We start from the raw sequence: 67858 nt of genomic DNA, 5'->3' as shown, positions 1-67858 counted from the left end.
AGTACATGGATAATATGAAAAGCCTTCAAAAAGTCTAAAATTTCATAAAAACCATTTAATGGAAGTGACATAAAGTAAATTCAACCATGGAAAACAAAGTAGCTTCAACTGTCACCATCTCTGTACTTTTTATGATCTTAAACATGTAAAACCTGTAAAGCTTAAAGTTCCACCCTGTTAGGAAAGATTGTGGAAAATGTTTATTCAGCAGAATTTAAAAAACCTAATATTAGATTTAGTCCTTAAAGGTCAGTTATCCTGTTGAAGGTTAACTAGCTAAATGTTGACCACATGAAGAGCTTCAGGCAGATTAGTTAGAAAAGTTCCACCTGTTATGAACCAAATAAGGTGGAAATTAGGGTGAAAAGTAATAATTATAAGTCAAATAAAAACATTTCAGATGATGGAATCGAGCTGCAGTCTGAGGTTTTATCAGATGCTATTTGTCTGTTTTCACTAGTTTCCTCATTGACTCCTGAGGGGAACAACGAGTTCCTGTCCTGGAAAATCCACTACAGGAATTTCACCTGTTTTCCCAAACAGAACCAGGACAAACACTCCGCCTGTACTTTGACTGGGCCAATCCTGCGTCAGAGTTTAGAACCAAACACTTTGATTCTAAACGGCTACCTCTGGTGGGTTCAAAAATAAAACATTATATAGTAAAAGAGACTCTAAGAAAAAGTCATTATTTTTCTAAATGAACATGTTTAATATTTGTGGTCTATAAATGTTCATAACAGGTGAAACACATTCAGAGACAATGGTGAGAAAAACACCTGAAATATTAATTTATCCTGAACTTACCCATTATTAATGTCTTATTGTTAAACATGTCAGTGATGTAACACAATATTTAAAACATTAATACTTTTTTTCAAATGTCCTGAAGCTGAAATGTTGCTGCAAAACCAGAATCACCCAGTTTTAGTTCAAACATACTTTACTGAGCGCAAAGGGGCATCAAATGTTGCAGCTCATTAACTCAGATTCTTCTAAAGTCGATGCTGTTGGCATGGAAACATCTCCTGCAGCAGTCTGTGTTACAGTGAATCTGAAGAAGCCCCTGACTGAAGACACTGTTTTCCCAATACAGTCTCATGAACAGGATAGTCAAAGTTTCTGAAGAATCCCCCTTTGTGTCGTCCCTCAAACAGAACCAGAACCAGAACCAGAACAGAACCAGAACCAGAACCAGAACAGAACCAGAACCAGAACAGAACCAGAACAGAACCAGAACCAGAACAGAACCAGAACAGAACCAGAACAGAACCAGAACCAGAACAGAACCAGAACAGAACCAGAACAGAACCAGAACCAGAACAGAACCAGAACAGAACCAGAACCAGAACAGAACCAGAACAGAACCAGAACAGAACCAGAACCAGAACAGAACCAGAACCAGAACAGAACCAGAACAGAACCAGAACAGAACAGAACCAGAACAGAACCAGAACCAGAACAGAACCAGAACAGAACCAGAACCAGAACAGAACCAGAACAGAACCAGAACAGAACCAGAACCAGAACAGAACCAGAACCAGAACAGAACCAGAACCAGAACCAGAACCAGAACAGAACCAGAACCAGAACAGAACCAGAACAGAACCAGAACCAGAACAGAACCAGAACAGAACCAGAACCAGAACAGAACCAGAACAGAACCAGAACAGAACAGAACAGAACAGAACAGAACCAGAACAGAACAGAACCAGAACAGAACAGAACCAGAACAGAACCAGAACCAGAACCAGAACAGAACCAGAACAGAACCAGAACCAGAACAGAACAGAACAGAACCAGAACCAGAACCAGAACAGAACCAGAACAGAACCAGAACAGAACCAGAACAGAACCAGAACCAGAACTGAACCAGAACAGAACCAGAACCAGAACAGAACCAGAACAGAACCAGAACCAGAACAGAACCAGAACCAGAACAGAACCAGAACAGAACCAGAACAGAACCAGAACATAAACAGAACAGAACCAGAACCAGAACTGAACTAGGACCAGAACCAGAACAGAACCAGAACCAGAACCAGAACAGAACCAGAACAGAACCAGAACCAGAACTGAACCAGAACAGAACCAGAACAGAACCAGAACCAGAACAGAACCAGAACCAGAACAGAACCAGAACCAGAACAGAACAGAACCAGAACCAGAACCAGAACCAGAACAGAACCAGAACCAGAACAGAACCAGAACCAGAACCAGCCTTCTTTATCAGACTGTTGAGCCTTTTTAGATCCCTGGTTCTGGTTCTGGTTCTGGTGACTGAACAGATGACAGTGGGTCGATATGCTGCACCTGTGAGATTACAGAAAAAGTCTGATCCACTGAACCAAATGCATTTTCTCTACATAACTGTAAGACCTTCAAATAGACCTTTTTGTAAATCTGTCCTGTTTTCGGCTGTATTTCAGAGAACTGCACGGTAAACGCATGTTTTAAATCTCTGTCATCCTGTTGCCATGGCAGCACATTCTGGTTTGTTTCAACAGAAACAGTTAAACTTGCGTTTCCATCAAATCCAGTTTTTATATTTTCTTCTGCTGGGAGAAGCGGATCAGTGAACCACAATGGTGAGACCATGTTCACACTTTACTGACTGCATCATGACGTTCAGTGGTATTATGAGCACAATTTACTAATTGTTACTCTGAATTATGTCCTGTTAGCATGTTAGCTTAGCATCAGCCGCTCAAATTGTGTTTGCTTCTTCAGCCTCCAAAGAAAGGCAAGAAGGGCAAAAAGGGGAAAGCCGGGAAGGTGAACCCCTTCATGCTGCTGGACTCTGCGCCCATTCAAGACATGACCAAGGACCAGGTAGCACCTCCTGCTGATGCTAACAACATGTAGACGCTTTATTCTGGTAGAACTACAGGACCTGCTGAAGCTTCCTGTGAGGAAGTTTGGCTGAATAAATGAGCTCCAGGATGAGCCGCCCTGCCGAGGCCCATCGTTATCCACCACAGCAGCAGCTCGTTTTCACAGCAGTGCATTTCTACACGCTTCGCCGTTTCAGACACGTTTAAAACGCGTCACCGTCAAAGTCAGATAAAAGTTGACCTTCTCCTGAAACGACAGTGAACTCTCGCCTGTTCACTGTGGAGCGCGACTCCAGACTATTGGATGAAAATGTGATCATTTCCTGCTTCTAACCCTGATGACATCTGACACGCCATTGGCTGCATTTGCATTCACTTTCCTTGGTGCTGATTGGCTGAAGGCCCAAACTTAAAGTAACTGACTTACTTTTCCATCTATAACCGGCTCGGTTTTCCTGACCCGGGTTGGTTTGACTGGTTTTAATCTGGTGTCGTTAAACACCAGATTAAAACCAGATTAATTCCTCTGCATTAATCCCTGGTTAATCCCATCCTGATTTTCTGCAATGTGTTGCAGTTGTGGGATTTCGCCCTCCGCATCCAGGAGGAGCTGGAAACGGTGCGGAAGGAGAAGGGCCTCTTCAAGCCGGAGCGGGACAAGACCCAGACCGTCTGGAACACGACCAAGAAGGACCTGGAGGAGTACGAGGTCCAGCTGAGGAATACGACCGTAGAGAGGTCAGAGGTCGATGAGAGACACCGAGAGGAGATGACCGTGAGTCCTCCACCGACCCTGTGGGGTGGTCCTGCTGTTCTCTCGGTCCGATCCGGTCCGATCCTGACTCTGTCGGGTTTTCAGGTCTACCAACAGAAGATGAAGCACGTCCTGTCCGAGCAACACAACGCCGTCTCTGAGGTGAAGACGGACGCCGTCACGTTTCGCTCGCTCCAGCAGAAGCAGAACACGGAGTTGGAGCTGGATCTGCGGCGGCAGCTCCGTAACCTGCAGATGGACAACAAGGAGAAGAGGCTCCAGGAGCACAGCTCCATCAAGATGCTGAAGCTGGTGAGGAGACGATCCTCTGCTCCACTTTGGCTTCCGTCTCATGCCTGCTCTTCCTCCCCAGAACCACCAGAGGGAGCTGATGAGGCTCGGCGGCGAGTTTGAGCGCAGGATGCAAGGTGAGTGCAGCTGGATGCTTCCTCCCGGGTTTCCTTCCTGGTCTTCCTCATCGTTCCTGTTCAGTGCTGGAGGTGCAGAAGCTGGTCACCACGCGGTCCCTGGCAGAGATGTTCCAGAGGAAGCTGATGAACGCGCTGACGGAGATCGACACCTTCAACAAATGTCACCTGGTGTCTCTGAACAAGGAACACGACAACAAGAGGGAGCGGACAGAATTGACGTTTGAGGAATTCCTGGACACAAAGCACTACGAGCATCACACCTGGAAGGTAGATGAATCATCGCAACGCCGTCCTTTGGTGCTGGGAGCACCTCTGGAGTAGATCCCACTGGATCCTCTGGAGTAGATCCCTCTGGAGTAGATCCCTCTGGAGTAGATCCCTCTGGAGTAGACCCCCCTGGATCCCCTCAGCCCTCCCTCTCTGTTCCAGGGCGAGCTGAAGAAGCTGCAGAACCAGAAGCTGCGGTGGGAGAAGAAGATCTCAGCAGCTCAGCAGGAGAACCAGCGTCTGAAGACGACGCTGCAGGAGGTCCAGCAGAAACTGCCGGAGCTGCACAGACGGCTACAGGAGCACCAGCACTCCAAGCAGAGGATGGAGGTAAGGGGGCGGAGCCAACACCTGGAAGCCGCTCAGCGCTGATGGTGATGATGATGATGATGGTGTGTGAGCAGGAGTACCGAGCTCAGCAGAAGCTGGTTGATCAGGAGCTCAGAGACCTGACGGTGGAACACGAGCTGCTGCTGCAGGCCTTCCAGAAGGTAAACCTCTTCGTCCTCCTCCTCCTCCTCCTCCTCCTGACCCCTCCAGGTGTTCCCGGCAGACGCAGCAGGAGCGTGACGAGCTGCTGAGGAGGCAGACGCAGAGCATCCTGGACGTCCAGCAGAGGAGCGGCCTGAAGAAGATCCTGCTGCAGAGGAAGCTGGAGGCGCTGAGCCAGACTCTGGAGAAGAAGGAGGCGCAGCTGAGCGCCGCGTTGTCCGTCTGCAGCGTGGAGCCCACGGCGCGCAGCAACGCCGCCAACAAGCTGCAGGTAAGAGGCCGGAGGGCCGCTCCGCTGGGCGGCACCAGGACTTCTGCACAGGTTCTGATCAGGAGCAGAAACACCAGGAGGAGTTTAACTCAGGAACAGTTATTCATCCTGAAGGGAAACCAGACGGTTGTTCAGTCAGCTGTCTGAGATTTTACCTTCACTGGAGCAGAAACACGCTCAAGTATTTCTGCTCTCAGTACTTCCTGTCTGCAGCCTCCAAACACGGCAGCAGCTCTTCTTCAGCTTCTCTGAACACAAAGTTAGAATCCGCCCTGCAGGAGAGGAGAAGGTCTGGCAGAGGAGAAATCTTCATCCTCCACACTAAACTCATCATTCTGGTTTCTCTGGAATGTTGGAGGCACAGCAGCAAGGAGTTGGTTAGCTTAGCAACAGCTGAGCCGGCGACATTACAGAGTGTTAGCTTAACAACTGAGCTGATGACATCACAGAGTGTTAGCTTAGCAACTGAGTTAGTTTAGCAACTGAGCTGATGACATCACAGGGTGTTAGCTTAGCAACAGCTGAGCCGGCGACATTACAGAGTGTTAGCTTAGCAGCTGAGCTGATGACATCACAGGGTGTTAGCTTAGCAACAGCTGAGCCGGCGACATTACAGAGTGTTAGCTTAGCAACTGAGCTGATGACATCACAGAGTGTTAGCTTAGCAACTGAGTTAGTTTAGCAACTGAGCTGATGACATCACAGAGTGTTAGCTTAGCAACTGAGCTGATGACATCACAGGGTGTTAGCTTAGCAACTGAGCTGATGACATCACAGGGTGTTAGCTTAGCAACTGAGCTGATGACATCACAGGGTGTTAGCTTAGCAACTGAGCTGATGACATCACAGTGTGTTAGCTTAGCAACTGAGCTGATGACATCACAGACTGCTAGCTTAGCAACTGAACTAATGACATCAGTGTTAGCTTAGCAACTGAGCTGATGACATCATTCGCCATCAGGTTCATAATAGTTGAAACTCCTCAGTTTAAAACATGGACTAAAACTTTAAGCTAACGTAGCTAGAAGCTAGTTAGCATGTTGCTACATAAGCTAGCAGAATGGCCTATTTCCAGGTTCTGATGCTAACTAGCAGCTTTCAGGAAGTGAAGGAGTGACCCCGGTTCTCCTGGGACTTTCTGAGTCTGAAACCTGTTTCCAGGAGATCCTGGAGTCCAAACGGACCGCCATGGAGGCTCTGCAGCTGGACCTGGACCAGGGCACCCAGGTCAGTCTGCCTGCAGCTTCCCGCTCGTCTCTGACGTCCCGCTTGTCTCTGATGTCCCGCTCGTCTGTCCTGCAGGAGTACGAGCAGCTGCTGCAGAGGCTGAAGGGCGACCTGGAGGCCGCCGGCATCTTGCTGTTCCAGTTTCCCTTTAATGCCGCCCAGAAGGTTCTGGAGGAAGTCCGATCAGATCTGAAAGCCCAACCGGACCGGCACCAGAAGGACATTCCCAAATAAAGCGACGTTTCAGTTTTTATTCAGTTTGACATGAAAAGCAGTTACATTATTATTAAATTAAATTAAAATGAGTTTGGCTGGAAACTCTTCTGCTTCCTGATCCGACTGTAAAAACGTCCGGAACCAGAATTTCTGACATTCAACATCTCCTTTATTGTTAGTGATACATGAGAAAAAGAAAGCAACACATGAGCAGCAGCACGGCCACAGCGGGTCACCAAACCGAAGAAGAAGAAGAAGAAGAAAGAAGGAAAATTTACAGCCAGAACCAGAACCAGAACCAGAACCAGAACCGGGTCTAAAGTTTGGTTCGTGGCCTGAGAATCTGGGTCAGCTTATTTGGTTCCTGAAGGTCCGACTGATCTCCTGGCTCTTAAACCCATAATGGACCGGACCGGACCTGACCGGACCGGACCGGACCAGGAATCACGTTCCAGAGCAACAGATCACAACTGGGACACGGGAAGAAATCCCAGTTTTTCCTGAAAATATTCCGTCACATCCTCATCCCGCTCACCATCCAGGCCAAATTTATCCAAACCAAAAGTTTTAGGATTCCTGCAGGATTCCCACTCCGTCCTGGGAATCTGGAGATTCTTCCTCCTTCTCCCACAAAGTGTGTCAAAGAGCGTTGATCTAAGAACAGTCCTGTGTCCTGTCACATCTTGATTTGGACCTTTCAGAATATCTCAGTTCTGTGTTGATCATCAGTGGATCAGTCAGAAGAAACAGGAAGTGCTTCTCTGATGACATCACTTCCTGTGAAGCAGCAGTCTGTCCAGAACCATCTGATGGATCAGGAGCCTGAAACCTTCGTCAGCTGCTGGTTTTAGGGCTACAGATCGATAAAGATCAGCAGGGATCGGCAGGAATCAGCAGGAATCCGCAGGGATCAGCAGGAATCAGCAGGGATCAGCAGGAATCGGCAGGAATCGGCAGGGATCGGCAGGAATCAGCAGGAATCAGCAGGGATCAGCAGGAATCCGCAGGAATCAGCAGGGATCGGCAGGAATCGGCAGGGATCGGCAGGGATCAGCAGGAATCAGCAGGGATCAGCAGGAATCGGCAGGAATCGGCAGGGATCGGCAGGGATCGGCAGGAATCGGCAGGAATCGGCAGGGATCGGCAGGGATCGGCAGGAATCGGCAGGGATCAGCAGGAATCGGCAGGGATCGGCAGGAATCAGCAGGAATCGGCAGGGATCAGCAGGAATCCGCAGGGATCGGCAGGGATCAGCAGGAATCGGCAGGAATCAGCAGGGATCAGCAGGAATCGGCAGGAATCAGGCCCGGTTTCCCCAGGAATCCTGAGCCCTTTACTGACGTCATTTTTGGAAAATTCTTCCAATTTTTGAAATTTAAATAAATAAAAGTTACTCATGAAGCACATTTGGCCTTAGGAGAGCTCCAGTGACAGAATGCTCGGAATAGTGAGGAGGACCTTTGACCTGCAGTGAGCAGCCGGATGCGACCCACATCAGCCTCAACAGGTTCTGATCTGTCCCACCTCCAGATGTGGAGCTGAATCGTATCCGATAGTTTTCAGAGCGTCTGCAGTCTGAACGATCTTATCCGACTTTTACATCAACGACGTGAGATATGCTTCATAATTCTGCAACAGAAGGAGCCAGACGTGGCAAACGTCTAAAAATGTGTGAAAATGATGACATATGGGGACATTTTCCTGCCATAATTCAAGAGCACACGTTCATTTTGAAAGCAGGACTTCATGTCTTTCTTTTCAAAACTTGTTACGCTTGTACTCTAAACTTCTCACGCTCAGTCTCTGCTCGCTTACGGAAACGCTATTTGGCACAGTCGTCTGGCAACCTCTCAGCCAATAGAATTAAATTGTTGTACTGGGTGCGTTTGTTTCCTTATAGCAGGTGAGCCTGTGTGGCTACTATCGATTGTAGCAACATGCGCCACCCAGTGGATGTAGGGAGAAACAACAACGTCAGCTTTCTGCTCCGTAGTACAATAAACATTCACCAGCGCCGATCGCATAGGGAGGTAGGTGGGTAGGTAGGGTGGGTAGATGGGTAGGTAGGGTGGATGGGTAGGTAGGGTGGGTGGGTGGATGGGTAGATGGGTAGGTAGGGTGGGTGGGTGGATGGGTAGGTAGGGTGGGTAAGTAGGGTGGGTGGGTGGGTAGGTAGGGTGGGTGGGTGGATGGGTAGGTAGGGTGGGTAGGTAGGGTGGGTGGGTGGATGGGTAGGTAGGGTGGTGGGTGGATGGGTTGGGGGGGTGGGTAGGTAGGGTGGGTGGGTAGATGGGTAGGTAGGGTGGGTAGGTAGGGTGGGTGGGTGGATGGGTAGGTAGGGTGGGTAGGTAGGGTGGGTGGGTGGGTAGGTAGGGTGGGTGGATGGGTAGGTAGGGTGGGTGGGTGGATGGGTAGGTAGGGTGGGTAGGTAGGGTGGGTGGGTGGATGGGTAGGTAGGGTGGGTGGGTGGATGGGTAGGTAGGGTGGGTAGGTAGGGTGGGTGGGTAGATGGGTAGGTAGGGTGGGTAGGTAGGGTGGGTGGGTGGGTAGGTAGGGTGGGTGGATGGGTAGGTAGGGTGGGTGGGTGGATGGGTAGGTAGGGTGGGTAGGTAGGGTGGGTGGGTGGATGGGTAGGTAGGGTGGGTGGGTGGATGGGTAGGTAGGGTGGGTGGGTAGATGGGTAGGTAGGGTGGGTGGATGGGTGTTTGGTCACCGTTACCTTGGAAACGCCCACGTGTTTAGCAAAGTTTAATCCATGAGATTAAATCAGATCTGGGTTCAGAGTGGAGGTTAGCAGGTCGATTTGATTACCGGAAGATGATTTTAATAACTTAATAAATAATAATTTCATCCTAATTAAAAATTTCCCAGCTGGTCAGGACGGCCGCAAAACACAGTCCAGCGGGTCACAAATGGCCCCCGGGCCACACTTTTTACACCTCTAGTTCCTGTTCCCACAGTAATAAAAAGTTAAATGTTGCCTTTTTTATGTTTCTGTTTTTTCCAGACTTGTCTGCAGGATTCCTGGTTTTTATCTCCTAACTGGACCGACTGGTTCAGAGATGAACTGGACCGGATTTCCAGAAATTCCCCCCGACATCGGATTCTGGTGGGAATGTGATCCGATAATCGGCTCAGATTTTTCTCTCATGTCACCTCAGGAACAATCAGCTGATCCAGCTTGGAAAAATGTTCTGGAAGCTCAAGCAGATAAAAGTGAGGAACGTCTCCTCCGGAGAGCTGAACTTTTCTTTCAGCTCATTCAGAACCAGGAGGAGGAAAACATCCGTTCAGATTCCGTTCAGATTCCGTTCGGTCCGTTTCCTCCGGATGCTCAGATTTCCTGGAACAAACTGTACACTTCCTGTTTCCGATGTTCACACCGGCGTTCCTCGCTGCTGCTTCCCAGAGGAACGACTCCAGAAACATCCCAGCAGGAACAGATGGAGAAAACAAACTGGACCTACCAGAACCAGAACATCCAACACAGAACCGGCCGCTCAGCCGGAAATCCACAGATCGGGCAGGAGTCAACAGAAACACTAAGAATCTGAGCGTCGCCACAGATCTTCCTCTGCAGTGCAACAAGTCGGACAGGCCGCCTGGAACCGGGCCAGAACCGGGTCCAGAACTCCAGGAGAACTGACACGGCTCGCGGAGAGAAAAGTCCTGAAACAAACTGGAATGAACCTCGACAGGAAAACTCTGCAGCGTCGATGATGCGGTCGTCCTGCAGGGGGCAGAACCAGGCCGACCCTGGACCGTTGGGTTCTGCTCATGGTTCTGGCCGGGTTCTGCCGGTGAACGGCTAACGGAACGTCGGCTCTGAGGAGAAAGGCACGTCATAAACACAGAGAAATCCCGGCAGCGGAACGCCGCACCGGGGTTGGAGCAAAAGCTGCTTCCGGTTCCTCCTGGTTCCCTCGGAGCGGGACGCGGCCGGCCCGGTCCAGCGGGGTCCGGCCCGGTCCGCCCGGGTCGGCACGGCGGCGGGCCCTCCGGATCCGGGTCATACGAAGACCTTGGCGAGCGCGTCGGCGCCGGCGGTGCCGATGTAGCACTTGGTGGGGTGGAACGCCACGTCGTGGATGGACTCGTCGAACTTCTTCCGGTGGGCGGTGAACTCCTGGATGCAGGTCTTACTCTCCATGTTCCACAGGCGGATGGAGCAGTCGTGACCTGGCAGGGAGACAGACAATCAGGACGCACAACATTCCTGGGAATATTTTAGTTCTCAGGAAGCAGGAAGCCGTCCTGGGAAAACAATCCCACTGAAACCATTAATCCTGAATTCAGAGCAGAAATGAAGCCAAACCTGAACAATGAATATAAATATTTTACATTTAGGATGAAAACATCTTTACATGTAAAATTCAGAGGTTTGGTTAAAGGAATCTGCATTTAGGCAATAAAATGTTTTTTCCATATTCCATCTTTTCCCTGAGCTGCTGAACGCACCAAAACCTACCAATCAGAGCCAGGGGGAGGGGCTTAGCACTGTCAATCAATCTCATGTACTCGCTGCTAATGAGAGGGGGAAGGACATAGGCAACGTCACAAGATCCTGATTGACAGCGCTAAGACCCGCCTCCAGGCTCTGATTGGTTGTTTCCGGTTAGCGCTCGCAGAAGGAGATCGACTTTTTCACAGTTTTTTTTTTTTTTTAAGGTTTTATTGGCTCTATTGGCCTTTTATTTGATAGTGAATTGACAGGAAAGTTGGTAATGAGAGAAGGGAAGACATGCAGCGAAGGTCACCAGGCCGGGAATCGAACCTGCGACCGCCGTGTCGAGGACTGGGGCCTCCATACGTGGGCTGTGCTGAACCCCTGCGCCACCACAGCACAGCCAACTGGTGACAGTTTCAACAAATATATATAAAAAAACTTCTGAAAGTTTGTGCAGCTTTAACTGAACAACATGCAGAATGAGCCAATTTTCCTGATTGATCGCCAGAATGATTGATTATTTCAGTCAGGTAAAGTTCCTGGAATTCCACGTTTCATGGCGTTCCAGGAACTTCCTGGTTTCCTGGGATTTTATGTGGCGGAGGAACACGAAGCGGAGCGCAGGAATTGCAGCGGGTCGGGAAAATGTTCCGGTGAGATTCCGGGCCGAGTTGCTGCAGGAAGCTCAGGAGACTCACTTCCTGACATCAGGTAGAGCCCGTTCGGGTCCACAGACAGGCAGGTGACCGCGTCCAGGTGCGCCACCATGGAGTGGATCGGTTTACCTTCGGGAACACAGAACCCGGTTAGGAGACGGAACCGCAGGCGATCCGGCCGGAACCCGCAGGCGGCGCTCCCACCTGTGTTGTTGTCGAAGAACTGGATGTGGCGGTCCTCCTGGGCGGTGACGGTGATGGGCAGCGTGGGGTGGCTCAGGACCCGGTTGATCTGACAGGGACACTCTGGGGAGACAGACACCCAGCGGGTCAGAACCAGAACCGTATGGGCTGGAAATGGACCCGGTGAAGAACCCGGACCCATTCAGAACCAATCCCGCCCAGACAGAACCACCATGGGTCCGCTAACCCCTGGTGGGCGGGACCGGATCGGACCCGGATCCAACCGGTACCAGAGTGCAGCGAGCCGTTTGGGAACACTCCCAGCCATGTTTGGACTATTTAGCCTGACGGAAACATTTTCACCATGTCATCTCACTCATTCATCAATGGAACCAAATCAGATAATTATTAAACATTTAGTCTGAAACTGTGACATTTATGAATGAATGAATGGATGACATGCTGAGAATATGACCCATTTCCTTCTTTTGTGATAAAGAACCCAGTGTAACTCTGGAAGCAGCGCCCCCTAGCAGCGGGCGCAGGAAGCTGCTCCTGCTGGGATTTGTAGATTTATTATGAATAAAATCAAGAACTTTACAGTTAATAGTTGGAAGCTTCATGCAGAATAATGCCATACAGTGCAGCGCAGCAGGGTGGCGCTGTCCGCTCGTCTAGCCGCTCCAGCTCCACCCTGAAACCGTCCCGATCCGTGCCGGGTTTTCCCTCCGGCCCGTCCTACCTGCAGGCCCGGCGGAGTCGAACTTCAGAACCAGCTGCTGCGTCTCCATGTTGAAGAGTCCGATGTGACCCGAGTCGAACGACGTCACCATGTAGGCCGGGTCGCTGCTCACCAGGTCCACAGAGGTCGCGACCCCCAGGTCTGCAACAGGACCACAACACAGGGTCCGGTCCCGACCGGGTCATCAGCAGAACCTCTAACGGAACCGGCCCTCCACATGCATGGATGTGGGTCCTCACCTCCGTCTCCGTTGAACACGGCCAGCGCCGGACAGACGTCGGCGGCGTTCCAGAGCCGGACCGTCCCGTCGGCCGAGGCGGACAGCAGGCGGTGGTGAGGCGAGCTGTAGACCAGGCGCCACACGGCGTCCGAGTGGCCGCGCAGCGCCCCCCGCAGGACGGAGGCCTCTGCAGCGGGACACAGACAGACACCGTTAGAGCAGGGCTCCTCCGGGCCGGACCGGACCGGGCCGGGGCGCCGTACCGTAGGAGTCGTACGGGTCGACGTTGGGGCTCGGCGTGTTCCAGCTCTGGATGGTTCCGTCCGACCCGCCGCTGAAGCACTGGGCGCCGCTGGAGCTCAGGGTGACGCTGAGGACGGCGCCGCTGCACACAGAGACGGTACCGTCAGGACCGGTTCTGACCCGGTCCTGACCAGGTTCTAATAGGTTCTGGTCCGATCCAAATATTCCAATAGAGTCTGATTTGAACCAATCAGGTGTGGAAATGCAGATCTGATATATTTTATGGTAATAAAAACAGGAAGGTTTGTAGGAAAACGTGGAGCGGATTTCAGTCTGCAGAGCGTAATTCAGTCGTCTTTAGGAAGCAGACAGGAAAGCCAGGACTGGATCAACTGGAACCAAACATGTCGTGTCCATGAGGTCAGGGATCGTCAGGTCAGGGGTCATGGGTCAGGGCGGCTCACCTGTGAGCTCTGAAGGTGTAGATGGGCTCCACGTCTAACGCTGCACACCTGGAGGAACAGAACAGGAAGTTGAGATGAAAACCAGTCCAACTGAAGCGCTTCCCGTAGCTCCCAGCGTCTCAAACTGGGTCTGAACCTCCTTCGCCTCTCATCATCTTCCTCACATTAAAGCAGCTCCATCAAGAAACATTGCCTCCCTGAGGCCAGACTGAGAATTACATCAGTTACAAATTCAGAAATAAAATGGAAAATTCTGTATTGTCCAAATGCATCAGAACCAAAAACTCCCACTTTGTTGGAGCAGCGAACACATCATGAGGCAGCTGGCTGGCTCTGGGGTCAGGTAAAGTTCAGCGTGGCGCCTCACTTCTTGGCGGGCGCCGTCTTCTGCAGGTTCCAGAGCTTCAGGGTGTGGTCGTCGGACGCCGTGACCAGAACCGGCTCCACCGGGTGGAAGGCCAGGCCGCGCACTGAGTCGAAGTGGCTCCGCAGGGCGAACTTCGGGTTCCACGTTTTCCTCAGAGCCTCCGAGTTCGAGGCCATCTGGGAGAGACGAGACGGTCTGTTCATCCAACCGGTCATCCAACCGTCCAACAGGAACATGTCTCTGGACTCACGTCGTATCCCAGACTCTCCGCCTCGTTGGCGACCGTCAGCTGGGCCAGTTCTCCCAGTTCTCCCAGCGCCAGCTCGTTGGAGACGGCCTCATCCACTCTGCCCAAGATGAAGGACTTCCCTCCGGACGGCAGGAACGTCATCGGCTCTGCAGGGACCAACAGCAGGAATGTAGCCGTGCTGCAACGCACCGGCGCGGCGGAGGGGGCGGAGCTTACCGTCATCCGGCCGGCCCACTTCCTGTTCGCTCAGTCTGGGAACGCTGGGGCGGGATGGAGGCGACACAGCCGGCGGCAGGGGCGGCTCCTCGGTGTCCCGCAGGTTAGCCAGCATGTCCTGCAGCTTGGAGCGGTTCGGCCCTGAGGAAGAGGAGAGGAGGAAGCAACAGAACCAGACATCATCAGGCATGTTGTGTCTCCAGGGGGCGTGGCCTAAAGAGGTCAACACCTCTGAGGTGTGAATAATTTATTATGAGGCAGCAGCTTTTGTGGAGGTAAAAACAGATTCAGCAGCTCTGAGGTGAAAAATGACCAACAGTTTGTCAGAGATGCTCCAGAAAACGCTGCAAACAGCTAGCGGTGGGAGCACGTCTGCTAGCAGCAGAGCTAACACTTAGCGGAGTGCTTTAGCACATTTAGCTTCCACTACTTTTTCCAGAGGAATTCTGAATGCTAATTTACTCAGCTGGTTCGTTAACGATCAGTTGAATAAAGTTTGACGTGTTTTAGGTTTGAGCTAACGACTGCTCTTATTTTGAAGTCTGTTTACGCAGCATTTCCATTTCCTCTCCCCACGTTTTCTATTTTTCCTCAGTGACTTTATGTGAAACAAAGAAACATACAGGATCAAAATAAAACAGACAACATAAACACCACATCTAAAGGTGTTATGCAACAGGGTTGTGTTTAAAAAAAAAACTTGGTTGCGTAATAATTCTGCACAATAATAGTTTCCCAATAATTCTATTCTCCTAAAGAAAGTATTTTTTCTTTTACACTTATTTTCCAATTGTTTTTGATATAAACTGGTAAGAACCAGGTTGAATTTTCAGTTTTAATCTGAGATTAAACTGTGAAATAAACTGTATTTATCTTTACATGTGGTAGGGGGCGCTGTTTGACAGAATAAAGGAGGAAAAAGCTGAAAAGAAGAAAACAAATTCCTCCAGGAAAGTCAACCCAGCAGGTTGGAAAACCCGGAACGGAACCTGAGCAGCCGGATCAGGACTCACTCTTCACTCCTTTTTTCCCCTTCCTCTCCTTCCTGTACTGCTCCTTCAGCTGGGCGATCAGGCTCTGGTCCACGTCCCAGCCCAGTTCTCCCAGAGCCGCCGGCTCTTCCTTCTCTGTGGGTCAGAACCATCAGAACATCACAGCAGGTTAACAGAACGGGAACGAGATGCTTGCAGTCTGGAGCTGATCGTATTTCTGTAAATATAATATAAATATAAAATATAATAATACTTCAGACAGAGAAGAAGAATCAGAAGAAAAGGAAGTGAAATCAAAATGATTAAGAAAATAAAAGCATGAATAAAGTGTAAAGTGCTGCAGTTCCTGCATCTGAGCTGCAGGGGGAGCCGCTGAGCAGCATTTCTACTGATCCTCCTTTTTAGCTGATCTGGGAGTAAACCGGGCCGGTTCTGATCGACAGCTCAAGTTCAACAGTGAGCTGAGACCCGAACCCGGATCTGGTCTGGGTTCTGGCCCATCTGGGCCCGGTTCTGAGCGGTTCTGGCTGCGTGTGAAAGCAGCTCTGAGTCACGCTGAGGTGTTGAATCATTGGCTGCGTGGGAGAGCCCTCCATCACGGGTTGCTAAGCAACCAGAGAGAAGGAGAGATGTTCTGCTCAAGTACCAGAACATGGGTCAGAGTCGGATCAGGAGGTTCTGGAGGAAACCGGCTGAGCTGCAGCTTCTGGAAAACAAACTGCTTTAGATCCAGAACCGACCCGGTTTACTGCTGTATGTCAGACCAGAATCTGATGAGGTTCTGCTGGACCCGACCCGGCTCACCCCAGTCTTCCCCTCTCCTCGGATCCGACCCGTCCAGCTCGTCCGGACTGGCCAGGAAGTCGAAGCCCTTCAGCGCCTCCTCAGTGTCGGGGTCGTCGCTGAGGTCAGAGGCGCTGGACGACGGCGGCTTCTTCCTCACCATCTGGAACCATCAGAACCCAGGTCTGGGTCACAGGAACCCGGCTCTGCTCCCAGACCCAACAAGGACAGATTGGACTTACGGCAGCCAGGTCCAGAACGGTTCTGTCTTTGGACTCGCTGTCCTCTTCCTCGTCTTCGTCGCTGAACTCGGCCGCGGCGCTCTCAATGAACCGGAACGCCTCCAGAACAGTAGCCGGGTCCGACAGGTCCGGTTTACTGGAGGGACAGGCGACCCGGTTAATCGGGGCTCTGAAGGTTCTGGGTATTTCGGGTTCTGGCTCGGCTCTTACCTGACCATGCCGCTGTCCTTCAGTGAGGACGGCTCGGTTCCGTTCACCATGGGCCCGGTTCTCCGGTCCGGCGGGCCGTCTCCGGGTTCTCCGGACAGGCCCAGCAGAACCCGAACCCTCTGGGACTTCACGTCCAGGATGGCGTCGGTGTATCCGACCTCCTGGAGGTACCTGGGGAAACGGGCTGGCAGTTAGTCCGGACCAGGAAAAAGGTTCTGCAGGAGCTTCCCAGTGTGACCAGTGTAAGCTCCCCGACTGGTCTGCGGCCTCTCACTGGTCATAATGTTCTGCCTGATCAGTCCAAACCTGAACTAAGGTTCTGTTCAGAACTCCGGACCCGTCCTCTTCCTCAAGTCTTGCTTTTGTTCCAAAAATTCCCTGGCAGCGAGTCGGAACGATCCGATCCGTTTTCTGTCTCAGAGATCAGACAGTGAAGGCTTCAGAACATCAGAACCATCTGGACCCAGATGTTCTGATCTGTCCCTGGTTCTGATCCGGAGGGAATGCTGAACCTGCAGCAGCACTCTCTCATGAGGAAATCAGTATCAAATATTCCCAACATTCAGAACCCAATCAGATCCAGCAGGTAGTTTACCTAAAGTCCCAGAATTCCTGCTCAGCTGGATCGGATCGGTCCGGGTGGGTTCTGTCAGCCAGCGGAGCTGCCCGGTCCGATGTGGAGCGACGTTCCTGAACAGCCTGCAGTTCCCCCTCCCCCGTACCAGCCGCTCCCGTCGCACCAGCACACAATCCTCCATTCAGCGTTCCCAGACACTGCTGGGACAAAACAGCAGAGCGGGGCGGCGTCTCCAGAGCGGGGCGGCGTCTCCAGAGCGGGGCGGCGTTCCCAGAGCGGGGCGGCGTCTCCAGAGCGGGGCGGCGTCTCCAGAGCGGGGCGGCGTCCCCAGAGCGGGGCGGCGTCTCCAGAGCGGGGCGGCGTCTCCAGAGCGGGGCGGCGTCCCCAGAGCGGGGCGGCGTCCCCAGAGCGGGGCGGCGTCTCCAGAGCGGGGCGGCGTCTCCAGAGCGGGGCGGCGTCCCCAGAGCGGGGCGGCGTCTCCAGAGCGGGGCGGCGTCCCCAGAGCGGCGTTCCCAGAGCGGGGCGGCGTTCCCAGAGCGGGGCGGCGTCCCCAGAGCGGGGCAGCGTTCCCAGAGCGGGGCAGCTGTTCCGACTGCAGCCAGCCAGGTGGTTCAGATGGGAACGCTTGTCATCACCACAAGGGAGACGACGCTGAGATATCCCAGCCTTTTTAAGCACAGTGAACTGAGCACACACAGATCTATCCTCTAGATTTCCTGCCTTAAGGTCAGAACTGGATCTGCGGTGTGTGTGTGTGTGTGTGTGTGTACACTTGTTTATAGTGCATATTGAGGACCACTGTCACCACTTCAACCCATGGTTTGAGGTCATCTCTGGAAGCGAGGACATTTTCCTGGTTCTCAGTTTTTGTTCAGTTTTGCTGGTAGGAATAGAGGTGAGATGTGAATCATTAAGTTCTGGTTCAGGTTTGGAGTAACTAGTACTGGTCTGGGAAAATGTCTGGGATTGGCTTGAGTGCAGCCACTGAAATGAATGGAAGATTCAAAGTCCTCAGTTTGTATGGAAGTACGTGTGCGTGTGTGTGTGTGTGTGTGTGTGTACTCACTGTCGGAGCAGCTGCCGACCCTGTTTCCAGCTCAGCTGATGGCTGCTGTTGGGAGGACTGGAAGCTTCGCTTTCGTTGCCTTCATCTGAGGAAGAAACATCCAGACCAACATCCATCATCCATCCAATCATCCATCATGCATGTACCCCTCTTTCATCCCTCCTTACCTGAGTCGTAACTCGGAGCTCTGATCTCTCCCTGGTTCAGTTCCGTTCCATATTTCAGTTTATGATATTTGGCTCTGAGGAACAGCAAACACGTCATAAAAATATAATCTAAAACCAGATCAGGTAACTGACTGAGCAGGTTCTTTTTCAGAAGTTCTGGTCCAAAAACAACAACTTCTGTCAGTGAATATTGTCTGATTGGAAGAATTAAAATACTAAAGAGAATCGGACCAATCACACAGCCCTGTGACACTCCACCAGTAACCATTCATTTATAAACAAACTGGGATGTGTGGACCAATCAGAGCTGAACCAGTCTGGTTCTGCCAACAATGTCTTCAAGAAACTGACTGACTCGGCTCTTATCTGAACATTAGTGATGGAGATACATTCAACTTAAAATTTATCTTAAATCTGCAGTTGGCTTTAGGACCAGCTCTCCACCAATTAGAGGACCAGTTTTCCACCAATCAGAGAGCAGCCTCACCTCTCCTGCTTCAGGGCGTACTCCAGCATCTTGATGCGCCTCACCAGGTCCTTCTTCAGGTTCTCCTGCCCTCGCCGCTCCCCCTGTAGGAAGGCGATCTGCGCCTGCAGAGAGCATGGAGACACAAACACGTTCCGGTTTCACAAGGCAGAACCGTCTGGAATTCCTCTAAACACATTCTAGGAAAATTTGAAGACCAGAACCAGGTGAAACGAGTTGAAACCAGTAAAGTCTAAATAGGAGTCTGTCTCCACGGGACGAGCCTCATTCCTGTGGGAGTCGTGACCTTAAAGCCTCCTGGGAAACCAGACCAGCTGACCGACCTTTGACCCCTTCACATGTCGGGTCTCTTTCTACATGACCAATCCGATGAGGTGTTAAAAGCTGCAATGTTGAACATTTAGAGAAAATTCCTCCATTTGTGATGTTTGATGCAGGAACTCCAGCAGCACTCGGACCCGACTCAGAACCTGTCTGCTAACAGTGCGGTCGACCCGGTTCTATTGGAACCTAAACATCTGCTCCGCCTCCAGCTGTGGTTCTTTCTCTCTGCTGAGTCAAACCAACCTGTTCCCCTCCTGGCCTGTGGGGGCGCTGCACCAAGAACCACTGAAGGAAACGACACAAAAACCTCTGAAGACACTGAGAGCAACTTCCTTCTTCACCAGATGGAAACAAGATGGAGGATTTTAGCGGTTGGAGGATTTCTCTTTAGTCTTTGGCTAAAAACTAGGAGCTATTTCTCCTGCTAGCCTAACAAGTTAGCTTTGGTTGTATTTACCCAGAATGCCATGTGCTGTAGTCCACTTCCTGCTTTTGGAGCGGTCTCTGGTCACATATGCATTCAAACTGAACCAGAGTTCACTTCAACCAAACCCAGACCGAAGTTTGGAGGACCAGAGTTTGTTTTGGTTTTTTTGGTTAGCATCAGAGTTTGATTTCGCATAGACAGGAGGTCTCACTCTGCTGCCTATTTAATCTCCCACTTCAGAGATCATCCACTTCATTCCGGGACGACTGGGAATTTCCTGCAGCCTGAATCTGGAGCAGCGAGGGGATTATGGTTCCTCATGAAGACGAGGCAGCGGGGGCTAAGCTGATGAAGATGAGGGGAGCACTCCCAGGGAGAACAAGAGGACGAATGCAGGAGAGGAGGAGGAAGTCCCAGTCAGAACTTGACCCGGTTCTTCTCTGGTTCTGACCCACTTTCAGCCTCTGACTCGTTCAGGAATTCCCATCTTTATGTCATTAAACTCCAACATTCCCAGGAATCTGCTGAGGATTCAGATGGATCGACATCCCAGAAATAAACTTCGGTCCAGTTGATCCGGTCCAGTTGATCCGGTCCGGTCCGACCCTCTGCAGAGCAAAGCACTGGGGTCACAAAACCTTCTGTCATGTTGGCTAAAATCGTCGGGTCAAAAGTTCTCACAGGCTGAGGAAAAATCTAATCAAATCAAATCAAGCAAACAAAGTCGTCTGATTTTTTGTTTTTGTGTGAAATGCATTTCATTCATCGCATCCAAAACAAGAAACGTTTGTCGTTTGTAGAAAAGCCTGTAGCTTCACATTTCTTTTGGGCTCAACTGAACAAATTTATTCTCAGAAAGAAAGTAGGATTTATGTCACTTTCTTTCAAAATGCTGCTCAAATTTAATAAATGAAATAAAAGCTGATTTTAATTCAGTAAAGTCGGTTTTTCAGTGAAAGACTCTGGATAAACAAAGTTCTTCTGGTTATAAAAACAAAGATTTTCCCTCGTCAGAAAATCGTATCAGAAATAATTTTATCCTGACTGAAATTAAAATTCTCAACCAGCTGAACTGGACGGGTCAGACGGGTCAAACGGGTCGGTGTCCAACTGCAAGACATCCGTCCAAGACCACAAATGGCCCCCGCGCCGCACTTTGGACACCTCTGGTTTAAAACTGTTTTTTTTACAAATACAATCTGCAGTTCTGACCGGTTCTGATGGTTCTCTTTGGGCTCCTGTGTCTCCAGGATGCTGGATGTTCTGTGAGGACAGAACCAGAACATCTGGACTCTGTTCAGGGTTAAACCCAAACACTCCACACTTTTCAGAGTTCAGTCAGTTGAAATGTTGAAAACCAGAAACATTTTTCTTCCACTGGTCCAACACCAGACGCTGAACCAGCAGAACCGGAGCCGAGTGGAGAGGACCCGGTCCGGTTCAGCACCAGGTCCGATCTGCAGTGCTTCTCCAGTTCTTCTGGCCCAACGAGGTTTCCTCTGGAGTGATCAGCTGATCCGGGTTTCAGAGCTGCAGCTCCTGAAGCCTGACGGGACCTTCATCATCATCATCATCATCATCTTCATCTCTCCAATATTCCTGCTGTTTTACTAATAAATGATTCATTTTTAGGTCCACAATGTCAGTAAAAGCTGCGTTATCGACCCGAACTCCTCCTGAAGAGACCCGAACCGGTCAACGCAGCCTGTGCGGGGAATCCCCGCAAACAACCAACGTGCGCCCTTTATCGGACACCGCCAGGAGTTCTCCGTGTCTGATGATTGGGAGCAGCGTATGTCCGATAATGGAAGCCCCTTATTCCTGTTGTTTTTAACGCGTTTTGTCCCGCAGGTAAAAAAAAAAAAAAGTGACGTAACCACGCAGGACCACCTGTTCCCGACACACACACGCGGAACCACCAACACAACAAGCGCCGATAGGTCATTTAGCATCCGAGCCGAGCCGAACCGGGTCTCACCTGGAGCTCGGCCCGCTCCACCTCCCACTGGGCCCGTTCCACGTCGAACCGGGCCCACTCGTGCTGTAGGAAGTGGAGGATCCCCGGGATGCTGTAGTGAGCCCGGGCCGCGGCTCCGTCCGCGGGCGGCGGGGCTCTGGCGCTCCCGGTGCCGCCGGAACCCGAACCGCCGCCGCCGCTGAGGAACACTCCGGGACCGGCCTGCTCATCCATGGCCGGACCGGGCAGGAGGAGGCTGGTTCGGTCCGGTCCGGTTCGGCTCTGACACCCGCTGCTGCAGGGACTCCTCAGTCCATGAAGGAGCTGCGAGGAGAACCGAACAGCCTGACCCAGCTGTCAGATGGACGGACCGCAAAGCTTCCCGCGTTTACACCGCAACCGCACTTCCGGGCTGGACCTTCACAATAAGAGGTGCAACGCAAACAGCAGAAGATGCAAAGAAAAAAGCTGGGATGTTTTTTATAGCAATAAATAAACCATTTATTCACTACAAAAACAAAATCTAAAGTATTAACGCAAAAAATGATGAGTCTCCTCTGATTGGCTGAATTATGAATATATCACGTTTGCATCTGTCGCTGCCATGATTTTTATGGGTTATTTTAACTTAATTCCTTATTTAATGGCCACATTGTAATGGTGAAATTGTGAGGAGAATGGGATCCAGACAGGAGAGCAGCGTGTTGAGACCACCTGTGGTGATGATGATGATGATGATGATGATGATGATGATGATGATGATGATGATGATGATTTAATAAATGCATCACAGACCAAACACCTTGCAGCCAAAGATTGATTTATTATTAATGTTTCTGCAGCAGCAGCTCCTCAGGCAGCTGCAGTTATGGATTCATCTCCAATATAATAAAATCTGCTGCTGAAAGAAGGAAAGTTTAACTTTTTAACGTCAAAGTCACATATAAGAAGGAAAGTAACTTCATATTTCACCTGGAATGTGGAACCATAAACATCTGGATTTGTTAAGAAGCCAGTTTGTTTTCATGCGGTCAGATCAACAGCTGCAGTCGTCCATCTGCACTGTTTGGTTAAATGACCTTTTCTGATTTACACTTTTCTGTTTCCATATGGAGTCAAAATTCATCCTGTTGATAGATTTGATTGCTGGTATTGATCATGCAGGAGAGATAAATCTGTGTCCATTTATTTAAACGAGTTTCACATTTTTGAAGTTTCTCCCAAATATTCAGATTTATTTTTATTAATATGCACCCAGATATTTGAGGTTGGATTTTACAGGAATGTTAAAAGCAGTAGATAAAGGTCAGTCTTCTAGAGGCTACATTTCACACTTATTTACATTTAATTTAAGATCTGAGGTCTTTGGAAACGTTTCAGTGAGAAACATTCAGGTTATGTAAGGAGATGTTGTGTCATCAGCCAGCTGACCAATAGAAACTGGATCTTTAACTAACATGAGGAAAATGATCAACACATGAAAACTGACAGTGCCACCAATACTGGCTGGAAATATAAAATAATCTTTGAAGGATGAAAATAATCAACTTGAGGCAGATGGAGGCCGGAAGACGATCCAGGTGGATGAGGAGTTAGACCAGATATTTTAGTTTTATTTAACTTAATTCATCCTGTTGAGATCAAAAACCTCCTTTTCGAAGGAGTCCTGGCCAAGAGGCAGAACAAACGAAACCAGTAAAAACCAGCGCAGAGCCAGGAAACATGAGCTTCAGATGTAAATCAGAATGATGAACATGAACGTCTCCTCGTTACTTAGATCTGATTAAATGAAGGGAAACTTTTACCAGAACCAGAATCGATCCCAGAACTCCTCCCTGTCGGGATCCTGATGGTCCGCAAACACCTGGCAGCTAAGAGCCAATCAGAATCCTCGGATTGGACCGGTCCTTTCTTAGGCTTTTATTTTGAAGGCATATTCACTTATTTCCGTCTGTAGCGACTTGACTCACCTGTGTGATGACGTCAAGCTCCTCGTTCCCTTCAGGTGATTGGCTGCTGCAGGTGATCGGCGTAGTTTCTCCTCCTTCAGGAAAATATTCTGAAATAATAAAATATAAATGGTAAAACACCGGAAGTCAGTGATTTGAAGGCTGAGCATAAATAAATAAAGTATAAATAAATATGACGAAAATTAAAGATGAACCAGGAACTGAACTGGCTGATAAAATCAAATATTTATATAAAAATGGTTTAATTAACTCCGACAGACTGGTGACCCGTCCAGGTGACCCGTCCAGGTGACCCGTCCAGGTGACCCGTCCAGGTGACCCGTCCAGGTGACCCGTCCAGGTGACCCGTCCTGGTGACCCGTCCAGGTGACCCATCCTAGTGACCCGTCCAGGTGACTTGTCCAGGTGACCCGTCCAGGTGACCCGTCCAGGTGACCCGTCCAGGTGACCCGTCCTGGTGACCCGTCCAGGTGACCCGTCCAGGTGACCCGTCCAGGTGACCCGTCCAGGTGACCCATCCTAGTGACCCGTCCAGGTGACCCGTCCAGGTGACCCGTCCAGGTGACCCGTCCAGGTGACCCGTCCAGGTGACCCGTCCTGGTGACCCGTCCAGGTGACCCATCCAGGTGACCCGTCCTGGTGACCCGTCCAGGTGACCCATCCAGGTGACCCGTCCAGGTGACCCGTCCAGGTGACCCGTCCAGGTGACCCGTCCAGGTGACCCATCCAGGTGACCCGTCCTGGTGACCCGTCCAGTTGACCCGTCCTGGTGACCCGTCCAGGTGACCCGTCCAGGTGACCCGTCCAGGTGACCCATCCAGGTGACCCGTCCAGGTGACCCGTCCAGGTGACCCGTCCAGGTGACCCGTCCAGGTGACCCGTCCAGTTGACCCGTCCAGTTGACCCGTCCTGGTGACCCGTCCAGGTGACCCGTCCAGGTGACCCGTCCTGGTGACCCGTCCAGGTGACCCGTCCAGGTGACCCATCCAGGTGACCCGTCCAGGTGACCCGTCCAGGTGACCCGTCCAGTTGACCCGTCCAGGTGACCCGTCCAGGTGACCCGTCCAGTTGACCCGTCCTGGTGACCCGTCCTGGTGACCCGTCCAGGTGACCCGTCCAGTTGACCCGTCCTGGTGACCCGTCCAGGTGACCCGTCCAGGTGACCCATCCTAGTGACCCGTCCAGGTGACCCGTCCTGGTGACCCGTCCAGGTGACCCGTCCAGGTGACCCATCCAGGTGACCCGTCCTGGTGACCCGTCCAGGTGACCCGTCCTGGTGACCCGTCCTGGTGACCCGTCCTGGTGACCCGTCCAGGTGACCCGTCCAGGTGACCCGTCCTGGTGACCCGTCCAGGTGACCCGTCCTGGTGACCCGTCCAGGTGACCCGTCCAGGTGACCCGTCCTGGTGACCCATCCTAGTGACCCGTCCAGGTGACCCGTCCAGGTGACCCGTCCTGGTGACCCGTCCAGGTGACCCGTCCTGGTGACCCGTCCAGGTGACCCGTCCAGGTGACCCGTCCTGGTGACCCGTCCAGGTGACCCGTCCAGGTGACCCGTCCTGGTGACCCGTCCAGGTGACCCGTCCTGGTGACCCGTCCAGGTGACCCGTCCAGGTGACCCATCCTAGTGACCCGTCCAGGTGACCCGTCCAGGTGACCCGTCCAGGTGACCCGTCCAGGTGACCCGTCCAGGTGACCCGTCCAGGTGACCCATCCTAGTGACCCGTCCAGGTGACTTGTCCAGGTGACCCGTCCAGGTGACCCGTCCAGGTGACCCATCCTAGTGACCCGTCCAGGTGACCCGTCCTAGTGACCCGTCCAGGTGACCCGTCCAGGTGACCCGTCCAGGTGACCCGTCCAGGTGACCCGTCCAGGTGACCCGTCCTGGTGACCCGTCCAGGTGACCCGTCCAGGTGACCCGTCCAGGTGACCCGTCCAGGTGACCCGTCCAGGTGACCCGTCCAGGTGACCCGTCCAGGTGACCCGTCCAGGTGACCCCACTGGGACAAGGTGTTAGAAAATGGATGGATGTTTTTATTAAACCTTTAGATGTGAAACTGATGGCGGAAGTTCTATGTGTGACCTGAGGGAGGCGCTGCTGTCCCTCAGAATCGATGATGATCATTGATCTGCAGCTCCGATCAAAACCTTCTGATCGATAATCAGCAGAAAACTCAGCGGTTCTGTTATCGGCTTCATCTGGACTCTGGTTTGGACTTTACCAGAGGTTCTGTTATCTGCGACCCACAGACCAGAACCGATCCGAACTTCATGGCCCGCATAACGACGGTCAAACTGATGATGATGATGATGATGATGATGATGATGATGATGATGATGATGATGATGATGATGATGATGATGATGAGCTTAATGTCTGCATTTTTAACGTTTTGAGTTAAAAGGCGAGTTTATGGAAAAGTTTAGTTGTTTTTTTCCGTGTTTATAGAAAATTCAAAGAAAAAATCATGACGAGACAAATTAGTAATAAAAAAGTTTAATATGATAAACTGAGCAGGAAAAAGAAGAAATAAAAATAATGAAACAAAACCTCACAAATTTCAGATCTTAAGATATTAACATGTTTAAATATCAACATGTTTAAATATCAACATGTTTAAATATCAACATGTTTAAATATCAACATGTTTAAATATCAACATGTTTAAATATTAACATGTTTAAATATCAACATGTTGGTTTAAATATCAACATGTTTAAATATCAACATGTTTAAATATTAACATGTTTAAATATCAACATGTTGGTTTAAATATCAACATGTTTAAATATCAACATGTTTAAATATTAACATGTTTAAATATCAACATGTTGGTTTAAATATCAACATGTTTAAATATTAACATGTTTAAATATCAACATGTTTAAATATCAACATGTTGGTTTAAATATCAACATGTTTAAATATCAACATGTTTAAATATTAACATGTTTAAATATCAACATGTTGGTTTAAATATCAACATGTTTAAATATCAACATGTTGGTTTAAATATCAACATGTTGGTTTAAATGTTGGGTTTTTGTGATGCTGCAGCGTTTAAACACTTTGTAAAATAAAATGATTTCACTTTAACAATGGAGGTGATTTTTAACTAACCAGAGGTTTAAATGTATCATAATTTAACTCTTCATCCCGGTTAGAAGACCAAATTATTATATTAAAACTTAAATATAGATTTCTGCTGTAACCTAAAAACTAAGTCACAATTTAAAAAATGTTTATTGTCTGAAAATCTCATCACAAAACGCAGAAATTGATATTTATTTTTCGTTTCTTCTGCAGAAAGTGGTTACAGGGAAAACTGCATATATATTTATGAAATGAATGTTTTTGTGGTGGAATAGAAGCTGCTTGGTTCTGATTGTCATGATTTTTAAACATGTTTTCTTCTCAGACTAGAGGAAACTGATGAATTATTGAGCATTTTGGTTCATAAAGTCACAACATTCATAGTTTCTCTTAAAGGACATTTTAGTTCCATTAGTCTTTGTATTTTTCACATGTAGCATCAGACATGTTTATTCATTTTTATTTATGCCATATTGTCCTGAACCTGATCCAAACTAACTTGTAGCTGCATAAAACAGATGGTTTTATTTTTTAAAATAAATCCTGTTTCTAACAGGCTGATAAATTATTAAAACATTTTAATATCTTGGAAATATGGCAAAGTTCCCAGAGCGTCTGTCGCTAAAACACAGAATCAGTTTTCAAAAGTAAATGTTGAAATAATTAGTTTCCCTGAACATGAAGGATTTTATTGAGTTCACAACTGAACACATTTAATCTCCAGCAGAAATATTTTTACTGAACATTTAAAATAATCTGTTTTGCTGAAGTTGATCTTTTTAGCAGCAGAAAGCCAAACAGTGACCAGTCGGCCATGTTGGATGTGAAGCTAGCAAACTGAAGGCGGGTCCAGTTGGTTTTGTTGGGATTCGATGGTTCTGAAAAATAAAAACTGAAATTATAATTCAGAGCGAAAACAAGAAAACGTGGTTTGATCAATCAGTGTCAGATTTTAAATGGTTTTCTTTCCCTTTTGGGAAATAAAATCTGGATCTGAACGGAGTTTTAAATAATAATAACAATAAATTAAGATGTTTTTACTTATTTATCTTAATTAGCTTTATTGCCTCTGCAGTTGATTTTAAATACTTTAAACTTTTTTAAACCCTGGCTTAAAAATACTTTTTAAAATATGTAATTATTTGGTTCTATTAATTATTATTTAATTATATTTTTGTTTTTTAAAAACATTCTGCTGAATATAAATCTCTGCTTATCTCATTCTACTTATTTTTTTATTCCGCCGGCCTCTGACCGGCCCTGACCGGCCTCTGACCGGCCCGGGGCCCCACCGGCCTCTGACCGGCCCTGCGGCCCTCATTGATCCGCTCAGTCTGCGGACATGCGCTAATCAGCTGATGCGCTAATCAGCTGATGCGCCGCAGCCGCCTGCATTTAAACGCGGCTGCGCGGCCGTTCGGTCCAGACCCAGCATGGCTCCGTTGGACCGAACCGCGCAGCAGAACAAACCCTTCAAGCAGCGCAAGAGCTTCGGTGGGTCTCGGAACCGGAACCGGGGGTCCAGACGTCTGAAGGAAAAACTCACTGGGAGTCTGTTTTCTCTCCGCAGCTACCAGAAAGATGGAGGTGGCGGGGATCCGGTCCAAATTCCCGAACAAGATCCCGGTGAGTGTCCGGTTCGGCCGCGGTTCTGGAGCTGGTTCTGTTTGGACTCACCTGGTTTCCCTGAACTTCAGGTGATCATCGAGCGATACGAGAAGGAGAAATTCCTTCCGCCTCTGGACAAAACCAAGTTCCTGGTTCCGCACGAACTCACCATGACCCAGTTCGTCACCATCATCAGGTAGGCGGAACCGGTTCTGGAACCATTTCAGAAACCCAGCCTGGTTCTGATAGTGTGGAGGTTCAGAGCTGAAGGGATCCATCTAATTCATGAAAATCACTCATTAGTCTGACTCCATGTACACATGGTTCTGGTCCCCAGCCTGGTTCTGGTCACCGGCCTGGTTCTGGTCCTGTCGGCCCAAACCGGTCATGTTCTGACCTCTGGGTGACCTTTAACCTGGTCGATTCGGCAGTCTGCCGTCCAGGCCTCAATAAATCAATCCTCTGACTGGACTGGACCGGACCGCTCTGGTTCTGGGTCCAGTTCTGCAGATGTCATGTTTCCTTCCAGAGTTCTGTTTACCTGAGCTACAGAACCAGTCTGGGTCAGGCCCAGTTCTGTTCTGCAGTAGAACCTGGTTTTATCCTTAAAGGGCCGGTATCGAGTTAATCGCCGTTGTTTGTTTGTCCCTCTTTTAAATCAAACCTGGATTGTTTTGTTTGAGAAATCAGTTGGTCTCCATGGCAACTGTTCAGCTGTTAAAACACCTGGGTGGGCCTAGCCCCGCCTTCAAGGCACAGCTCCTCCCTGCTCGGCTCCTTCAGACTAGCCAGCAGCAATTGGCAAGCAGCTGCTGAGCTGCAGCTCTGATAAAAACACTAAAGGGTTAATAGAGCAGCCATGTTGGGATGACTTCCTGGGGGCGGAGCTTCAGGGAGCAGGAGCTTTTAAAGAGACAGAGGCCCAATTTCAAAACGTTAAAATGGAAACTCAAATTAACGTTTTGGAAAGTCCAGAGTACCGCCCCTTTAAGAACCGTCAGTCCCGGTGACGGTTTGGCTTCCAGCAGGTGTTTAACGGTGGAGGGAAACCAGCTGGTGGTTCCGGCTGGGATCCGGTTCGTTTGGTTCCTGGTAAACGGAGGATTTTATCCTGACGGAGCTTCAGCTCTGGTTTAAATATGAAGGAAACGGCGACGATGTGATGCCAAGTGCCTCAAACGCAGCACCGACCCTGTAATGTTCTGGATCAGAACCAGCAGGTCCAAAGGGTCTGTTGTTGTTCCAGTTAAAAAACTTAAATGTTGCATTCAGACCCGGTTCTGTAGAGGCAACAACCCAAATGATCTGAACCGGGTCTGGTTCTGATCCAGTTTCTGCTGGGCTGAGCCGTCTGACTCTCCAACTTATTTAGTGAACTGTCAGGTGATGAAAGTCGGTTCTGATCCGGTCTGGTACCAGAAGAGGCTCTGACTAACGGCTGCATTTCCCCTCCAGGAGCCGGATGGCGCTGTTGCCCAGCCAGGCCTTCTACCTGCTGGTGGACGGCAGCGGCCTGGCCAGCCTGTCGCTCACCATGGCTCAGGTGTACAAGGAGCACCAGGACGACGACGGCTTCCTCTACATGACCTACGCCTCCCAGGAGATGTTCGGACTTTGACTGGACCGCAGCTCCGCTGGGCTGAACCTGCTGTACATAGAAAATATTTTTATAGATGTTGATGGTGTTTTAATGATCTAATAAATGTTGACTCTGGCTGCAAAGGTCCAGTCTGCTGGTTCTGACTTGGTTCTGCATGAGGCGTTCAGGGTCTTCGGGGACGAAGAGTTTCTGCAGGTTAACCTGAAATTCAGTGGATTTCAAACAGAAGCTGCAGAACTTTGACATTTAACCTGCAAAGATATAAAATCTGACTGGATCCGTTATGAGTTGTTAATGTTTAAACTGCTGAGCGGGTTTTGGTACCGGGGGTCGACTGAGTATCTTAAAACTTAAACATGATTAGATCGCGTTGGCCTGAAAGTTTCCTATAAACTGAACTTGCTGCTCTGTAAAACTGCTGCTGCGCTCTGATTGGCTGATTCAGGTTCGGCACTAGGACACCTGTACCTAATAAAGTGGCCAGCAACGGATTAAAGTGACAGTTCTGCCCCCTGCTGGAAGAACCTGAGAACTGCAAGTTATTGAGGAAAATTAGGGTCAGAACTATTCGTACCCCTGGTTGATGGAGGTCTTTGATTCTTGTGATGCTAATAAAGTTTTTTTTTTTCCAAAAGCTTGAAAGTTTCTTAAAATGTGAACAAGTTTCACATCGAAACGTCTTGAACATGTTCGAGTCTTTTGGAAGATTCTTGTCTTTCATGTGAAGGTTGATCTGAGGTATGAAAACTTATGAGCTCAGCTGCAGGTTTTCCAGGTGATCAGATGAAACGATCCGTGTTTCTGTGGAGGTTCTGCTCACCTGAGCCGACCAGCAGTTTGGACCCGGCAGACGGAACCGCCTGACCAGTTTGGACTCGTCTCGGTTTCTGTCTGAACAGAAGTTAAACTTTTAGACCTGGTTGACTCTTGACGTCATAAACCAACATCTGATTTCATGAATGTCAGTAATGACACGTAATACAAGGGTTAAGATCTTAATGGACTTTTAATATAAGTTTTAATGAATCTTTCAATTAAAAGTGTCGGTACCGACGTTCATAGAAACTTTCATTGCTGCGTTGGTCTCATTCACTTCCTGTTAGATTTTTTTGTGTTTTTATTACATTAGGTCGTTATTCAGTCTAATGTAAATCAGTGACGTGCTGTGCTAAAACATACTGATTGCTGTGTTGAATATAACTGATTGTTCACCTTTGGGAGAACTCTGGCCTGTGTGTTGATGGAGCTGCCATGTTTTTCCCAAATGAAAGTCCGGCTCTAGCAGAGAGAACCGGACCTGAGGCTCGGAGGAGCAGCGGAAGTTCGGCCATAAAATTCATGTCTGTGGTTCTTTTATGTTCATGGAAAATATCACTGCCCTTCAAATAAATCGCTGCCACTTTGGTTTCCTGACGTTTCCTGGGTTTTGGAGGTTTGACGGCATGTTGTGGTTTTTCTGTTTAAACGATTTGATCCGAACCAGAGTCTGGATCTGCTGCTCCTTTATGGGGTTTAGCTGTAGATACCTGCATGATTCAATTCTCATGGTTTGGAGAGACGCTGTGCTCATTGACTGGTCATCAGCTTTGGACTCTTTGCCACTAATAAACCATTAATCTGAATATTAATGTTTGCTGTGATGTCCAGACCAGGTCTGACGCCATCAGTTCCTTTCATTTTAAACTTGTTGGTTGTTTTTAAAGTTTTATTTCAGAACTGATCTCATTTCCTGACCTCTTCTCTCTTCGTCCTCCTTCAGGAAACCAGCAGGTCTCTAAACTCCCACATCAGAATCAACGTAAGGAAATAAATTCAGGCTCCAGTCGAGTTTCTGCGATTTGAGTCCTAATCTGTCAGAAAACAAAAGACAAGGAGGCAGAAAGATCCCGGAGTGAGGAAAGTCTTCAGTTTTCACCAGAAAAACTCAAACTGCTTCTGTGTCCATGTAAGTAACAAAGTCCGTTTGGTTCTGATCGGATTCATGAAACCAGGACGGACTTTCTGAGGAAGCCGATGATCAATAAAGCGTCTTTTGGTTCCTTACGGAAAAAGAACCAAAGTTCATTCTGAGCTTCCTCTGAGTCTGGACCGGACCGGACCGGACCGGATCAAACCGGACCGAACCGGATCAAACCGGACCGGACCGAACCGGACCGGATCAAACCAGATCGAACCGGATCGAACCGGACCGGATCAAACCGGACCGAACCGGACCAGATCAAACCAGATCGAACCGGACCGGATCAAACCGGAACGAACCGGATCGAACCGGACCGGATCAAACCGGACCGGACCGAACCGGATCAAACCGGACCGGACCGAACCGGACCGGATCAAACCAGATCGAACCGGATCGAACCGGACCGAACCGGATCGGACTGGACCGGGTTAACATCTGAACCCGTCTGTAAACACAGAACTTCAGTGTCGTTTCTTCAACCTGTGTTTCCGTCCAGCAAACTGAATTTACCAACAGATATTCTCTCCAGCTCTGAGGAACATTAGTTCAGATAAAAAAAAACTAAAACTGACTTTAAAGCTTTTAACCGTAAATTTAAAATGATGCAATCAAATGAAAACATTTTTAACAGGAAGTGAAGCTGCACACTTCCTGTTGGATGTTTAGATGAAACTCGTCGTTTCAGTTTTAGGATTTTTTTCTGTTCTGTCAACAGGAACATTTTGTGTCTCAGGGTGGAAAAAGTTAAATCTAAAGCGGTTCTGTTTAGGTTCTGGTTCTTCTCATTTAAGAGGCCGATGCAGGTCAGAACCCAAAAATAAGAAACCAGCAGCCAAGTCCAGAGAAAAGGTTAAAATCCTGAAGACGTGTTGGAACATGCAGTCTGGAAGTTGATGACATGAGCAGCTGAACTTCAATCATCTCCAGCAGAAACGTGGCGGCGATCAGATCTCAGTGGAACATGAAGAACCTGCATCTGCAGCAAAGAGTCCAGGTGAGGAAAATAATCCCACATCTGGACGCCTTCATGCTGAAACACGGAGAGCATTACAGCTGCTTCTGTTTGATTGGTTCTGGTTCTGGATGCAGACCAGAACCAGAACCTGAGAGGTCTGCAGGTTGACCCAGCAGCAGATCTTTGTGGTTCTGATCCGTTCAGTGATTTATAAACAGCTTCCTGCAGAGCCTCAGTCAGAACAAACTGCATTTATTTCACCGAGACGTTTGCTAGAAGCTTCTGGAACAGAAACGGGTTAAACCCATAACTGTGAGAATGAAGTCCTGAGGTCCGATTGGTCCGATTGGTGACATAAGACCAGCTCAGCAGAACCCGGTACCGTAAAAAGTGTCATCTGGTGGTTTGAGACTGCAGAGAACTGAGGAGGAGCCAGAAACCATCAGAACTTCCTCTGTTCCGTCTTCACCTCTGAGCAGAAGTTCGTCCGGTTCTGACCAACCCGTCTGTAAGTACAGAACTTTCTGTGTCAGTTTTTACCAGAGTTCTGTTTGTTGTTCTGGTTCCTCCTGGTTTTATCAACACTTTTCTGTCTCATCGTAATTCACACAAAATGAACTTAGAAACTTTTATTCAACTTTTAAACAAATGAGGAAATGAATGTTGTTAAAATATAAAACAGGAAATATGCAGCAAGACGAGCCTCGTTGTTTCCTGCTGTTTGATATTTAGATGAAGTTTTTATTAATACATTTTCTCAGTTTAAATAGCTGTAAACTGTTTCTGTTTAGTTTTTCTGTCCTTTTTATTATGATTCTGCCAAAGAAGCAGCAACAGAAGCAGGAAATGAAAAACCAAACGTCAGTTTTTACCTCTCAGCTCAACATCCTGATCCTCTCCGACCTCCAGCTGTCAGCAGAAACATGGCGGCGATCGATCGGATCTCAGTGGAACATGAAGAACCTGCATCTGCAGCAAAGAGTCCAGGTGAGGAAAATAATCCCTCAGATTACCTGAAGCACGACGGCTACTGATGACATCATCAAGGTTTATGGAGAAACTTCACATCTGAAAATGTTAAAACGTCACAGACACACACACACACAGACACACACACACACACACACACACACACACACACACACACACACACACACACACACAGACACACACGCAGACACACACACACACACACACACACACACACGCACACACACACACACACACACACACACACACACACACACACACACACAGACACACACACAGACACACACACACACACACACACCCAGAATGAACCAGTAACCCTGACCCTCTCTCCGTTTCTCTCCTTCTGCAGGACGAATCGTTTTCTCTCTTCTTCTCCTGATGTTCGGTTTTCTCTGCATCCTCCAATCGGCCCTCAACGTCTCGCTGCGTCTGACTTCCTGTGAGTTCGTCGCAGCTTCCTGTCTGACAGGACGTTCCAAACTTTGACCGAAAACTAGTCTGAGGTAGACGCTGCTTCCAGGCTTTGACTAGACCAGCTTCCTGCCACTGCGCTGAATGAACTCTGGATCAGCGGTCATCAGATGATCAGGAGGTTTGATTCCAGCCAGGCTGCCTCCTGATCTGTGTGTCAGTATGAATGTGTGTGTGAGGACAGGAGGGTGAAAGTGGGAAAGACTAGAAAAACATTTGATGGGTTTGGTCCATTCCCAGTGAAACTGCAGCCCAACAGCAGATGGTTCTGTTGGGAACATTTGGACTCCAGTTGCCGGGTCCAGCTGAGGTTTGGTGATGGATCCTGGTAGAACCTGAGCCTCAGCAGGTCCGAGGCCTCCTGGCTGTTCGGGTGCAGCGGCTGCTGCTCGGCGCCTAAACCTCTACTTCCTGTCGCCAGTCAAACAGACCTCAAGTAAAAAGAGAAAAATGAAAGTACTTCCAGAAAGTACCAGATGTGCAGCAGACCACAGACCGCATATGCAGTCAGGTCTTCAGTTACAGTACCAACCAATCAAACTCATTGATTGGTTACAGAACGATTTGTGTTTGCTGATGGCTGTGAATGAGCTCCTGAATGCTCAGCCAGTTCTGCAGCCCAGTGACGGGAACCTTTGACTGCTGCTCTCTTGGTTCTGGACCCGTTGGTTCTGGACCCGTTGGTTCCCATTGGCTCTCTGAGACGAGGCGGGCTGACGGTGGGCTATAGGGACCAAGCGAGGTTCTGCTCGGCGCTCCGGGTCTCGATACGAGGTGGAGTGGTGAAGCTGTTCAGGTAATGAAGAAGGTAGCGTCTGCTGTCTGGGCGATGAAGGAGCAGAAGCCTTCTGGCTGATTCCCCCTTAGCGCCCCCTGTGGGGCAGCTGCTGCCACCGTGACCCGGCAGCTGAAGGCCACAATGAGGCCGACAGAGTTTGACTTGATCAAGTCAGTCATGCAAGAAAGGAAACCTCTTGAGTTTGGACATGTCAGCTACCAGCGACTCTATGGAACAACTGAAGTGCCAAGACAGGATCGGTAAAAAACACTTCATGCGCAGGTTGTCTGGACTCTCCATGGGGATGAGGGAGGATCAGAAGGCATTTTATAAAAACATATGGAATAATTTTAAATGACTGGACCAATCTCTCTCTCTCTCTGTGTTTCTGCATCTTTTCGCTTTGACATTTGTTCCGACATAAAGTTTTCATGTTGATCTCTGTTCCATGTGAGCATGAAGGATTCATTAGTGACAAACTGACAATCGAACGGCTGCATCCAGTCGTTTGAGACGCTGATGTTGTAACCATGACGATGGTTCAGGCTGTTGTGCAGCTTTGGAAGATACGTTTAGCTCAAGCATCAGATTCACAGATCAACGTTTGTGAGAATAAACTTACTTTGTGCACCACAGATGGTTCCCACTGCCCAGAGGACTCTGGCTCCGTCTGTCCCTCCGTCTGTCCCACCGTCTGTCCCTCCGTCTGTCCCACCGGGGAACCCAACCAGAACCCGACTTCACAAGCTGCGGGGGAGACGCCTGAAGCCCTGATTGCACAGATTCAACAGATGAAAATGCTGTTATGTGTTTATGGCAGCGAGGTCGAACACCTTGATGTGAATTTAACAGCATGTGAGTATGTGGGACAAAATCCCTCAGAGAACTGCCTACCTGCCTGCACGCACACCAGCAGGGGCCGTTGCCATGGTTGCTCCAACAGGTGGTGGCAGCTGCAAGGTGTTTGTATAAATGAAAGAACCTCATGCAGTTTTCTACACCTGAATGTTTCTGTGCTGCTCTGCGTCCGTCTGCCCAGAGCGAAAGCTGCTGTCCTTCACACATCAGGCTCTGCTGGCCGGTAATCTCTGCTGGCCGGTAATCTCTGCTGGCCGGTAATCTCTGCTGGCCGGTAATCTCTGCTGGCCGGTAATCTCTGCTGGCCGGTAATCTCTGCTGGCCGGTAATCTCTGCTGGCCGGTAATCTCTGCTGGCCGGTAATCTCTGCTGGCCGGTAATCTCTGATGGCCGGTAATCTCTGCTGGCCGGTAATCTCTGCTGGCCGGTAATCTCTGCTGGCCGGTAATCTCTGCTGGCCGGTAATCTCTGCTGGCCGGTAATCTCTGCTGGCCGGTAATGTCTGCTGGCCGGTAATGTCTGCTGGCCGGTAATCTCTGCTGGCCAGTAATGTCCAGTAATGTGGCAAAACATTGTTTGTTTTGGCGTTAATCTGTCCCACAGACATGCAGCAGATAATCTGCATCACCTTTTCTGGGCAAAGTACAAATAAAGTGATGGTGGCTGGAAGGATTCACAGCAGGATGTCCATCATGTCTGGCTCGTTCTCATCAAAGTCCACCACTATGTGGCGCTGTGAATAAGATACATTTATTATGCATGAACAGCTGATCGGCTTTTTGCCGCGGTCTGACCTGACGTATTTAACGTGGAGATGGTTGAAGGTGGGGATTTATGCACAGAAATGTGAAAAATGCTTCAAACATTTTAAAAATCACATCCATCCAAATGAGCTCAGACTTTCAGATTTTCTCTTTCTCCTGCTCTGTGTTCGTATCTCCCTCCTTTGTGATAAACACTAAAATCTGTATCTTCCTAACTGTGTGAGCTCTTACTGTCCACAGAACAGAAGAAACTCATGCAGCATAAAACACGAGCAGCTTTGGTTATTCTGCTATTTTCAGCTTTTAGCTCACAAAGCCTCCATCCGTTTGGCCACTAGATGGAGCCAAATCCACGTCAATGTGCGGGTTTAATGTTCACACCTGATTGGGCCTCAACACCTTCACAATATATATATTTAATTATCTTAAAATAATGCAGTTTTCTCCCCCAACCAGCTTTGCAATTCATTTACACAGAAATAAATTCTCATGTATGAAAGTACAGAGAGGAAGAAACCAACAGGAAGTCGTCTTTTATCCAGGCCGAATCAAAAGCCGCCCACTTCCTGTGCACACCTGAGGACAGGTTGTTTCCTGTACCTCATTTTATTCAATTCCCCTTTTGGATCAATAAAGTACTTTTGAATTTAAATGGATTGCCAACAGGTTGCTTTTCTTAGTTGTAAAAGATTATAAGACATAAAAAATGTGATTATTGTCATCAGCTGAACAACGTTTCACATCCTTTATTGTCAATATAGTTAAACATTGTCTGACTTTATGTAGAAATAATAGCAGCTGTTGAACCGTTGAAGCCACCGAGTCAGACTGTTTATTCACACACGTTATGATTCAGGTGCCTGTGGCTCTGCCTGCATTTATAATATTATAATGACTCATTATTATGGCTCTTTTATGAACATCTGCTTGCAAAGGGAAGGAGGCAGGAACTCATTATAACTGCTTTCAGTTCTAGTTTTCATTATTTTTATTTTATATATGTTCCACACGTTTGAGAAGCAAAATCTTCTCGTTGTGTCGAATATTTGCTCCTGCTTTTTAAACACAGCAACAGAAAATCTACTCTTTGATCTTTCACCATGTTTTTCCCTGCAGTTTTGCTTTGTTTCTTCCACTTTTGAGAAATTCTTTAGTCTCCATTTAATTCAGCTGCTAAACACCTGGGTGGGCCAAGCCCCGCCTTCAAGGAGCAGCTCCTCCCCCTGGCTCCTTCAGACTAGCCAGCAGCAATCAGCTGTTTATAGCGGCTGCTGCTCAGAGCAACGCAGGTAAAAACATTAAGGGGTTAATAGAGGAGCCATGTTGGACGACTTCCTGGAGAGAGAACAGGTCTCTGTCTCTTAAAGAGACAGAGACCCAATTTCAAGGTGTTAAATCAGGAAGTTTCTTTTAGTCCCGTTTGCGTCCCAATCCTGTTGCTTTGCCTGATGACCTCTGAGTGACCTCTGAGTCAGGCACCAGACTGCTGAAAGCATTTCACTCAAAATGTAACTTACTGATGGACAGATGATCAGGACTTTCATATTAAAACCTGCAACAGCCTGTTTATGTCTGCCGTCATTTCCATCATCGGACTGACCATCAGTGGTTTTGGTTCTGTCTGTTCTTCCAGGGCCCAGTTCCTTCAAGCAACAGTTGGCTACATTTTGTCCAAGCATCTACTACATTTCCTCTGCCAGGGCGACATGGGGGGACAGCAGGAACGACTGTCTGAACAGAGGAGCAGACCTGGTGATCATCAACAGCAGAGAGGAGCAGGACTTCCTGACTTGGTTCAAAAAGAGGCTTTGGATCGGACTGACCGACGCTGAGAAGGAGGGAGGATGGAAATGGGTGGACGGGACTCGACTGAACACCAGGTCAGTGGTTAGAGGACCAGCAGGTCCAGGTTGGTGACGTTTCCAAGCTGAGTCTGACAACAGTCGGGTTCATCTGTAACTCAGGGATTTCACCAGATTTAATAAAATCGTGTTTGCAGAAAAAAGGAAATGAAACTATGATGTTATTATCAAGGCCTCATTTGGCCTGAGGAACAGCTGAGGTATTTATCGCATCAACTTAAAAACTCTCAGCAATGCGGCCGCCTCCAGTTCTTTCTGGACCAGCAAACATTCGTTATCGATTTGTGTAAATAAAATGTTAAACTTTTCTCTCCATGAGACGTTTCTGCATTTGGGTCAAGAAGCTAAACGCCACCATGACAAAATCATTTCTTTCTTTACTTTTTACTTGAATATTAGTGGTTCAAATTAACCATTATTATTATTGTTGTTGTTATAATTTAAACTGGTTGGGTGAGTTATTTGTATTTCCAATTTTATGTCACTTAGCTTGGCTTGATATTGGTTTTTCAAAATGTAACTGGTTATTTTGTTTTATTGTCCTAAATAATGAACTTGAATTAAAAACCAAGTTAAGTCTGTAAAGGGATTATTAGGAAGGGCATTAAAGTGACTGAAGTTTAATTAAAATTGTAAAAATAAAAGTAAGAAACATGAGGGAGACGGTTCTTAGGTAGCTGCAGCAAACAAGATGGTGTCAGGATTCAGGAAACCACTGACCTGGTCAGTCGAGTCCCGTCCACCCATTTCAGCGTCGGTCCGATTGGTCAGGATGCAGGAAGGAGGACATGAGGCCAAAACTTTCAGTAGATGTGAGCTGGTTTATTAGCCTTGATGCTCAGTGCTGCCAGCAGGCTGAAATAACAATAAATTGCCATTAAGCTCATGTATTACAGCAATAGAGGTTCAACTTGTACAAACTCAGTGAAAACCCACCGACAGCCTTTTGGCTGAATTTAACATAAGAGGCACTTTGGCGCCATCATGTGGCCAGATACAATCCCTACACAATGGCGGCAGCTGGCAGCGCATGCGCTTCATAACTCCATCTGCCCTAATAACTCAGTGACAGCAAAAACAGATGCAGCAGAAACGCAGTTACAAATAATGGGATTTAAGGCAAACCTACGGAGGCTGAGCGGGCTCAGCTGAGTTCTCAGCTCAGAGCCCACAACATCCCGTAGTTTATATAATCATATAATAAACTGAATCTATAAACAAACAGAACGCGATGACCTACTTTCTGTCATCAACTCAACACTCGGAGCATCACTTCTCAGGACGACGCCAGGTGTTCGGCCTCACATGCTGAAAATGCAGGAACTGACCCGGAAGTAGTGCAGCTCTAAAAACTTCCTGGAAAAATCTCTAGACCAATATTACTGAAAAATACAGAAATGTCAGCTCCTTTTATACAGGAGCAACAAGCTGAAGGTTTTCATTTGCTGACTGATGTTTTCATGCGTTTGGTTTTCAGTTACTGGGGTCATGATGAGCCGAACAGTGATCTGGGTACAAACGAAGACTGTGGAGAAATGAGATTTTATGAATCGGAAAACAACTGGAATGATGTTCCCTGTGACATGGAAAACTCCTGGATCTGTGAAAGAAAACTGCAGGTGAATAATTGATCAGGTGTTTCAGTAGAAACGTTTCCTTCATGTTGGACATGTCGGGTCACAGAAGGAGTTTTGGTTTTTTACTGGAACCTGATAGAAACGTTTCTGGTCCAGGATTAAATTACGATGCTGTTAATTTAATCCTAAATTCACTGGTCATCAGTGGGTTAGCACAGCGTCAAGGCAAGAGGGCGGCAGTGACCTTTGAACCTGGGAAGAACAAGGGTCATCTTTAGGGGAAGATTATTCCCAGGAGGAAGATGTCTCAGATGTCTCAGATGTCTCAGCAGGCTCAGTCCAAGGTCAGAGGTCAGAGAAATGGGCAGAAACCCAGATCTCCATCTCAGTTAGCAGATTAAAGGTCATGACCTGAACCAGTATTCGCTGCTCGGAAGGATTGAAGGAGGAAGTTTCTTCTCTCTGGAAATAAGATGGCCGCCGGACTGAGGTCAGCAGAGACGAGACGAGAGATGAGATATTGGACCGGGACGGACAGAACCGGGACAGACAGAACCAAAGACATCAGATCAGCAGAAACATCTCATGCCAACTGTCAAGCATGGTGGTGGAAGTATGAGGATCTGGGCTGGGTCTGGACAGCTTGCGGTCTTTAACTGGACCATGTAGGCCGAACATGAGTCCATCTGTCCCCAAACAGAACCAGGATCCAAACAGCAGAATGGATGAAACCAAAAATTATCAAAATATTTTACAATTCCTGAAAATGACAGCAGGATGTTTTTGTTCCTGTTGACTAGAATTAAATTTAGAACCATGAAGATGATTAGATTTTAATTGCTCATCATCAAAATCAGGTTTTATAGTTTTGTTTCATGTGAGAAGAGATTTTTATCTTTAACTGCCAGAGACGTTTTCTCTTTGTTGATCCATCGACACTGAGATGTTTCTGTCAGAATCACTTTTATTTCAGATTGTGTGAGAATTATTAGTCATTTTGTTTACATTTTGTGATTTTCCTGATGTTTGTCTGCGTTGCCGTTGGTAACCAGGTAGATGAATGATGTCAGGTGTTCTGTGTGAACACGTGGATGTTTGTCTGCGTTGCCGTTGGTAACCAGGTTGTTTCCTCCTCCGGTCATCAGGGATGAAGATGGGGCGCAGCAGGAAGACTCGCTCCGCCCCGACCTCTGACCTCAGCAGGTAAAGGTCCACCAGGTGGCGCCGGTCGGAGCAGGACGATGTTTCATGTTTCGGGTCGGACCCCCACTGGGTCCAGAGCTGCAGCTCCTTGTTGCTTCTTCACGTCTGAAACTGTTGAAGCTTTAATCTGAATTCAGCTTTGCTTTGATTTTCACTTTATTATCTGTTAATCTTTCATGTCAGAATGAAAAATGATAATAAACTCGTTTCATTTCTCCTGAGTTTTTGTGAAACGTGTTTGATTTTTACGTTTATTGAATCAGAAACTTTGCCGTCATAAAGTCTGAATAGATTTTAGGACAATAATAAAGAAATAAAAAGATTTTATTTCCTCAGATCCTGTTTTTATTCATCAGTTTGATTCTTTGAGCTTCAGTTTCATTAAACTGAAACATCGCAGCGTTCTGAGGTTTTGGCTCATTGTGAACATATTAACGTCCTGCAGTAACAACAAGCTCACAGTCTGAAGCTTCAGATGCAGAAACGGAATGAAAATAAGAACCAGGAATATAAAATTATAGCTGCTGAGACTCTGATTATTTACTCATCTCTGCATTAACAGAAAGACGGGATTCATTTTGATCTGATTTATTTATTTCAAGCAGCTTTTTAAAAACAATCGTTCCTCAGAGGTTCTTCAGGAAGAACTCGCTGCTTCATCGTTCTCCAGTTTTAAACGTTTCTTTGAGTTTCAGCAGCTTCTCAGATTCAGCCGTTTTCCGACTCGGATGTCTGAGTTTCTGCTCTGATAGTCGTTTGGTTCAAAAGCAGGAATGAGGAAAACAAGCATTTCAAGGAAAACATCAAATGCCTTCAAGGCAACAAGCCACTTTAATATCTGATCGCCGGTCAGGAGGCCAATAAGACATTTATTAATCAGGTCAATAATCAGTTAATGATCTTTATTCTGCTGTTGACAAAACAATAAATCATTTTTCTTTTTAAGTGTTTTTATTATATTTATATCAGATCAAACTGAAACATTTACTCAAACTAACAGCCAGACGGTGCGGAGAAACTTCAGAGTAACTGAAAACCGCATCACAAACCTTTGACTAGGCCGAGTCCCATCGACCCATTTCCATCCCCAGTCAACCCGACTCGCAGGACGCATGAAGTCCGAAGCTGAACGGAACCGACCAGGAAATGGTTCCGTCTGACCAGGGCCGTGCAGAGGCCATTAAAGGGGCAGGAGCTGAAAACAAACAAAGGGCCACCTCATTATAGGACAGAATATTAAAGCCTCTCAGCTTTCAGAGTTTAATAAACAATGATAAATTATAAAAATGTGACAAATACAATCAAAGCTATATGAACATCTCCATATAGAGCATAACTCTATGCCTATGTAAGATATTTTATTAGTAATTTCTTTCTGCATTTTGTTATAGGAAAGTTTTGCAATATTCAAACCTGCAATTTAGCAGGATATGTAAATCAGTAAATCAGAGCTGGACCACCAGACATATTTAGTCTTTACAGAATTAAAATATAAACTAGGGCTCAATGCAGCCTTTCAGTGACTGTAATCTATAAAACACAGATCTGCCTGTTGGCTGCAGTGGAGACGCAGAGGCCTGTCAGTGTCTGTTGTATTTCATTACCTCTCTGCTTAAACCGCGACTCTGAGCTGAAACAGAAACGATTCTTCAACGTTTTCCATCATCTGACAAGCAGCAGGTCTCCACTTTATTCACCAAAAACGGTTTTTAATTCAGCAAAAACTGATCTGTGATCTGGAACGTTCGCTACGTTGAGCTCCAGTTAGCCGCTTTCACACTGTGCGAGAGGCAACTGGGTCATGCGTCACGGGCAAAAGGTCAAAGGTTACAAGGTGACCAGAGGGCTTATCATTATTAAAAAACTCAAAAAAAAAACAAAAAAAAATGTAGTACATGTTTTTTTAGAAAAAAAATTGACCAAAAGGGCACTTTGGGGCCAGGAGCAAAAGGGGCAGGTGCTCAAGCCCCCCCTGCCCCCCTCGCCCCCCCTGCACCTGCCTGGATCTGAGATCCAAACTAACACAGAGAGCAGAATCTGGTCCAATCTGGTCCCCCCCACTCTGCGCACCGTTGATTGGTGGGCGGGGCCGATGCGAGGTGTGTGTCTTTGTTTGTCCCACTGTTGCTACATGTTGGCTTCTGTGTTTGATCTGCTGGTCTGTTGCTCTGCTGTGTTACCGGCTGCAGAATCCCTGGTATTTCCAGGTCAGCTTCAACTCTTTCCATGTCAGAAATCTTTAAGCGAAACCTCGTTACGTATAACTTCTGTCTATAACGACTAAAAGCAGAAGGTTTTACGTCCAACCAGAGGATCAACGCAGCTCAAAGATTCAACAGACCAGGAATAATCTGCCTGTAATCTGAGACAATCCACTGAGCAATAAACCAGATTCCATCACACCTGGACACACCTGGACACACGTTCCAGGTGTGTCCAGGTGTGGAAACCTGAAACATGGAAGCAGCTGATCATCATTTCCATGTCTGAATCTTCAGCAGCGTTAAAAACATCATTAAAGGTCTGGAAGTTTGTGACTGTAGGAAAACAATGTTGATTAAAAGTCAGAGATTAGATTTGAAACAATAGATTCCACTGAATACTGATGGTTGAAGAGCAACGGGTCAGAAATCTGCTTCACTTCTTCCTGTTGGTTTTCATCTTCAGAAACACAAAACAAGCAGGTGGCTCCATTTATAGGTCTGAAGAGAGAGCAGACATATTGATGAAACATGTAATCATGAATTTTAAATGTGAGAACATTAAAAACACTAACAGCTTTAACTTCCTGCTCAACTTAATCCCTTCATTTTATTCGTTTTTGTGACAAACAAGCAGGAAGTTGGGATGTCGTCAGTTTGTCCTCCAGCAGCTCGAAGCAGCAGAACTACAGACAGATCAGAGGTTCTGTTTAGTCCCGGCCCGGTTCTGACAAACCTGTTCACATCTGGACCTGTTTCCAGGTTAGAGTTCAGGCTAACCTGAGAACAGCAGAACCATGTTCAGTCATCCAACATGCAGTCATAATTCAGCTCATCAGGTCCTCCGTCTGTTTCTCTGATCCAGCTCGTTGGTGAAACCGGGTCAAACAAGCCCGGTTCTGGAGGCGGACCTCAGGGTTCACTGGCTGACATGTTTTCACCTCATCAGGACCAGAAAGATGATTTAAACCCAGATGAGCTGGACAACATGGTGGTTTAGCGCCCCCCAGTGGCCATTTATTTATTAACAGAGACACAACATTGAAGAGGTGTAGTACCTCATATCAACCAGAAGAGGGCGCCAATAGCCCAGCAGGCCGCTGATCCGCCCTGATTGGAGGATTTGAACAGTTTCCAGGGATGCGGGCTTTAACAGAACCGAGTTCTGGTCAGAACCTTTGAAACTTTGGATCATTCCTGGACATTTGCTGAAAACAGTGGCTACGTTTTTAAGAACTGCTCTCAGAAACTCTATCTTTTCAGAAAACCCAGAGACCTCAGGGTTAAACAAGGTTGTGTTTTAACTTCTCATCTCCTCGGCTGGTTTGGTCACATGAGCTGCAGACTAACAGACAAACTTTTAAGAATAGTTTGAATAGCAGGTAAAATATCAGGCAAATGACGGTGAAACCAGAAACATCTCAACGGTTTGCTGAAAGAACATGGATGAATATTTCAGCCCATCCTCTTTATTCATCCGTTTGACCCTCTGAGCTCATGAAGGCGTCACTGTTTCCCTCTGGTGCCTGAGAACATCGATTAGACGTCATTCATTGATGGTGCAATAATTATTCTGAACCAAACTACATTATTTACCTGAAGCGTCCAAAGTGCTGCTCTATGAACGAATGATTGATATTGTGATTCTATGAATGTTTTATTTGATCACTTTAGAGTCAAAGGAACATTTCCACCATCATAGACCAAATAGATTCATCTTATTTGTCTTTTTGTATAAGACTCTACCAACAAAAACTCTCAGAATATAAATGGCACCTTAAAAGCAAGATGTGAATTTTTACTTGTATGTTTAACCAGATTTGTCTTTTTTCAGTGAACTTGATTCATTTGTTCATTATTGACCTTTTCTCAAATAACTTTCTCATGTATACATTGTAAATGATTCTTACTATTATGGGTGTAGCGATACAATAACTTCACGATATACGATATTCTGGTCACAATGCGATATGTATCACGATATTTGTTGAGCGATACAATTTGCTACAATTCAGTGCATTTTTACGATTTTCTGAAAGATTTTAGAAGGACAGAGTGATTTTAGTGACATTTTGTGTTCCATAGACTTGAATTTAGTTAATTAAAAGCACCATCTGCACAATACCTGACTCTGATTGGACAGTCTAACAGTCTGCAGCTGGACAAAATGAATTAAAGATCCAGCGAGAGAATTAGTTTCTGTCATTTAATTCATGTGGATTTGACATAAAACTCAAAATTTAAACGGTAATCCAGGAGTAGGCCTGTCACGATAATAAATTTTGCTGGACGATTGTCTAAAATCACCGCAGTTGATGAACCCGGTAAGTTTTCAGCTGTTCATCGTCAACGTGACATAAATAGGTTATAATAATTTTATTCAGTCAGGACTTTACGCTGAGCCACCTGCATCACAGGTAGATTCTAGTAAAGCATCAATTAATGGCTGGTTTAAATTAGTTAACTGGACTTGTAGCCGTTATTTTGTGTCCATGTGGCTGGACACCACACGACACGACGAACCCGATCGAACCTGATCGAACCGTTATACCTGGGATTCTCTTCAGGATGAGTAAACTGTTTCAGGCGGAGCTGCAGAGGGTCCAGAAGTTCGCAGCAGAGGTGACCCTTGACCCTGAAGCCGCCCATCAGCGTCTCATCCTGTCTCCTGATGGAAAACAAGTGAGACACGGTGACATGAAGACTCATCCTGACAACCCAAAAAGCTTTTCTGTGTCTGTCAATGTTCTGGAAAGCAGAGTTTCTCCTCAGGCAGGTTCTACTTTGAGGTTTGTGTGAAAGGAAAGACTCACTGGACAGTTAGTGGATTATGATGAGGGTCTCGTCTCCTTCCACTGAAGCTCTGATCTTCTCCTTTACTGGCTGTAGCTTCGGTCAGAAGCTCCACCCATTCTTCAGTCCAGGTCTGAGGTTTGGAGGCGGAAACGCCGCACGTCTGATGATCCTTCCTGTCAGTAAAACCAATCAGATCAAAAACCTTTAAGGATCGATTTGGTTTTACTGAAATCCTCAAACCTCAGACAAACTGATGGCTCAGAATCTGATGCCAAACATGTTGGAGGTAAAAACTAACCAATTAAATTATTGCAATATTATTAGACAATTACATTTACTAATAAAGATGAGGAATTATTGTATTCATCACCGGCGAAGCGGTCGGCTGCAGCGTGCGGTGGGTGGCGGTCGGATCCTGGGCTGATGAAGCTGCTCTCAGGATGGAGCCTGAGCTGGTGAGGTTCTGTGGGGGCTGAACAAGTAGTCCGATCGGGTCTTTTTGACCTGTGGGACGCCAGAAGCTGTGCGTGGGAACCAACTGCCTTAGCAGAATGTGGGTCAGATGGTTGATGGGGCAAAACTCAGTGAATTCCTTGAGAACAACTTCTGTAGGCGTTGAGGTGTTTCTGGTTCATCTTCTGAAGTCCCAGGTGGGGAAAGCGGCGCCCTGTTTGGGTCGGTGAGCTGCTGACCTCAACCATGGTGGGCAGAATACTTCAAGATCTCAATCCCACCAACACATTTTCCTCTGGAGAAGCAGAGCCGCGTCACCTTGGGCTGGGCTCTCCAGACTCTGGTCCCCAGGTGCCAAGGCCCCGGGGGCCGACGACATCTGAACTCTGAATGTTAAGGGGATTGGAGCTGATGTCCAGGGGTCAGTTACTGGGAGGAGGAGACCGCAGCGTGTGGTTCACGCTCTCCCAAAGCTTCCTGGGAAGGTCAGGAGAACCTGTGGTTTTGGTCCAGGACCCTCAGCAAGGTCCTGGCGGATGCAAGGGAAATCGCACCAGTTAGCCCCCGTGTGTCAGGGCTAGTGGACGGCATTGGGCCGTGTGCCTGTGGTCCGGACCGCCAGCAGAACTCAGGTCCAGGGAGAGTTGGACTCCGCCAAGGCTGCTGTTCATATGATGAGGAGATCAGGAAGAGAAGATGAGGAAGAGGAGCGGTGAAGATGAGGAAGAGGAGCGATGAAGATGAGATGAGGAAGAGGAGATGAGGAAGAGGAGGTGAGGAAGAGGAGCGATGAGAATGAGGAGCTGTGAAGATGAGGAAGAGGAGGTGAGGAAGAGGAGATGAGGAAGAGGAGGTTAGGAAGAGGAGGTGAGGAAGAGGAGCGGTGACTGAAGCTGTTTACGGTTAGAATCAGGATCTAAACACATAAATATGTCAGAATGTTATAAAGTTGTTTTTCTCTACATCCGACTTTTTCTCCCAATTGATTTTGTATCACATTTCTGTCCAATGGGGTCAAAGGTCATCATCATCCACCGGCTTTAATAAATTATAACTTTTGGACACCAATGAAAGGAGATTCAGATCCTTCAGCCTCATCTCGGCTGGTTCCTCATCAGCCGGGATCGAACCACCGACTGCAGGACCCACCGTGTTGCACTGTGGGACGTTCAGCCACCGAGCAGCTGCTGTTTGTTTTATGTAACTGAAAATGAAACATGTGAAGCTTAATGGAATCAGGGTTTTTATTTTTCTGTCGTTTAAAATGTATTTTTGGACATAAAATTCGTGGCAGCAGATTTAAAAACCTGCTCAGACAATGAATCAGGACTGAAGCGGTGATAGGATGCTGCAGAAGGCGAGAGAGAGCAGAGCGTCGAAACAGGGACTTCCCTTAGCCTCCATCATCTGCAGGGAGGGAAACAGGCACTCACACACACTCTGCCTCCCACGTACACACACACACGCACTCTGTGCTGAGCGCTAGCAGGAGGCTTCACACACAGCTTCTCACGAAATCCAGACAAAGGAGCGAAACCTGCAGCGATGGAGGAAAACATGGACGAATCCCAGAGCCAGAAAGGTAGGAAGGACGAGGCGCTTTGCTCGGGTCGTGTTTTCTCTCGGTGGATCCTTTGTGTGAGCGCAGCAGGAGAACCTGCGGGGCTCGGAAACGGTTCTGCTCGTCGTGGTTCTGGTCGCTGTGAATGTTAATGACGCGTCTGCATGTCGGCGGTTCGGTTCTGGTCGTTTTCCTCCATGAATGGACGCATCAATAAGCAGATTGTTTGGGCTGAGGATGGAGGGGCGCCGTTCTGGAGGCTGGACGGACAGATGGACGGCCAGATGGATGGATGGATGGATGCAGGGATGGATGGAGGAGGTGGGAGTGGCTCGGGGGAGGAAGGGGGCAGAAGGAGGGAGGGCGCGGGGCAAAAGCGTGAAATAAAGAGTAAAAATGAGCAGGGGGGGTAAGTGGGGCAGTGATTGATGCCTCCGTTGGGATTTTCTTTGTTCGCCTCCATTGTTGGGGCTTCACGCCTGTCTGAACGCCTCTTCCTCTCCTCCTGTCTTCCTCTCCTCCTGTCTTCCTCTCCTCCTCTCTTCCTGTCTTCCTCTCCTCCTCTCTTCCTCTCCTCCTCTCTTTCTCTCCTCCTCTCCTCCCCTCCTCCTCTCCTCCTCTCTTCTCCTCTCTTCCTCTCCTCCCCTCCTCTCTTCCTCTCCTCCTCTCCTCTCCTCTCCTCCTCTCCCTTTCCCTCCATTTTCTCCGTCCAGGCGGTTCCCTGGTCTCCGCGTCCTGCTGCCTCGTTTTCTGGCTCTGATCTTTATTCTCTCCCGTTTCTCCATTTTCACATTTTTAAAAATCATTTTAAGTCTGATTTCATCTTCCAGACCAACATTAGAACCAAAACGTTCATGTTTCTCTCTTCAAATTGGTTTTGATGGCTGTTGTTGTCGTCGGTGTTAAAAATGGGCGTGTCCCTCATCTTCATCGCTCCTTCATCATTAAACTCCAACATGAAGCTTCAGAATCAACAGCAGAACGTGAACATTTCTGCTGATGGATCCGTAATAATCTTTATTTTCCTGTATCTATGGAGACTGGCCTCCTGGGCTGTGATAGGTCGGTTTGGGAGCTTTTTCTGGAAGGATCCGCTCCAGCCAATCAGAGAGCAGCGTTCACGCAAACATCGTTCTTCATCCCAGGACTTTCCAGGTTCCTCCTGTGCAGCCTGACCTCTGACCTCTTTAGTTCAGGAATGAGGCGGGAAACTGGACTGTCCATCTATGACATCATCCCTCATTAGTTATTACACTTCAGTTGGTTAAGGTTATATTAAAACTGATAATATACTGACACACACGTCAGTTTTTATTTGGGAAAATTAGAACTGGAAACATAAAAAACTGAAACTAACAGGAAAAACGTTGTTACTTTATGTTATGAACTTTAAGAGCGATTAAAATATTAGGGAACTATAAAATGAACCACAGGCTGAAGCCAAACAGATTCTTATCCTAATCACTAATATGAATTAAAATCAGTTTTATTTCTGCTTTGTGTTCTCGGCAGAATCAGGACAAATAGTTTGTTCATGTTTAAGTGACCGAGCTGATTGGACTAAATCCTGAAACTCATCATGTTTCTCACATGACGTCACTGAGTGATGGCAGGATTTAAATCATGATAAATAATAAAATCTGAACCTTTCAAACATCAGCAACCAGGACGTTTAGTTGCCCACCTATCAGGAGGCGACGACGCGTCACCATGGCAACAGAAACGGCGTCCATGTTGACGTCTCAGACCCTAAACGTGTCACAGCTGCGTGATTTCACTGGTATGAATATAGAAATACATAACATTTTATTAGAAATGGGATCATTTCAGTTGTCTGGAAGGCAGAGAAAAGGCTTAAAGCAGGAGGAAACTTAACTTCGTGTTTCTGCTTCTTCATCTGCAGAAACAGAAACAAACAACTGAGAAACGGTGATAAACAATAAATACCTATAAAAATAAGAACAGCTGAACAGACGCGGCTCTGTAATACAGGATGACTTTAGCGGCCCAACATCTGAAAACGGGAAGGCAGATTTAGGGTGTGCAGTACCCCCAGATGGCCTCCAGGGGCGCTGCTGTTGGTCGGGACTAAAGGAAGCGCAGGCCGCATGCAGCGCTGCTGCCTTGCAGCAGGAGGGTTTGGGGTTTGAGTCCCAGTGTGGGGTGGGGTTGGCATGTTCTCCCTGTGGGTGTGAAGGTTCTCTCTGGGTTCTCCAGCTTCCTCCCAGAGGCATGACTGGGTCAGCTGGTCTCTCTGAGCGTGTCCTTTGTCCTGCGATGGACAGGAGTCGTGTCCAGGTTGTCCCCCGCCTCTCGCCCAATCACCTCTGGAAAAGCATCAGGATCTGTTTATTAACCAGTTATAAATGCTAGCTTAGCTAAAGCTAACCTGCAGACCGATAAACTAAACAATATTCCCTCAAAATGACATTAAGCCGTTCATGGGCCTCCAGAGGTTTGGTGTCCTCCGTGCAGGTTGGAGCTCTGAGACGTTTCCTGCATCCAGGATCAAACTTTCACCTGATAAAAGTCGAGTTTTACCTTCACGATTCAGGAACCATGCTGCCAGTTATCTGTTTATATTAGTCTAATTAATGCTGGTAATTAGAAGCTATCAGGCTGATGGATGGACAGAAAGGTCCAAAGATCTGGAGGAGAAACGAACAGAACCGTTAGAAGGTTCTGTTGGACCCCTGTGGGCCCAACGGGTCAGAACAGGTTCTGAACCTCAAAGTTACTCCCAGAAAGCTCTGAACTATTCAGATTTAATCTGAGGAACGAATCAGGAGCAAAACTGGAAGTTACTGGAAAATACCAGTAAAACCAGCAGCAGACAGGAAGTGTCCTCAGATCTGCTTCCTGTTTGAGCTTCAGACTGAAGCTGGAAGGTTTGTGAGACGTTCATCCTCCAGTTTGGGTCGGAACCAGACACTCTGGAGAGAAACCACTGGGACCACTGGGCACTTCATTCATCTGAGCGAATCCAGCAGCAGACATGTAACTGATACTGGATTCATATCCATTTCATTATTATGACCCTAATAGAAAGAAGCAGCGGAGCGGGTCGATACAAATCGACTGAGCCGGGCGGACAGAGAGGATCTGCTTCAACACACACACAGACACACACACACTCAGGCACACATGTTTGCATGGCTATCTATGTGGGGACTTTCCATTGACTTCCATTCATTTCTACAGCCTAAACCTGACCTTTGCCCTTTACCTAACCCTAATCAACCAAAACTCAATTCACAGCTTAGTCCTAAATCTGACCCCTGACCCAAAAACAGGGTTTCCCCTTGTGGGACCCACAAGGAGTCCCACAAGCTTCGGTCCCCACAATGTAGTATATGTCAGGAAAATCATCCCCACAAGGTATTACAAACAAACACACACACACACACACACACACACACAGACATACCACACACACACACACACACTGCCGACTCTCAGCCTCCCGGTTCTGGCAGCGTTTCTCCTCCGTTAGATGGAGTCACTCCAAGCTCAGTCTGAGGATGACATCATCATCATCATCATCATCATCATCATCATCATCATCATCATCAGCGTCTCTCTGAAGAGGGAGTGGTCCATGTGGTCCATGTTCTCCGTCTCGCAGAGAAACAGCAGCTTTAAACCTGCAGCTTTCTGCTGCATCATCCCATCAGAACCGGCCGACGGGTCCATCTGGCCCGGATCTCAGGAACCAACCAAACAAGCTGGACGGATCCGTTTCCCGTCGTTTATGAGCCGAAAACCTGCAGCGGAGAGGCGGAAATGTTCCTGCAGTCAGAGCAGCAACGTTTATCATGTTTTACAGGAAAACAGCATAAAAACATCAGAATTTAGACGTTTTGAAAAATATGCTAGTATTATTTCACGTTTTAGTGTTTGAGGCGTAATAAGGAGTTTTTAACTGAAGGATATTTTAGTAAAACTGATGAATTGATTCAGATAAAAAGGAAACAAACTCTTAGGTTTTAAAATAATGTAGCGTAGTTGAATCTGCGTTGTGTGAAAATAACAGCCAGACAACAGCTGAGCTGAAGGCACTTTTAATGCTCCTGCATCCAAACAGCAGAAAATAGTGGTCAAAACAGGCCTTTTCTGATCAGTGCTCCACAGCGCCTGTTTAACCATGAACAGTACTATTTTCAGCACATGGATGTAGCATTTTCATTAGCAATGTTTCATGAAGTATAAGAGCAGCTAAATGTCTGCCAACACGGTTCTAGCACTGTTTAGCAAGGTTTGAGTGCCCCAAAGCACATTATTTACAAAAACATATTACTTATACTTAAAATGCACTTATTAAACACAGAAAACAAAACTTCATACCTTCTCCCACGGAATCCGAACAGAAAGAGCGCGACGGAGAGCGTGGGAAAACCTTTCATGAACTATAATGGTATGACCCGTTAATTTTTCTCCTTAAACCCCGAATTAACACCCAAAACAACAATATATGAACTCAATATGTTCAATAGTAGAGAAAACAATTCACATTTTCATTCACAACACACCACATTTAAATAAAAATAATAATTTTGAAACAGGAAGTTACCCGCTGTTTTGCAATGGATTTGCCGTCTTTTCAAAATAAAAGCTACCAGTGCTCATACGAGTTCCCACCGGAATAGCTTATCACTTGACAATCTAGTGTAACAACATCACACTGCTACAATAACATAAAGTAAATGACATATCCTCAGCGCTGGAATAAAACAGAAAATGACTCGTGATTTACAGCAACCTGCCGTGGTTACAGTAAATCGTCCAGCTTGGCTGAAAATCTTCCTCCCATCACTGAACTTTGACCCCCAGATGAGGCCCAGCGGTTCTCGTTACGCTCCGTCGTAAAACTCAACGCTCATAACTTTCTGAAGAAATCAGCAAAAATCTGGTCAAAACAACAGAAGAGAAAAATAAATTCATGTTAATGTTTGGTGATGATTCGCCAGCCGGAACCAGAACCAGCTGATGGAACAGGTACAGGATTATTATTTATTTATAGATTATTATTTAATACATCAGTTCTTCGTGTGAATTTTCTCCATATTTACTCAGATTATCTTGTCTTAAAATCTGTTTGAGGATTAAAATAAACGCTGGAATCTGTCAGGAGCTAAACCCACTGGGCTCCTCTGATGGTTCTGGTTCTGGTTCAGACAAACAGTCCAAACCTTCTGCCACCACGGCCAAAATCACCAAGTTACGGAAAAAATCTAATCAAAATATTATAAAAACACAAAAATACCAGCAAGTTGTTTCAATGTGACTCAGTTCAGCTGCTGATAATCAGATGTTTAATAGATAAAGTTTGATTTTCTCACAAGACGCTCAACATTTATAACGTTAATTTTATTTGCCATGGAGAAACTCATAATATTACTATTTTATTTCCCTAATGGACCGTCCTATCCTGGTGCAATTATGGCTCTTGTAATATTTTGACTTTATTGTCACATTTTATTCTGAGAAGCCTTCTCCGTAACAACCAACAGGGGGCGCCCAAGTGAGTTTTTGTTCTAACAATGAGAGCCTAATGATGCTTGAGTATTAAATCAGAAACATCCATCCATCCATCCATTTTCTTCATCTTATCCGGGTCGGGTCTCGGGGTCAGCAGCCTCAGGAGGCCCAGACTTCCCTCTCCAGCCTCTTCCAGGTCCTCCAGGAACCCCAAGGCGTTCCCAGGCCATAGAGAGACATCGTGCCTCCAGCGTGTCCTGGGTCTCCCCTCCTCCCGGTGGGACCTGAACTCCTCACCAGGGAGGCGTCCAGGAGGCATCCTGACCAGATGCCCGAGCCTCAACTGGCTCCTCTCGACGTGGAGGAGCAGCGGCTCTACTCTGAGTCCCTCCTGGATGACCGAGCTTCTCTCTCTAAGGGAGAGCCCAGCCACCCTGCGGAGGAGGAAACCCATTTCAGATGCTTGTACCCGTGATCTCGTTCTTTCGGTCATGACCCAAAGCTCATGACCATAGATGAGGGTGGGAACGTAGATCGACCGGTAAATCGAGAGCTTCGCTTTTTGGCTCAGCTCTCTCTTCACCACGACGGACCGGTACAGCGCCCGCTTCACGGCAGACGCTGCCCCAATCCGCCTGTCGATCTCCCTTCTTCCCTCATTCATGAACAAGATCCCCAGATACTTAAACTCCTCCACTTGAGGCAGGACGACCCCCCTGACCCGGAGAAGGCACTCTACCCTTTTCCGGCTCAAGACCATGGCCTCGGATTTGGAGGCACTGAGCCTCATCCCGGCCGCTTCACACTCGGCTGCGAACCGCTCCAGTGAGAGCTGCAGATCACAATCTGATGAAGCCAACAGGACCACATCATCCACAAAAAGCAGAGATGTGATCCTAAGGCCACCAAAACGGATCCCCTCAACACCTCGGCTGGTCAGAGATTCTGTCCAATGAGATTAATAAATATTTTTATTTAAAGGTTATTAATCTGTGAAAATGTTCTATGAGTTTTTCCAGACCGTTTAAAGCCAGTCGGTTGCTTTAGTTGCATCGTTTTTGTGTGAAAACCTTCATTTTGTTTTCACGCTGCTCAATCTGCCGCATTCCAGATTTACAGTCGAGGGCCGTAAAAGCTCATTCAGAGGGCCATAAACGGCCCCCGCGCCTCACTTTGAACGGCTCTGCTGAGCCTCGGAGGAACCAGTGAAAGCAGCGGAGGTTTCTCTGATGGTCTGACTGGAAACCAGTTCTGACACCTTCAGGTCAACGACCAGAACCTGCTGCTGGATGAACCGGGTTCTGAACCACGACCTGAAACGGATCAGAACCAGAAATCAGAAACATTTCAGCAATGACACAGAAACTGAGCTATAGAACGATGCCAACAATCTGCCAGAAATCATTTAGGTTATTACCATGTTATTAAGGATCAACAGGAAAACATTGACTTCAGAACCTAACACCAACCCTAACATCAGAACAACGACATCAAACTCCTCCTGAATTTAAAATGCAGAAACTAACTGGGTTCCAACGGTACCAGAACCAAACGTGTCAGAAATCAGTCGTCATGGAAACATCACCTGACAACAATTACAGTCAATAGTTTAACATAAAACACTGAAAAAATAGTCAAGAAACAACAAAAATATTTTATTAGGAAGAAAATCAGACAGTTTTACTGGTTTTACTGGTTTTACTGGCATCATAACAGAACCTCTCTTCACTGTTTGGACATTATTTCTTTTATTCTTTATTTTTAGTTGGATTAAAACTCAGTGATGAAGTTTAACTGAACGGTTTTTACTCAGATGGATTCTGAACATCCAGAGCAGAACCTTTTCCAGAACCGGTTCCCCTGGTGACTCTGGGGCCCCTGAGCCCACCTGGGGCCCCTGGGGCCCCCACAGCGGCCCCCAGCAGAGCCACATCCCGCCGCCCGCTGCCGCGGCTCCGCCCTGAGCCAGAGCCGCAGCCTGGCCCAGTTTCCACCGGGTCACTGGGTCTCTGCAGCGCTGCGTCCAAACACTGAGGCAGGACGAGGATTAGAACATGGCTGCACCTCAGGACACACACACACACACACACACACACACACACACACACACACACACACACACACACTCTCTCTCTCTCCCAGACTCCTCCTCTCTCTCGTCCATCTGCCTCTGTGACTCATGAATGTGAACATGGAGACAGATTTAGCATTTAGCTCTTTATTAAATGTACTCAGTTCCTTCCTGCTGGGCCCGGCGGCCATCTTTGTTCCTCCGTTACCGCCTCGGTTTGGGGAGGAGGGGGGGGAAGGAGGGGGGGAGGGCGCTGTGAAAATGGAGGACGAGCATCAGTGAGGCTGGGAGCCGAGCTGCCCTGTTGCCATGACAACGCTACAGGCAAAGTGGGTCAGCGGGCTGCTGCCACGCCCCTGTTGGCATGGCAACAAGACGGTCAATTAAACCTGAGCAGCATGATGACACACACACACACACACACACACACACACACACACACACACACACACACACACACACACACACACACACACACACAGAAAGTGAATCGACATGCCGCGTTCATGTGTGAACTTGTGAATTGAAATCATGAGTCTTTTGTGACGCAACCTGTGGGCGGGGCTTAGACTCCTACTGACACCGCTGAGACGTGATTGGCTGATCGTCCCGTCAGTCAGGAGCAGCAGACCTAAACGCCCCGCCCTCACGGAGACAGACCGGCTCCAGACAGGAGCAGACGAGCACAGAAACACGGATTCACAGAAACTTGACTTTCCTTTCAGTCGGATGATGATAAACGGGGATGATTCATGTTTTCATCACTCACCACCAGATGACCAAAAGTAGAAATGACTCGTGGTTTTTAACCAAAGACTGAAGAGAAACCTGCTCAAATCTGACGCCTCCATCTTGTTTCCATCTGGTGAGGAAGGAAGTTGCTCTCAGTGTCTTCAGTGGTTCTTGGTGCAGCGCCCCCACAGGCCAGGAGGGGAACAGGTTGGTTTGACTCAGAGCAACTGGAGATGTTTTATGTTTTGGTACCAATAGAACCGGGCCTACTGGACCATCAGGAAGAAAACATCCAGAAAGGGAGCATTACCTGCTTCATGCAGTCTCTCTGTCTGCACCGCTGAAGGTTCACTCACCTCGCCATGGCCTCCATTTCTGTTTAGTTCTGCTGGGAGAATCGGACTTCCATCCTCAGATAGTCGGTAGATCCACAGAAACGGTTTTTATTTGGGTTCCTCGTGAAATCCAAGAGACAGAAATCAGTTCAGTGAAGTGATCCAGTTCTGATGAATCAGCCTGGTTCTGTTCGTTATGGTCCAGTTAAACTTCCAGTTCATTCCAACTGATTTCCTGATGACTTTTACATAAATTGGAACATTTACAAAGTGGGCAACGGCCCAGGGTGGCATCATGTGTGGGGCGGCAACTCAGACTAAAGTAAAAATTCTCCATTGAAGTGTCTTAGTTCTCTGGACCCAGTCTGCTGGTTCTGATCAGGTTCTGGTCCAGTCTGGTAACTGATGACGATGATGATGAAGCCGTTGTGTCTCCAGGCTGTAAGGAGTGCTGCGAGCGATGCGTCGGCAGTCTGCCCTGGGCGTCGCTCATCGCCACCATCTTGCTCTACATGGGCGTGGCCTTGTTTTGTGGGTGTGGCCACGAGGCTCTGAGCGGCACCGTCACCATCCTGCAGAACTACTTCGAGGTGATCCGAGCTCCCGGAGGCGTGCTGGACGTCTTCACCATGTGAGTCTGGACCTCGGCTACGTTTTTACGTGATGGCCTGAGACACTGAAAACAGTTTTAACTGTTTTCACAGAATTCTAAGATTAACGCTAATCTCAAAATTCTGAATTCAAAGTTGGATTCATTCTGAGATTGAAGTTACAATTTGAAGATTAAAGTGTAAATTTTCAGATTAAAGCTGTTTGTTTTTCTTACCTGCCCAGGTGTTCAGTTCATAAGATCCTTTAAAGCTTAACTGCGCTCAGTGAAACCAGATGTTGGGTTTTAAGGGCGTGGCAGCTTCGTTTTTACTGTAAACATCTGCAGCTGGTGTTAATCATCACCTGACCTGACGCCTCCCAACATGTCCGCCGTCGTCCGGGCAGCCATGACTCAGACGTGTGAGCAGATAAACAGCGGCGTGTCGCTCTCTCCGCAGCATCGACATCCTGAAGTACATCATCTACGGCCTCGCCGCCGGCTTCTTCGTGTTCGGAGTGCTGCTGCTGGTGGAGGGCTTCTTCACCACCGGCGCCATCAGGGATCTCTACGGAGAGTTCAAGATCACCGCCTGCGGACGCTGCCTGACTGCTTTCGTAAGGAAACCCGGCACTTTGTGATGCTGCAGAGAAACAAGACTGAGAAACAAAAACAGAGAAATCTGACATGAACCTTTCAGGAGGTTCCACTTTGCTTTAAAGTTCAGTTTACTAAAGTATTCTGGGAGGTAAATTTTATGCACTGAGATTAAAGCTGCAGTAACTTTTATAATATGTTTTATTTCCATATTTGTTCAAACTGACAACATGTGGTGACAGTTTGAGACAGATGAGATCGATCTCCTCCACCTCCTCCCTGAGCTGCACCAAAAACAACCAATCAGAGCCAGGAGGAGGAGCTTATCGCTGTCAATCACACATGTGCACTCACTGCTGAATGTGCTAAATGTGGAGAAACTGTTCCAGGAAAGCCATTTATCCACTGTCAACATTGGCTATGCTAACTAGCCATAGCATTCATGGCAGCTGGAGCATAGCAGAGAGCGGAGGAATGAGCAGCAGCATAAGAAATTATGATTGGCAGCGCTGAGAGTCGCCTCCTGGCTCTGATTGGTTGCTTCTAGTTAGCAGTGGGAGAAGGCAGAGCAGCTTAACGTTTCCTTAGATTATCTCATAAACTGTCATGACATGCTGAACATTTCAACAAATGTGTAAAAAAGTAGACTTTATAAAGCTACATGCTGCAGCTTTAATGTCTGTGCTTTAGGTTGAAGTAATTAAAGTTTTATAACATTTAAAAGTTGCACCAGCTAAAGTCTGGAAGCCCCAGGGAGATGCTGGGTTCTCTGTTCCCGCGGTGAAGACGCTCCGTCTGGTTTCTGCTGGCCTGGAGCTCCGTCTCTCTGACTCGACTGCTTCTGTCTGGCAGCTCATGGTTCTGGCCTACCTCTTCTTCCTGGTGTGGCTCGGCGTCACGGCGTTCACCAGCCTCCCGGTCTTCATGTACTACAACGTCTGGTCCATGTGTAAGAACGCCACCTCAGTGGAGGGAGCCAACCTCTGCTTGGACCTGCGCCAGTTCGGTGAGTAGCACCAGAACCGCCAACCCAGAGCTACACTGGGTTGTCTCTACCAGTACCAGTCCGCGTAGAGAGCCTTATCCAGCCCAGAAAACCCAAAGGGCTTCACTACATCAGTCACTCACCTGTTCCCGCGCTGAAGGTGCTCAGCTGCAGGACAGGATATTCTGGTTTGGTTGTGTCTGTGTTTTTATTTCCATTTTATTTAATATTTGTAATTGTTGTGCTTCACTTTGCATATTTAAAATATTGTCCAGTTCCAATCAGACATCTTCTTTACTAAACTCATTTTGTGGGTCTTTAAAGCTGCAGTTTATCATAAATGTTTTATATATTTGTTGAAACATCGTCATGTTGAGACATTTTGCTATGAGACAGATAACATGTGAAACAGTCGCGGTCTCCCAGTGCTAACTGCAAACAGCCAATCAGAGCCTGGAGGCGGGACTTAGCGCTGTCAATCACAATCTCATGTGGTGATACTCTCCTTGGTCTCTGCTGTGCTGCAGCTAGCATAGCATGCTGGGAATGCTAAGGCTAGTTTAGCATTCCCACAGATGATGGTGGATAAACAGTTTTCCTATTCCTCACTATTAGCACATTTAGCAGCAAGTACTTAAGGTGATTGACAGCGCTAAGCCCCTCCTCCAGGCTCTGATTGGCTCATTTTTGGTGCATTTCTTCAGACGGCAGCAGCAGCTCAGGAGGTCGATGTTTTCATAGCAAACTGTCAGATTGTGTATCTGTGTGTGTGTATCTGTGTATCTGTGTGTGTGTGTGTATCTGTGTGTGTGTGTATCTGTGTATCTGTGTGTGTATCTGTGTGTGTGTGTGTGTGTATCTGTGTGTGTGTGTGTGTATCTGTGTGTGTGTATCTGTGTGTGTGTATCTGTGTGTGTGTGTATCTGTGTGTGTGTGTGTGTGTATCTGTGTGTGTGTATCTGTGTGTGTGTATCTGTGTGTCTGTGTGTGTGTGTGTATCTGTGTGTGTGTATCTGTGTGTGTGTATCTGTGTGTCTGTGTGTGTGTGTATCTGTGTGTGTGTCTAGATTTGGGTTAGAGGAACAGAACCTCAATTAAAGAAAACTGATCAATGATGTGCTGATTCATCCGTTGATCGGTGAACCAGCAGGCAGAAGTACTGACTCCTGGTCCTGGTTCTGGTATCTCCAGCCCAGTCGGCGGTGGTCCATCTTTGTTTCATATGATGTAATCTCTGCTCCGTCCTCCATGTTGTTCTGCTGCTTGTCCACAATAAGCAGCAACTCTAGTAGTGCTGCCACCTGCTGCTCAACATTTGCAACTGCAGACAGAAACACTGTTCCCATGGTGAGACCAGTCTGACAGACAGGAAGAGCTGGGTCATACTGGGCCCCCCTCCCATACCGGGCCCCTCCCGGTAGCCGGGTCGTACCAGCCCCCCCCCCCCCAGTAGCTGGTCCAGGTCGTGTGTGAGGAGGATTGTTGGTGATGTTTTTGGTCTTTTGCTTCCAGGAGCGGTGACCATCTCAGAGGAGAGGAAGGTGTGCATGGGCTCTGAGAAGTTCCTGAACATGTGCGACTCCAACGAGGTGAGCAGCACCGGACCGGACCGGACCTGAGAAGCTGCAGATCCGGTCTGACTCTGGTTTTGTTTCAGCTGGACCTGACCTTCCATCTGTTCGTGTGTGCGCTGGCGGGAGCCGGAGCCGCCGTCATCGCCATGGTGAGAACAAACATACTCTGCTCTGATTGGCTGAGAAACTCAACTGGGTTCTGCAGAACCAAAGTCACCATCGGCCATTTGCTTTGAAACTCATTGGATCTAAACTCTGAGGCTATGAATGCAGATTTTATGAGCTGCAGCTGCAGCAGCGTAGTTGGTGGCATGGAAGGTTTGGTTGTTTGCTCGGGTCGTTCTGCATGTTCAGGTCATCTGTCATCTGAGTCTCTGTTTCCCTGAGATGGTCTGGAGACCCGGTCCAGGTTGGACGCCCACCTGCCATCCAATGACGGCTAGAGAAACATACCAGCTCACGCCCTGCAGGACCAGTACAGACCAGTACAGATGGAGAGACTTATGGAGACTCTGGAGCACCAGGCTGTTTCTGGTTTTACCTCCCAGCAGCGTCTATACTCAACAAGACGTGGGTCCAGATACAGTCTGGTGAAATAAACTTCCTCCATGCGGTGGCTGGACGGGCGGAGAAGCTTCGTCTGGACTCAGGGTGGAGAGTTGAGGCAGTGCAGATCCAGAACACGAGGAAACATGAAGCTCTTCAGGCCTGGAGAAACCAGAGTCCCCCAGGATGAGCTGGATGAAACGTGTCTGGGTTTCTGTTCGATACGTGGAAGACAACTTTCGTTGCAGCTTCTGCATTTTCACCAGAGATTCCTGAACTTTCTTGTTTTCTCCTTTTATTCTCCCTCCTGATGGTCCAGTCGACCCGGTTCTGATGGAACCAGATCATCTGCTCCACCTCCAGCTGCTCTGAGTCAAACCAACCTGTTCCCCTCCTGGCCTGTGGGGGCGCTGCACCAAGAACCGCTGAAGGAAACGACACAAAAACCTCTGAAGACAAGATGGAGGATTTTAGCGGTTGGAGGATTTCTCTTTAGGCTAAAGACCAGGAGCCATTTCTGCTGCTAGCGCTAGGCTAACATGTTAGCTTTGGTTGGATTTACCCAGAATGCCCTACGCTGTAATCCACTTCCTGCTTTTGGAGCGGTCTCTGGTCTGCTTGGCGTTCATATTCAAACCGAACCCAGACTTGGAGGAACAGAGGTCAGAGGTCAATTAGCATTCACACCTCGCCAACTGGAGTCGGGTCAAAGCGGACTGAACAGAGCTGGTGGGAATGACTGGTTAATGTCTCTGTGTCCGTCCCTCAGGTCCACTTCCTGATGGCGCTGGCCGCTAACTGGGGCTACCTGAAGGACGCCAGCCGGATGCAGAAGTACGAAGACATAAAGTCGAAGGAGGAGCAGGAGCTGCATGACATCCACTCCACACGCTCCAAAGAACGCCTCAATGCCTACACATAAACCCAGAGCCGCCGGAAACAACACACACTTACCTGTCAGACACACACACACACACACACACACACACACACACAGCGGCTGATACAAGCCTGAGGACAGCATAAATCCATCAGACAGGAGAAAAACACAGAAAGAAAAGATGAAAACTCCGACACCATCATCGTCCTCGTGTCTGCAGATCATTGGCTCTGGTGCTTCTGTTTGTCCTGAGCAGAACCTTTAACCTTTGACCTTTACCAAATAAAATCAGCTGAACCTTCTAAAGGTCCCAACGCTTAGCGGCCTGAGCGGCAGAACAAATTCTTACAGCACAAGATTTACAGAAACCAGCGAAACAAACCAGAACCTGCGACCCAAAGAGCCGGAGTGCAAAGTTTGTACTGAAGCCCAGGATCCCGGCAGACATGGGGACGAGTGTGGTGTCTACCAGCTCATCAGTAAATAAGAGCCCCTTCCTTCAACCTGCAGCAGCCACACACACACACACACACACACACACACACACACACACACACAGACATGTCGATGTGACTGAATGGTCGGTGTTGTGCAGGCAGTGTCGTTCGGTGGTGTCATGCTGTGTCGTGTCCTCTCACCACACTATGATGGCGGTGTTGCAGAGAAAAAGGTCCCCGAGTAAATTTGTGCCTCCTGGGTGCAGATGGGTTGCTTTGCCAACTCCCCCTCCCCAACCTGTTGCCCCCACCGTCCGGTTCCCCTGAAGTCCAGTTTCACTGGTTGCTCCTTAAATTCTTGAACTTTCTAATCGAAAACCAGCAAAAAGACCAGGATAAAGGCCCAGATGTAAAATTGTTGCTTCATTTAGTGAAACTATTGAGCAAACGGCAAATAAAAGTATTTTAAAAACCTCCACTGAAGCTGGCGCCCCTCCCCGCCCCGTTTCCCCCGGACTGTAAAAACTCGTCGTTGTCTTCAGAGGCAGCACATCTTAGCAGCACAAAGTCTTTTTGTCCTGATCTCATCCGTCCGTTTTCCTCATGATTTTATCCCTTTTGGGGGATTTTTGATTATTTATGTGTAATTTTAGCACTGAGGGTATTTAAGTGGGAGGTCAGGGGTCAGCTGGGAATAGGGTTTATGTCACATGTTCATGTAATGAGTCTGTATTTCAGTGGTTCTGCACACACACACACACACACACACTCAGCTTCTTTCTGTTCTCAACCAGCCCGAATGTGACCAAATGTCCTCAGTAAGTTAGAAAACCACCGATGTGAGCAGTAAGCACGTCACCTGGAGTCGACCCGAGGCCCGACCCAGTTTGGGTTTCTGCAGGATTTGAGTCCCAGAACATCCGTCCGAGCGAAGAGAAACCGTTCAGGAAGGATTTGCTCTACTGCGGCTTTTTGTGGTTTTACAACTTCTTTGGTGTCTTACATAATCTCCTCAGGTGCTTCAGAGCTGGGAAGCTGTAATCTGGATGATGTGGGACCGAATCAGATGTTTGAGATTTTGACTTTTAAATCAACTTCTCACATTAAATTTGTCCAGAGCCGCTCAGTCTCTGTGAGATGCAGCGTTTTCAGCTCCTCAGACTAGATAGAAGAATTTCGCTTTGTGTTTTCGAGGCTGTTTGGGTTTGTTTGCGTCGGGACGGTGATGAGTCTCTATCTGCCAGTAGAGATGAGCCAGATTGGTTTCTGATTGGGCAAACGATGCAAACCCCAAGAAATGAAACAGAAAAACTGCACACACAGGAAACGGAAGCAAAAGGTCAAATGTTGCAATTAGCAAAAACAGCAAGTATGAAACCTCCAGGCCACCAGGGGGAGTCTGACTATTACGTAAATCTGCTGCTGTTCTGCCATTTTATAAAAGACATGACGGTAACGCAGCTTTTCTTTATTCCTGCAACTTTCTGCTGTACATCTCGTCTCTGGTTGCAGGTGATCTGGTGGCCGGCTCCCTCTGGTGGCCTGGAGGGCTGACGTTCAGTGACACAGCGTTTGGTACTTCCTGCCGTTTCTGATATTTTCCCGGTTTGGTTCTTTTCCTGAGGTTGCATCATTTTGTTTTTACTGTTTCGATGTGAGAATCACTCGCCTGCAGCTCGTTTCGAAGCTTCCTGCGTGTTCGCATGCAGCCTTCGCATTTTCAGTTTGTCTTCAGAAAGAGGAAGGTGACGTCAGTTTGATTTGGTCAGACACACACACACACACACACACACACACACACACACACACACACACCACCGTCACTCTGAGCCATAATTCTCTTTTACTTTTCACTGATGACATCTCACTATTTTATTATCAACTTTGAAACTTTTTAAATGTGAAGCTATTTAATTAGAAGCGATGTGATTTCCGCTCCTGCATCGACTGTACAAAGATAAACGTTTATGTGAGACAGTGGAGGCCGGGAGGTCCACTTCCTGTCGGCCCAGAGTCTGGAGGAGGCGGCCCAGTCCCAATGTCCTGGGCCTCCGCTCTGCAGACAGCTGCGCCCACACAGAACCGGGCCTGGCTCGGTCCGGTCCGGCTCAGCCATCTCAGGATCACGCAGACCAAAAAACTAATGAAAAGCTTTCGGAGCAAATTTGATGTCCATCATTCTGATCCCAGGATCGTTGGCGACCCGGCCGGGCCGAGCTGGCGCCGGGCTCCATGTTTGGGTCAGAACCGGGCCGGTGGTGTGGATGCAGCTGGAGTCGGACTCCTGCAGACTCGGCCCGGTCCAGGTGAACCTCGGCTGCAGCAGTCAGTATTTTTAAGGGTCTAGTTTTACAGTAACAGTATTTTATCATTTCATTGCCTGACAATGGATGTCTGGTCAGTTTTAACCTCCGATTAAAGAAAAAATAGTTTTCGTGCACTTATTGACCATTGTGAGCCCCTTCCTGTTCCTCCCTTCCTGTTTCTCCCTCTCCCCCCTCCCCTCTCTCAATGTGTAAGTGCATTGCGCCCCCCCTCCCTCTCTCCCTCCCTCTCTCTCTCTCTCTCTCTCTCCCCCCCTCTCTCTGTCTCTCCCTCCCTCTCCTCCCCCCCCTCTCCCTCTCTCTCTGTTTCTCCCTCTCTCTCTCCCCCCCCTCCCTCTATCTCCCCTCTCTCCCTCTCCCCCCTCTCTCTGTCTCTCCCCCCCCTCTCTCCCTCTCGCCCCTCCCTCTATCTCCCCTCTCTCCCTCTCCCCCCTCTCTCTGTCTCTCCCCCCCTCTCTCCCTCTCGCCCCTCCCTCTCTCTCTGTCTCTCTCCCCCCCCCTCTCGATGTGTAAGTGCATTGCCCCCCCCTCTCTCTCTGTTTCTCCCTCTCTGTCTCTCTCTCTCCCCCCCCCTCCCTCTCCTCCCCCCCTCTCGATGTGTAAGTGCATTGCCCCCCCTCTCTCTCTGTTTCTCCCTCTCTGTCTCTCTCTCTCCCCCCCCTCCCTCTCCCACCCCCCCTCTCGATGTGTAAGTGCATTGCCCCCCCCTCGCCGGGGCCTGTGTATAGTCTTGCATTGGTTATAACCTGAAGAATTAATGATGAAAACGAATGAATTCATAATGAAGATAATCTTATTCTACATAAAAAAGACAGTGAATCTAGTTGTTGTTTGTGGCATGGTTATGCATTCAATGGTCATCATTTTAAAGATTAAAATGAACAAAAAAAAAGTTTCCTTTCCACCGGCGCTGTTCTGCTGCTTCCTGTTTTCTTTCCACTGCTCAGTATTGCGGTTCCTGTTGCTTATGGTGTTGCTAAGCTCGCTTGCTTGCTCAGTTGTTTACCACCAGAGCAATATACGGTAGCAGTTTGACTCGGCCGAGACGTGAACCAGAAACCCTTCCCTCCGACATCCAACTGCATGAAACTTTGATTGCAAGTCTAAAGTGATATGATTATGGTGTCTGTATCGTTTCTCCTAATAAAGCGGATTTGCAGATGTGGTGTGATGTATTGCTCTGGCCATCCGTCTTCGTGCTTCCTCCCTGCTCACATCCTCCTCTTCCTCAGCCTGCAGGCTGCTCACGCCCAGCTGAGACCCGCCTCAGATCAGCTGCGTTTCCATGACAACGGCTGCAAATGTACGAGGCGCCGTTTGTAGTTACACTGTAAAAAATTAACACCAAAAAACTTGTTTTTTATTTAGGCTGACGTAGAGAAAATAATGTGAATGTTTGTTTTTTCAGCATTTATAAATTCCAAACTAAATATTTGATTTTTAAACTAAATATTTTATTCTGACTTAAATAGTTAGCCTGCTAACTATTGAGTTAGCACCAAGCCCCGCCGTCTTTTAAGTGGCTATATACACAGTGTCGGCCATTTTACATAAGAGCGGTGAATCCAACGTGTTACAACGGCAAACATTTTTATGAACTGTGACAAAAAAACAAAAACAAGCCATCAGCCTCCTACCACTTCCTGTCATCTTCTTTGGCATTTCTGCCAGTAGTGACACCCGGGATGTTGGTCATGTGACGCCTGTGACATGAAAAAAGTGTTTTGATCCCAACAGAAAAACGTTTTGTAGAAAATGCAAGGTTTTTTTTATGAATTTTTTTTGTAATTTCAATTTGTGCAATTCCATAGTTAATGGAAACGCAGTTGGAGTTTCAGTCTGAAGTGTTTCCTGTTTCTTTTGCTTCAGATGAGTCAGCTGAGGTTGTCCATCCCATGTTGCCTAGCAACAGGGGGCCTTGTGCAGCTGCTGAGATCCAAAACGGATCGGTCCAGAACCGATCGGGTCGTTTGTTTCCAGGCTGAGGATGTGAGCAGCGCGTCATCCTCTCATTTCCGTCTCCATGTCCAGATCTGATCCCGTCCTGCTGAACATGGACTCATCATTCCAGGATCCTCAGGATCCAAACTCACCATGTCAGCAGAGAACAGCAGGGATCAGAGTGAAGCCTGAGCGGATTCCCACCGGGCAGATCGGCTCGTCTCCATCCTGAGCGGATCCCAGATCCCCTCAGGTTGGACACTCTGGACGTCAGAAGTCCTCCTTCGTGTTCTCCATCACCTTCCTGTCCGTTTCTGCATCACTCTGCTTGCTTCTGGCTCGCTCCATCCGGTCCGGTCCGGTCCGGTCCGGTCCATTTCTGTACATATCTGTGCCAACAGCTCAGGCAGACAGCGGCTTTTTTATTTGTAAAGACATTAACTTGCTTGCATATATAAATAAATTGAATTCAGACACTTGTGTACTTGTTTAAAAGGGAAACTTCTGCCTTTGTGTCTTCATTTCACCTCCAACACAAACAGAATCCAGAAGGTTCTGGTTCTGAAGAGCCGAACCGCCGAATTAACCAAACTTTGAATTTAAGCTTTTGCTGCCCCCTGCTGGTCAGAGAGTGCAGGGCAGAAATTATGTCATTTATTTCTCTGATTTCAAGATTTAAAAAGCTTCTTGGCGTTTCTCATTAAAAACGTCTAACTTTACCGTCATTAAACAGCAGCGTGAGATTTAATTCAAATATTACTGTCATCATCTAGTTCCCACAACTAGTTAAACTTTAAAATGTTTTCAGCTGAAGTTTGGAGAAACTTTTTCTCTGAGGACTTTCGGCCTTGGGAACCAAGTGGAGAACATCTGAACCATTTAAAAAGTAATCCATAATAGGTGTGATAAATATTCATTGCAGATGTAAAAACAATACAGTAATAATACTGTTGGCTGTTCAGTTTTTATACATTTTAATAAAATATTGTCACACGGATATTGCTGATGCATTCTGGGTAAATGAGGTATGCTAGGTCTGATTGCGCTAGCTCCTTCCAGCCAAAAGTAGTAAAGTCTTTAAGACTTTTTAATTTGAACCAAAGTGTTGAAATCGATGGAAATGTAGAAATTACAAGAGGAGTTGAAGATGAAG

The 67858-nt window shown here is 47.7% G+C and overlaps 6 protein-coding genes across 14 annotated transcripts; 4 read left to right on the top strand and 2 right to left on the bottom strand.

Annotated features, from left to right (window-relative positions):
* The first annotated feature begins 2497 nt into the window (after nucleotides 1-2497).
* Nucleotides 2498-6581, top strand: LOC103472134 (dynein regulatory complex subunit 4-like). The gene is made up of 11 exons (XM_008421532.3): nucleotides 2498-2588; nucleotides 2731-2832; nucleotides 3412-3609; nucleotides 3694-3900; nucleotides 3962-4016; nucleotides 4081-4286; nucleotides 4449-4616; nucleotides 4691-4777; nucleotides 4840-5049; nucleotides 6211-6276; nucleotides 6352-6581. Exons 1-11 carry the CDS (start codon nucleotides 2586-2588, stop codon nucleotides 6508-6510), a joined length of 1461 nt encoding a protein of 486 aa, XP_008419754.1. The 5' UTR covers nucleotides 2498-2585; the 3' UTR covers nucleotides 6511-6581.
* A 3808-nt stretch (nucleotides 6582-10389) lies between these two features.
* On the bottom strand, nucleotides 10390-21899 carry LOC103472140 (striatin-like). 2 transcript variants are annotated; one of them, XM_081611946.1, is made up of 19 exons: nucleotides 21534-21651; nucleotides 19586-20163; nucleotides 18805-18908; nucleotides 18318-18391; nucleotides 18151-18235; nucleotides 16508-16678; nucleotides 16298-16433; nucleotides 16077-16218; nucleotides 15294-15407; nucleotides 14281-14421; nucleotides 14065-14210; nucleotides 13815-13990; nucleotides 13448-13495; nucleotides 13004-13125; nucleotides 12760-12927; nucleotides 12521-12661; nucleotides 11800-11901; nucleotides 11638-11724; nucleotides 10390-10671 (listed from the first exon to the last, which is right to left on the bottom strand). In XM_081611946.1, the coding sequence occupies exons 2-19, from the start codon at nucleotides 19595-19597 to the stop codon at nucleotides 10502-10504; spliced, it is 2139 nt and encodes a 712-aa protein (XP_081468072.1). In that variant the 5' UTR covers nucleotides 19598-20163; nucleotides 21534-21651; the 3' UTR covers nucleotides 10390-10501. The 2 variants fall into 2 exon arrangements, with proteins under 2 accessions (XP_081468072.1, XP_008419767.1); XM_008421545.3 differs by lacking the exon at nucleotides 19586-20163 and having other exon boundaries at nucleotides 21534-21899.
* Nucleotides 21900-27914: 6015 nt separating this feature from the next.
* map1lc3c (microtubule-associated protein 1 light chain 3 gamma) lies at nucleotides 27915-29906 on the top strand. Its single transcript, XM_008421567.3, has 4 exons — nucleotides 27915-28070; nucleotides 28147-28202; nucleotides 28274-28380; nucleotides 29640-29906. The coding sequence occupies exons 1-4, from the start codon at nucleotides 28010-28012 to the stop codon at nucleotides 29800-29802; spliced, it is 387 nt and encodes a 128-aa protein (XP_008419789.1). The 5' UTR covers nucleotides 27915-28009; the 3' UTR covers nucleotides 29803-29906.
* Nucleotides 29907-32169: 2263 nt separating this feature from the next.
* LOC103472223 (CD209 antigen-like protein A) lies at nucleotides 32170-41426 on the top strand. Of its 5 annotated transcripts, none has more exons than XR_014089468.1 (7): nucleotides 32170-33207; nucleotides 33579-33686; nucleotides 34042-34131; nucleotides 35578-35796; nucleotides 38197-38472; nucleotides 39903-40044; nucleotides 41148-41426. XR_014089468.1 is itself a non-coding variant. In XM_008421694.3 (7 exons), the coding sequence occupies exons 2-7, from the start codon at nucleotides 33623-33625 to the stop codon at nucleotides 41151-41153; spliced, it is 768 nt and encodes a 255-aa protein (XP_008419916.2). In that variant the 5' UTR covers nucleotides 32175-33207; nucleotides 33609-33622; the 3' UTR covers nucleotides 41154-41426. The 5 variants fall into 5 exon arrangements, 4 of the variants coding, with proteins under 4 accessions (XP_008419952.2, XP_008419916.2, XP_008419907.2 ...); XM_008421694.3 differs by having other exon boundaries at nucleotides 32175-33207; nucleotides 33609-33686; nucleotides 38197-38443; XM_008421685.3 differs by having other exon boundaries at nucleotides 32175-33207; nucleotides 38197-38443.
* LOC103472201 (uncharacterized) lies at nucleotides 41227-54340 on the bottom strand. 4 transcript variants are annotated; one of them, XR_534822.3, is made up of 6 exons: nucleotides 52561-54340; nucleotides 49901-52350; nucleotides 46220-46375; nucleotides 45958-46074; nucleotides 42255-42400; nucleotides 41227-41316 (listed from the first exon to the last, which is right to left on the bottom strand). XR_534822.3 is itself a non-coding variant. In XM_081611921.1 (5 exons), coding segments are annotated over exons 1-5 (489 nt in total). In that variant the 5' UTR covers nucleotides 46537-47473; the 3' UTR covers nucleotides 41227-41248. The 4 variants fall into 4 exon arrangements, 1 of the variants encoding a protein (XP_081468047.1); XR_014089482.1 differs by having other exon boundaries at nucleotides 49901-54329; XR_014089483.1 differs by lacking the exons at nucleotides 49901-52350; nucleotides 52561-54340 and adding an exon at nucleotides 46573-47473.
* On the top strand, nucleotides 48002-67206 carry LOC103472207 (neuronal membrane glycoprotein M6-a-like). The gene is made up of 7 exons (XM_008421660.3): nucleotides 48002-48237; nucleotides 57271-57463; nucleotides 57882-58038; nucleotides 58871-59024; nucleotides 60516-60592; nucleotides 60661-60726; nucleotides 61893-67206. Exons 1-7 carry the CDS (start codon nucleotides 48201-48203, stop codon nucleotides 62043-62045), a joined length of 837 nt encoding a protein of 278 aa, XP_008419882.1. The 5' UTR covers nucleotides 48002-48200; the 3' UTR covers nucleotides 62046-67206.
* The last annotated feature ends 652 nt before the right edge of the window (nucleotides 67207-67858 follow it).

The sequence above is a fragment of the Poecilia reticulata genome, chromosome 1 (assembly GCF_904066995.2).
Source record: "Poecilia reticulata chromosome 1, P_reticulata-male-v2, whole genome shotgun sequence".
In the NCBI taxonomy this organism is placed as follows: Eukaryota; Metazoa; Chordata; class Actinopteri; order Cyprinodontiformes; family Poeciliidae; genus Poecilia; species Poecilia reticulata.
The sequence above is the reverse complement of the archived record's forward strand: the minus strand, read 5'-3'. Positions and strand labels throughout refer to the sequence as shown.

Coding starts and splice junctions, on each gene's coding strand:
- LOC103472134 (XM_008421532.3), top strand. Junction 4,017..4,080: donor GTTTGAGCGCAGGATGCAAG/GTGAGTGCAGCT, acceptor GTTCCTGTTCAG/TGCTGGAGGTGCAGAAGCTG. Junction 6,277..6,351: donor ACCTGGACCAGGGCACCCAG/GTCAGTCTGCCT, acceptor TCTGTCCTGCAG/GAGTACGAGCAGCTGCTGCA.
- LOC103472140 (XM_008421545.3), bottom strand. CDS start 21,746: ATGGATGAGCAGGCCGGTCCCGGAGTGTTCCTCAGCGGCGGCGGCGGT. Junction 13,126..13,447: donor TACACCTTCAGAGCTCACAG/GTGAGCCGCCCT, acceptor CTCTGTGTGCAG/CGGCGCCGTCCTCAGCGTCA. Junction 12,662..12,759: donor CGTGTTCAACGGAGACGGAG/GTGAGGACCCAC, acceptor GTCCTGTTGCAG/ACCTGGGGGTCGCGACCTCT.
- map1lc3c (XM_008421567.3), top strand. CDS start 28,010: ATGGCTCCGTTGGACCGAACCGCGCAGCAGAACAAACCCTTCAAGCAG. Junction 28,071..28,146: donor CAAGCAGCGCAAGAGCTTCG/GTGGGTCTCGGA, acceptor TTCTCTCCGCAG/CTACCAGAAAGATGGAGGTG. Junction 28,381..29,639: donor CAGTTCGTCACCATCATCAG/GTAGGCGGAACC, acceptor TTTCCCCTCCAG/GAGCCGGATGGCGCTGTTGC.
- LOC103472223 (XM_008421694.3), top strand. CDS start 33,623: ATGGCGGCGATCGATCGGATCTCAGTGGAACATGAAGAACCTGCATCT. Junction 33,687..34,041: donor ATCTGCAGCAAAGAGTCCAG/GTGAGGAAAATA, acceptor CTCCTTCTGCAG/GACGAATCGTTTTCTCTCTT. Junction 38,444..39,902: donor GGGACTCGACTGAACACCAG/GTCAGTGGTTAG, acceptor TTTGGTTTTCAG/TTACTGGGGTCATGATGAGC.
- LOC103472201 (XM_081611921.1), bottom strand. Junction 42,401..45,957: donor CATCCTGAAGAGAATCCCAG/GTATAACGGTTC, acceptor GTTTGTTTTCAG/CTCCTGCCCCTTTAATGGCC. Junction 41,317..42,254: donor GGGACTCGGCCTAGTCAAAG/GTTTGTGATGCG, acceptor AAGCTTCAACAG/TTTCAGACGTGAAGAAGCAA.
- LOC103472207 (XM_008421660.3), top strand. CDS start 48,201: ATGGAGGAAAACATGGACGAATCCCAGAGCCAGAAAG. Junction 57,464..57,881: donor GTGCTGGACGTCTTCACCAT/GTGAGTCTGGAC, acceptor CTCTCTCCGCAG/CATCGACATCCTGAAGTACA. Junction 60,593..60,660: donor ACATGTGCGACTCCAACGAG/GTGAGCAGCACC, acceptor GTTTTGTTTCAG/CTGGACCTGACCTTCCATCT.